Raw genomic sequence first — 72,089 nt, 5'->3', positions numbered from 1 at the left:
TATTAGTTGCAGAAAGGTTTCGGAGGGGGCGTGGGAGGTTCAATATATTGATTTAGAAGAAAAACAAGAAGACGGTGGCTTTCGCCTTCGAGTCGACTGAGGTGTTACATTAAGGAACCTGTGAGTTTTTCTTTTCTGTTTTGCGCGTGGCAGTTTCAATGCGCGCTGCTGTCGCGCACTCAAACGAACAAAACAACTAATGGGCGGCGAGGTTTGCTGAAAAGTCATAGCCAAAAGAATGGATTCCTTACAATGTGCCAGCTCGCTCAGCGTCCGCAACGTGGTTTCATAGACAGCTGCCCAAATGGGTACGTATTCAGAGAAATGAGATGGAGCGGGGGGGAAGCAGGGAAGGCAGCCAGAGTTTTGCCAGCCCAATGCAATTCATGGTATCCTGCATTATTGCGCCACCCCCTTTCTTTCTTATTCTTTGTCATCGAGTACCCCGCAGCGCCCAAATGTGTAATAGTACACTGTTAAAAAAATGCAGCGACCCTCTCTCCTTTAAAGGAGAAACGGCAATGTCCCCAATGTTCGTCTTCAAATGGAGAAACCGTTCCTCCCTTTTCAATGGAGAAACCGTGAAAATCAAGATGGCTGATGCCAAGCCAGTGAAACGAGCAATAGATTTAGGCCTAGCGAGTGCATCGATTCTCGACTGATAAAGACTATGCGGCACTGGCAATCACAAAAAACGGTCCCGCTGAGCTTAATATCGAACGATATGACAATAAAATCAAGGAGACAAACCTGTAGTGATGAAAACCTCGCGAAACGGAACGACGGAACTCGTACGTTTCGCTCGGCCAGCGAGACGGCGTTCACTTTAAAAGAGACGGATACTGCAAAGGGGCTCTCACCCGGAGTAGGTGGTAGCTGGCGCCATCTAGAGGGATTAAACAATACTAAAAAAAAAAGTTGTTTCTGTCAGAGGCGGCGTACGTTGATACTGCACACGGCATTTCGGGGAGGTACGCCCATTCATGGATTACTCAAGGACACCAGAAAGTTGATACAGCTTTTATTAATACGCACACGTTCACTATACACACACATAGTACACACAATGAATTCAATACATACACAATTCATTCCCATGTATAAAACCTATAACATGAACAATTTACTACAGACGCATACGTGCAGACGTTTACACATACCCCTCTCTGAAGCGCTGGCCCTTATATAGTCACTGAATTACAGTGGACCGTGGAGGAAGGAATAAAATAAGGAGACGCATTTACGTCACATTTCTTGAAGCCGGAAGTAGGGAAGGGTAGAGAAGGCTCCTCCTCGCAAGGTTGGGCACGCTAACTCGCTGACGCATGCGTCGTTAGCGCCTGCAGAGCGTCGGGGCGCCGTCAGCTGACAGACAGGCCGAATAACGAAGCATGTGATTGTATCGAAGGAAGAACAAAGGAGCGGCAATGCCTTCTTGCAGTGTGCCCGGGTGCCGCTCGCGCGCGATAAGAAAGGAACCGGGCGTCACCTTCCACGCATAAGCGTATTGCATTTGCTTGACGCATGATCGAAAGTAAACGCATGCGCTAGCTCTCAGAACATAATGCACGATACTGCATGCGTGAGCGTAGTGTTCCTCTGCTTTATTCATGGCTGTAGAACATGCTGTAGAGGAATGGAAAGCTGGGCCAGTTGGTGACTCTCCTTGACTATTAAAACACAGCGCAACGACGACGCAGACGACACGATCATTGCGCTGGTGTTTGTCTTTTCGTCTTCTTTGTCCACGTCGTGGTTGCGCGGTGTTTCAATTTATTCGTGGCTGTTTGTCCATTTAATATTAATGTATGCGAATGCGCGTATGTATTGTTGCATGCTTTCAAACAGCTTTCCCAAAGATCCCCGTCGTCGGAGGCTATGGATCGAAGCCATAAGACCCGGTCAACGCGACTGGGAACCGGCGAAGTCGGCTTGTGTGTGCTCAAAACACTTTGCACTTGAACACTTCAATCGGGCGTCGTCGCTGGTAGTTCGCATCCACGAGGATGCCGTCCCTGCCCCGGTGAGAGACCGCAATAACTGCGCCCTGGAGATTTTCCAATAAATTTCCAACTCTGTGCTTCATGTTTATTCAGCTGAATGCAAGAAAGCAATGGTGGAATTCGGCAGGATGGTCGCCGCGGACAGCTCGATCGCTTTTTTTTTCGAGGAGAAACGGTAAGTTCAGGGCACGCGACATTTTAGAGTCACTGTATATGCTACCTAAAGGTAGCATATACAGTAACTCTACGCGTCGTAATCTCACAGCAACATCTGAATTGGTCTTCTTACGTAGGGGCATGCGGCGCCTCCAGATTATACCCGGCCTGTGTGTGTCTTAACGTTTGCACGAACGTCGTGGCACCCAAGCCTACAGTGGCACGGGTCGGTCGTCTACGACCGCATAGAAGATAACTTTGGCGCACATAAACTTACCGCGCGCAAAAGGTAAAAAATCCGAGCGCTCCAAGCTGCTTTACAAATCACCTGACTGAGTGAAACAATATTGGGTCAGGCACGTCTTTTCTACCCTTGACGCTGGAACCTTCGCTGAGCGCTCCGGGCCAATGCTTTCCAGTCGTTGTCACCGTCGTGCGCGGGAACGGGTCACCGCCGTCTCCCACATTAAGAGGTGTCGTTTCTTTTTCCTCGGAAATGTAGCATTTCACCGCTAAGGGACACAACAGCACGGTGCCAAAGGCTAACAAGGAAGCTGCGGCGCGCAGCCTTTGCGGAGAAGCTGTAGCGGGCTTCGAAAACAACCACTTGCGTCTGCATGCTGAATGAACTGAACACGCAATCGTGAAGACCGACGCTCACTGTAGGCTTCCAAAACCGTGCGTCATCCGCGAAACGAAACGATCGCATAAAAATGCATATTCGCAACTCTGTGGCCTGCTCTGTGGTGGTGGAGCAGAGTACACGAGCCGGCGGCGTGCCCGTGGAATCCCGGAAGCCGTTGCGAAAAAAAGCCACGTGACTTCCGCCACACTTTTTGCGCTGCTGCTCGGATAGCGAGGGCCTCTCCTTAGTTCTCCTTCCTCCATGCAGTGGACCATGGTGGCACAAGCGATGCGTCATTTTCTTGAACTCTTTACGATTTCATGGCTGCGTCACAATATACGCCGACATTATTAAATAGTAGCTATGGCTTAATTAGCCAAGCGCACCAGTTAATCTAAAGCCGCATAATAATGAACAATATATTTACAGAGTTCATTAAGTTAGCGCGAAAACGACCATATTGAGAAGCGCTCATACCATTCTGACGACATTTTGAAGTAGCGCCATCTTCCGACAGCGGCCACAGATGAAAGTTCTCTCTCTGATTTCTTTATTTTCAATAGTTACTGTGGGAGGGCGCAACATCGGCAACATGTTCAGATTATGTCGCCTTCGTCACGTCGACTTCGTTGAGTGGTTTGGCGTTGACATTTGTTCACATTCTATTTATGCGTTGACCACAAGTATGACGATGAGCCATGGATTCCTTCAACTGCTAGCCCTTCAATAACAATGCTTCTGATGCGGTACGGCCGTCTCATTTGTGTATACGTACGTTACAACGCGGCTCGTGCGAAGAAACAAGACAAGATGGCTTCGCACCGGACGGTGGTCTTTCGAGAGCGATGTCAGCGGCTCTTGGCGCCGCGGCAGCTCGATTACTTGAGTAGAGAAACTGGCGCTACACCGCGCGAATTATGGAAAAGAACGCTACCCACACTACGTGTTCTGTAATATTTCAGTACGCTGTACCTACATGCTGCTCTGCTACTGTTACGTCACGGTATTCGCCTGGCGTGTGAAATTGCGGTTATTGCGCGACAACTGTGTAGTTGTCGTTGTGGCGGTGGTTAGTCTTGCGTTGGATTTGGAATACTCTTTTCACAAAGGTGAGTGAGAGTGTTAGTGATTACCTACTGTGCACAGCTGTCATTAGAAGCGCATTTTGTGTTGAGTTTCGCACGCAAAAGCAAAATCCTCAGAACGATAGATACATGCTGCACGCGTGCATAAGTCCGTCCTAATTCTCAGTGATTGCATGCGTATTCCAAAACGCATGTGATTGAGAATTTGGCTTAATTGACAGAAGTCATTTACTTATTTTTCAGATATGTGCAATTATGATGCAGATTGACGTTAAAATGCGGCCGCGGCGGCCACAATTCAATGGGGGCGAAAGGCAAAGAACACCCATGTGCTTATGTTCGGGTGCACGTTAAAGAACCCCAGTTGATCGAAATTAAGCCGTAGTCTCACACTACGGCGTGCCTCATAATCATACGGTGGTTTCGACACGTCAAACTCCAGCAATTATACGTTATCGTACTTTCACGCATGCACTGTCCAGTGGTATCACGTTTGCTAAAATGTTGTAAAAATTAACTTTCATGCTTCTTTATATTGCTTGTTGTATTGATAAGTGCTGTGTAAAACTAAAAACGCGTGCTCTTGCCAAGTATGTTAACGCCGAAAAAAAATTGAATTATTGGTGTACAGTCTAAGGTGTTCATTAAAACAAGACTGTTTTGTGAAGCGGGACTTACTGTATTTATGACAAAGCAGATCGTGCGCAATCGTATACAAACAACACGAGACACACGAAAGTATGCGGCGCATCGCGCACACGCCGAGCCTATAAAAAAAGGAAAAAAGAACGCCACACACGTTACTCAACACATAGAACAAAAGCAATGAACGTCACTCGTGTGTTGCTCGCATCAATCCTAGGTACAAGTAATTGCACGCGACTGGCCGAGATCGGAACACATAGCGCATGTGTTGTCTGCGTCTCTTTCTTGTGGCTCCGTGTTATTGCGCTGAACGTCCCTAGTTATGCATCTTTACCAACCCGCCCAACTCGCCGCACTTGTCAGCACTGGATAGTCTAGTCTGAGGCGGCCAAGTGGGCGCGAAAGGGCGGCCGCTCTCCGCAGCACGGAATCACGATGTAACTCGGCGTGCGCATGCGCACGCGCGCAAGTCACGTGGTTGAGGAGAAACGTTTCTCCCTTGGCGCTTGCCGCGAGAGGGCGCGACGAGTAAATCGTCCGCAAAGGAGAAAGTCGCTGCTCCGAAGGAGGAACGGAGTCCGTTGCTCCATTCTCGCTGGTGAGAAATGGACAACGACGCTCGCGTCGGCGACGAAGGTCTAAAACTACTGCAACCCAATCTGGACGGACAACGCGATCTCCTACTCCGACAGATCGCCAGACTTCCCTTAAGAGACAGCTACCACCACTGCCGCCACCACCACCGCCACCACCACCGCCCAATGCATCACAATTGGAGAGCCGGAAAGACGCAGAAGCTTTGAAAGCGGCGGCGGATGTCGCGTGGCCCTCGCTGCCACCACTGCGCACTCATAAAGAGCCGATGCAGAATGCCCCGCAGTGTGCTTCATCGTCCACAGATGACTGCCACGACAAGAACCTACAAGTTCTCGCTGTGTTGAGGTCTCTCATGACCACGATGCGCACTCTCCTCAAGAAAATGACAACTCCGTCAGCTCAATGCGCTCTGCAAGTTCTCGATTCCTTGGAGCCAGTCCTTGCAAGCCTTTTTTAACATCTCGCAGAGGAACCGATGTTAAATATTTCTCCGTTGTGACTGTCTGTGTGTATGCGGTGAACACTGATGTGTGGGCGCGTATTACTTGTTCCCTCTTTCCTCCTCGCTATCTCTATTCTTTTTTCTCCCCTTCCCCCTCCCCCCGCGTAGGGTAGCAAACCGGGTATAACCTGGTTAACCTCCCTGCCTTTCCTTCGCTTTTATCTCTCTCTCTCTTTTTTTTTTAGAGTGTAGGGGTACAACAGTGAGTAAAGTACAACGTCGTTCATGATGTGCATTTGCTCTTCAGTCAGCCTGTTCCACTGTTTAGTTGTTCGTACAAGAAATTAATGAGCAGTCATGTTCGTATTGCCAGGGCGCTCCAGAATTTCACAAGCATGATCAGTAAGCTTTGAAACGTAATTATGTTTTTTTAGGTAAATTTGTGTCCTAATTCCGGTTCCTTTAGTAGAAAAGCGAATACAAAAATACCAATGTCAGCTTATTTCGGGCGGCAGACAGGGATTCCAAGCCGAACTCAGACTTCATTCAGTGCACCTCTCTCCTTCCGTACCGGCCCAAGACGAACCGGGCTGTTCGGTTTTGTATTTGTTTGACTATATTCGGACTGAACACGTCAAACTAACTATTTGGCCCACGCGAGTAATTTGCCACGGCTCTTTTGAGCCCTGGCATTTGACAGAGGACGACTTTTATCGATCTTTGACGAAATACAAAATGCCGCCATGATTCGTGATGTTGAACAGCGCAGTGGACAAGGGATGGTTGAAAAGCTCGATGCAGAAACACTTTGCCGCTGTTATAGTTTCGTAAAAGAGACTAATTGGAAATATATGTTAATTAGATGATTCATTTTGTAAAAAAACAGACATGCCATGAGATGTGACGCCTTACAACTTCCCGTTATATACAACTACCCTCCGAATGAGGGAAACATCAGGGGAAGATGAAGGCTTTGAAGCGATAAGAAATTGTTTAACTGAAAATGTCGTCGGGGCCAACCTTTCGAGAAGTGGACTTGTCTTCGTCAAGGCCTTGTGTGCCCCACGGTAAGTATTATATCTCATATAAACCAATAATCGCAGACGAACAGCGCCTCAGAAAAGCGTTTCCCGAAATAGCAAGTGTCACCTGCGTCGTTGTAGAATCTGCAAAGATATGCTAGTGCATGCAACAATGAACCGTCATTTTACCGCCCACATGACAGATTCTTCTCGTCCTGAATGTAAGATTTCTAAACACTTTCATAATGAGGCTATAGTCAAAGGCACCGGAAGTGATTACGTATGAATGGATAGATACAACTTTATTAAACGTCCGGCAAGCTTTAACGCGACCAGGGCCAAGGTCTCCCACAGGGGAACGTCAAGGCCTTGCCTCAACGCCGCCTCACGGGCTTGCTGGACATTTGGATGCCGAGGTCTGAGCTGCGCCGAACGGCGGCCCGCCTCGACGACAGGGTCTCTGGCGTAACTGCCTTCATTCTGATAACATTATTACACTCCCACAACATGTGTTTGAGTGTTGCTGGCATTTCCTGGCACAATTTGCACGTGTCGTCCTGATATTTTTCTGGGTATATCCGTTTTAGGTGGAATGGGTTAGGAATGGCGTTCGTCTGGAGCTGTTTAGACATGCTTTTGTTATGTAATTATAGCTAGTGAGCCTATCCCGTTCTGCGCGAGGTGTGCTCGCTATTGACCAAGGGGCCTATCCCCGTTCGGCGCGGCGGGTCATTTCTCGCGCTGTCAGGTGTGCCGTCTTGTTTAGATTCGGGAGCGCATCACCTTCCGTGGTGACGTGAGCGGGGAACCGCACGATGGTCAAGCTTGCGCTTTGGGGTCTGTCCGCTTTCGCCAGAATGGCCAGCGCTTCCTTGGAAATTCTACCTTTAGCTTAGTTTTTTTCTGCTGATTGAGAGTCACATAGGACGACTTCGCAATCCTGATCTGTCAGCGCCAGTCCGATAGCTACTTCCTCCGCTATTTCCCAGTCTTTCATGCATACGCTGCATGCGATTCTGGTCTTGGAGTCTGTGTCTATTACTGCGGCAGTGTACTTATGGCCGTCGGGATATTCCGCTGCGTAGACAAAGCGCGCAATTCCTCTCCCTGCACATCACAAAAAATCTATTTCTACCTGCACTTGTTCAATCGTTATTTACATGCTACAATGTTCACTATGTCACGAGCAGTGCATTGACAAATAAGACAACCAATTAATGTTAGAATAAACGGGCATCGCGTTGTCACGGCGAAGAAATTACGGAAGGCAGTGGTAGAGAATTTAATGTCGCATGCCACAACTTCGATGCCCTGAAACTTTACACACTTTAGTCAAATTTCCGGTCACCGAGAACACAGAAAATACAGTCATATTTCAGTCACAAGTTTAATACACTTTCGCTAATGCGTATAAACGCCTCAAAGAGAGCTGTTGAATGTATCTGAAACAGTAGGAGTTGCACAATGACAACCAGTGGCATATAAGACTTCCATATAATTTTTTAATAGTTCTGACCATGAAAAACTTGTGTGCAGTTGCTGTTCACGCCTGATGTATCTCTTGTATGCGTTTGTATTTAAAGCGGTCCTGAACCACAATTTCGAGTAATAAACGAATGACGTCAGTATCGAAATTTATTGCCCCACGAATCGATTGCCGCAAAAATTGTCGTATCTGTGGAGAATAAGCGGAATTAGAGATTTGTCTCATGTTTTAAGCGCTTTCCCTCATCTCTCGTCCTGACGAGCGCGCTGGACGTCGGAGAGCAGTTTACCAAAAGACAACTCCCGACTTGCATAAGCGCTAATAATTAGGACATTACTAGATGAGTAACTGTAATTAGCAATTAGTGATAAAGATAAATCTGACAACATACAAATTCCCATCACATCGGATACGTTTGTTCTGCTAGTGACTGGTATCTGTATCTTAAGTAGTTGTAATATCGGCATCTTTCATCCTACCTCGATATCGTATAAAAGCATCTTCGCCCAGCCATGCTATGCACTACATGTTGTGCCTATTTCTACGCTTTTTTCTTAATTTATTGTTGCTACTGTAATGCTCACTACCTCTGCTTGCTTTTATATGTGCATACATACCGCTATGCCTGCAGAGATTACGACAGACAGGTTTTGCTGTCGTGGCGCACAGTGCAACCTAGTCTTCGGCGGAAATGTACTTGTCGATGTACCAATGCTTTCGCTTGAGCTTTTTGGTCATAGGCTTGTCAAACATTTAGTCCTGGAAAGAAAAACGCAAAGAAGAAACGCTGCAGGACCCCACTATTCGGCGCCCGTGTGATCCTGCGGTATTTACCTATCTTTTGTTTTCATTCGCACATAGATATAAGGATCTGTTTTTCGGTGCAGCAGCGGCCGGACGACTGCTTGACGTGATGCCTCCAGACCAAATGTGGGCAAGATTTCTCTACTTTTATACAGTAGAATAGAAAGGTCACTGTGTGCAGGTGACGGAACATGACCTTATCTGACGTCTGCAACAGTGATGTTTACTGTAGCACAGGTTCAAAACAATGGTGGAAACGGTGGCGAGGCTTGTGCTTTCCATCAAGTGAGGCTCCATGCAACCAGACAACTGCACTGAGTCTGTGTCTCTCTGTTTCTCCTTCGCAAACCTAGGAAAGGTAGCGAAAGCTTCAGGGTTACACATCTTACATTCACTCACATGTCGACAGCAATATACCGGTGTACTGGGCATTGCGCAAGATGATTTAGAGTCATCTGCACTATTCCATTGTTCACATGTCTTTGTCTGAGGACCTTGTGCCACAGTAGAAGATAAAGGACAAAAGAAAAGAAAGAACGCGATTTTTTTTCTTGGATTTTTTGGATGTCCCACCCCTTCTAATTCCTTGTCCTCCGTTCAGCGTTGCAATGTACTGCCGTAAGAATACTCAGCTCAATAAGGGCAACAACATGACCTCGCGGCAAGCAAAACGATGAGAACACAGGGATTGAAAGAGCACAAAGTACACGTGCTAACATAACCAATTTGACTGCAGAAGCGCCGAGATACGAGCTAATTGGTATACGTTAATTTTTACGGCGCAAGAGAGGATGGGACAAAAAGAGAACGTCTTAACACCTCTATTTCCCGTCCTTGTTTTCGCTGCAAAGATAACTGAATGGTTTCATCCGAAAATGGCCATATAATAATCCTTCCCGTTATATTGCACAAACGTGAACCTGATGTAAAAGTTGGAAGTCCTTAGCACAGACATCTCCGGGGAACATCAGACCAGACATTCAAGTCAGTGCATCCGCATATCCCAAAGTTCTCTTTGGTGCCAGACAGCAGGGAATGCTTCAGGAAAAGCTGAAGACAGACAGACAGACAGACAGACAGACAGACAGACAGACAGACAGACAGACAGACAGACAGACAGACAGACAGACAATCAGACAGACAGACAGACTAACTTTATTGGAGTCCTAAGAAGCGCCGCCCTTTGAGCAGGACCGCAGGCCACTCCCACGTGGACCCTGGGAGTGGTAGCCTCGCCGTCGCATCGTGGGCTCTCCAAGAGCCGGGAGTTGTGGGAGAAGCACGGAACTCTTGATGACAAAGCTCCACTCCTCCTCGGTCACTTTATTCGACCCCCGTAACGAACAGCACCACCAGAGCATGTGATCTAGGCTGATAACAAACCCGCAGTCCTTCCAGGTAGACTTGAAGGCGTCCGCAGCTCTCATGCAGAGGAAATCTAAATTGCGTTATGACCTAGTCTTCGACATTCGGAGTGTGATTGCCTGGAGTGTTATAGTTCACCGTGCGGGGGCGGAAAAGCCTGCCTGCCTATTTAATAGTGCTTGGTGAATTCATTAAAGGTGAACAAAAGTCTTTCTGTTCCCCCACCCAATCCTGCCGACCTGCGTACTCCCCGGCATGGGGGGTTAGAGTGCGGCCGAGAGTGAGCAGCATCATTGAAGTTGGTGAGCGAATCTGAGAAGCAAGATGTCCGGAAACCGAGTAATGGTGTGCGGGGAGATAATCTTATTGCCGAGAATTTTAAAGGCTTTGACAGGAATAGAGTCAGAATTAAAGGCCGTAGCCGACGATGTAGAGTCTGTGTAGATCCGCGATCTACTATCGTCCAGGAGAGCGAGAGCTATGACCGCCTGCTCGGCACTAGAGAGAGTGAAGTCTTTGAAAGATGCGGAACTGAGATTCGAAAGCTTGTTATCGATGACGACGCAAGCGAACCTAGGAGAGAGGTCAAACTCGGCGGCATCTACGAAGCAAGCCAAGCGAGGTTTGTCCTTTACGTGTCCGAGAAGCCCGACGGCCCTGGCCCTGCGCCTGCCGACGTTGTGCTTTAGATGAATGTTACGAGGAAAAGGAGCGACCAGCAAGCTTGCCCTTTGGGTGTGACAGAGCTGAAGAAGTTTTGAAAAAATTGGATCGACCGACCAACTTTGGGGCGTCCGGCAAGCCGAGAATGCCGCCCGGGTCCAAGGGCTTCAAGCCGTCACCTGACGCCATCATCAGCGACGGAGAGTGGGACGGGACAGGGGTTACTCCCCTCTTCCCCCTGCCTCGCCCGGACATTTAATAAAGTTTATTCACTCACTCACTCACTCACTCACTCACTCACTCACTCACTCACTCACTCACTCACTCACTCACTCACTCACTCACTCACTCACTTATAAGCACCGTGTCGTACTTTCGAACACACTGAAGACGAAAATTGACACTAAATTTGGCAATGCATTATTGGAGAGAAACACTTAACCGCTTTTGCGCGGCGCGCTGTGAGCCTTTCTCACATCTGTGTACGGTTGAGTGTTGTTTTATGTCAGTATCACTAACCGCCGCAACAGCGACGACGGAGGAGCAGGCACTCCGACCAAGTTTCTGACGCTTTGGCAGAATTCGAACAACGTGATCAGAGACGTAGCACGAATTTTTTTAAGAATGAGGGAACTCGCACGTGTCCAGAAGTTGGATAATATACCGGGTGATTCAAAAAATCTGTCCGAGAACAGTCAAATATCAGGAGAATGTTATATTTCCTCGCTGCCTTCGCAATTGTATTTTTCTGTAGTGGCAGGCATATGTGACGGCTAAATGCATTATTTGAGACGGTATTAAGAAAGCTAAATTAATCACCTGTTCAATTAGTGGAGTTAGGCGGTTAGGTGGGGGGGGGGCGTAGGAGAGGAGAAACATCTGGCGTCTTTCGTTAAGCAGCTGGCGTCTTTTCGTTTTGCTTTAGAAACATCCGGCGTCTTTTCGTTTTGCTTTTGGAAAACATCTGGCGTCTTTCGTTGGATTATTTCATCAATCAACGGCGTTTTGAAGAAAATTTTTATTGTTTAATCACGCACAGGAGAAATCTCACCAGGCACTACCTTGGAGGTAAACAATGGCTGCTAATGGGAATGAGAGACAGAAGAAGTCGGCTTTTAGCTAACACTTACACTTCTACTTCTACTAACGTTTCCTACTGGAACATGCCAATGGCTGCAAATGGGGAATGAGAGAGAGAAGAATTCGGCTTTTAGCTAACGCGTACGCTACGAATTTTTTTATTGTTCAACAACGCACAGGAGAAATCTCCCACCGGCAACACCTTGGAGGTCAAGATCTGGTACTAGCGTTAAGACTGGTTACGCACTACGACGGGGACGAACGAGTGCCGCTTTAAGGAGCTTCGCCCCTAAAATTGCAGTGGTTTAGCTCGGCTATTATGCCAGGATATACGTAGCGTTAGCAAAGGTTCAGCTGATTATTCTGAGCTTTCCAGATTGTCTAGGATTAGCGTGATTGTCATGCTTACTGCTGCTCCAATGACACACATGCGGCCACATCGTTCAGAACCGGTAGACCTGGCGGCATGACCGGGTAACGATGCCCATTGGTAACGCTAAAGAGCGGAATGTTCTGCTTAACGAGAAAGTTCTTGCACGTTGTACAAACCCGCGCCACGGTTTCACCCCACTTAGGCGCCGCCACTAAACTCAACGTTTCACGCATGGCACTACTTAGCGGCGTCAAGTCTTTCATGGGCCATAGTCTTTCACACACGTCGCACACGTATCCACACGGATTGTTTACGAAGTCCGTCTCGAAGGTCCGAGCCGCACTGGCGATTTCGCTAAGTTTCACAGTAATAGGCAGTCGATCGGCGAGCCTTGACGTCATCGACGGCGTCTTGTTGTTGCTGCTGCAGAGGTGGTCGGGTACGTCGCTCAGCATCCTGGCGACGCCGCTTTGCTAGACGTTCCTCCCTTTCCTCCGGTGTCTCCGCAGCACGTTTAGCCTTCCTCTGTTCATTCTTCGTACGCTGAACCGCTAATTGCCAGGCAACTACTTCGGAATCCGATGACATAAGCTTCTCGGCTCTTCTGCGCCGTTGAGCAGCATTTGCGCTCTCCTTCTCCATGGCGTTACCCGCCTGCAAACGCCAGTCAGAGGCGCTATCAAGCGGCACCAGCGCATTGTCAGACGGCGACTGCACAGCGAAGGCGAATAGCTGCGCGCGCCATGGCCATGACGTCACCCCTCTCGAATGAGCAGAGCAGCAGCGGCGAGTCGCGCGCGCCGGCGCCAATCTGTCTGCCCGGATACGACGCCACTCCTCCCGCTCTTCGCCACCAGCCGTGGTAGCCGTGGCGAGCCGCGCGCGGCGATGGCGGAGAGCGCGTGAGATGCCGGCTCCGCACTCATCCTCGCGCATGCGCAGCACGGTTCATGATGACCCACGCGAAACCTGCTCCGGCTAGGCAAGTGTAGCTAACGCTACAAAAGAGGCCTCTAATTATTATTCTGGCGAAATGAAATTCAACCACAATCAACGGCGAAACCGAAACCGAAGCACCTATGTGCGCAACAAGCAGACGACCAGATTGGCGTCACTGTTCGAGACAACGATCACGGAGGTGTAGTTCTTCCGCGTTCGTTAACGAGGGTGCGACATGCGTGCTATAATTTCAAGCGGAGCTCGCACACTAACACAACGACGTCGGCCTATGGTTGGTATAACGACGCTCACTGATTCTGGACGTCTCAGAAGAATATAGCAGTTGCGCTCTCACGTGTTTCGGTTTTGTTACTTTACAATTATTACTAGAGGCCGCTTTTTCGCAGTCTCAAAGCCGCAATGAGTTCTTCGCATGAGCGACTCCAATTCTCCCATACAACATAACCGCCTAACTCCGCTCAATAAAACTTAATAATTTATCTTTCTTCATTAGTGCCCCAAATAATCACTTTAGCAATCTTAAGATGCCTGCGGCTAATGAAAAAGTAATTGTGAAGGCATCGAAGAAATATCGCATTTCCCAGATTTTTGAGGATTTTCGAACACATTCCGTGCAACATCCAGAATAGAGTTGAACAGTCAGCTTGTGCCGTTCAAATAAAAGGAAGCAAAAAGAAATGCGAGAACGCCGTAGACTGGCGCTTCATAAGAACAGGTACAACTTGTTTGAGACACAAAATTCTGAATGAATAAATAAAAAGCTGTTACGTCTAACTGTTGTTACAGGCAGAAACCAGCACCAAACCACTCGCGGCATCGGGAGCCGTGATGCGAGGGCAATCTCACTGGTGTATACACCAGATCACGCCTGTCTCGCACCCAGGCTGCTGGCGAGCCGAGCGGATACTCTCGCACCCAGACGCCGGGTTGACCGGGGCTGCCAAGGCGCGCGCGGGCTGCACCAAGTAAACAGGGCAAGCTGCAGTTCTGAGGCTTTAAAGTGCGAAAAAGAACCCGTTCACGCCGCTTCAGCGTATAAGAGCTCGTCTGGGCACTACTGCGTCGTCTTTGGATGCCAAAACAAGCTGTCCAACAAGAGGATATTAGCGTTGTCTGCGACGATTACGACGCGCCACGGAAATAGTGCCGGTGCGGTGTTTTCAGCTTCGCCGCGAGTGGATAACTGTGATTCAAGCAAAAAACTAGGAGCCGAGTGAAAATGCGCGAGTAAGTACACTAACAGCGTGTATTCTGCAGTGTGATGCCCACCTATTTCATTTTGCGAACCTAATTTGCGTGACACGCAGCTGGGTTGAAGGCAGGCGCGAGCTTTGTGGGGGGGTGCACTTCATACCTTTAAGCGTTTCCTTTGACGAAAATATAGTGCAAGGTAGTGCTTTCAAGCACAAGCAATCAGCATGCTTTGCCACTTTCAACGTAGTATTAAGCTCTAGTGCTTTTGATGGCATCCACGCCTTCGAGATTTCTTCTACAAAAGGTAATAAATGTCACGGTGCTCCTCCACAGCTGGCCAGAATTTCGTGCTTTCATTTCAGTGTTTGATGTCCCCAAATTTATTTGGACACGAGGCATCCAGCTGCACATAATACATATATTGGCACGTAAGTAAACAGTACTCGCGCCAGTGTCCTTTACGTCGCAGGCGTAGCTAACCGGCTTAACTAAGAATAGCACAGTTTCGCTTGTAAAGCACCATCGTTACAAGAATAAAATAGCGCAGGTAGCTTCCAAAAGGGATCGCTGAACGATACTTCAGGTTATACTCTGCGATAGCACGCTTTTGTGAGCAAGACGCATTATTGTAAGAGCGCCCGTGAAACAAAAATTACGTTCCGCGAAACTACCCGTAAAGCGTACTCTAATTATTACGCGATGCATGCTGAAATGATGAGCTTTCACAAAACTTTGTGCACAACTTGTAATATGAGGCAACAAAACATCGTTTCACTCTTTCGCGAGCTGCACTGCAATTACGATTCACGCGTACTGCAGCGAGAACGTTTTTTTTACAAATGTGACGGCTTCCGCAGCCCACTGAGCAGGTACTGTATAAATTGTGGACTTGCATGAGGAAGATGTTCTTGATGTTCCAATAAAATCAGCGAAAATGGCCAGGCTAGAAAAGACGCGAAACACGCTCTCCGACGGGCTGAGTTTCGGAAGTTTCACGTTTGTTCTGTGTAGCGTCTGCTGGCGTGGCAGCCCGCGCGTGTTGTTTCGTCGAGTGTGCAATAGATGGCGCGACGCGCGATGCAAATATGGCGATGCGCATGGAATTCGCTGTGTTCTGGTCTATAGCGACACCGGCTGTTTCAACGAAGCGCTACGCGCTTCGCCTACACAATTGCTCTGCCCATTGAAAGCGTCGTGAAACCTAATTGGGTCTATTCAATCTCGATATAAATATGAAAATTTTAGCGGTGATGAAGCAAATAAGCCACCTTTGCCAAACTCGCGCAATACCGCAAACGGCATTGGCCGTATACGCCGCCACACGTGGGATCGGAAGCCGGGTCATGCAACTTATCCAGGGCGGAAAATTTTAGTCTAATGTACCGATGTGTTAATTGTGGTTTGGGAGATTCATTCCATATACAGTGTATTTCATTGCTGCTGATTTGAAAAGGAGAATTAAAACAAAGTACGCGAAAATACATCAGTACATTTAAATCGGCTTATATCAAACTCACGAGAAAAAAACAAACAAGAAAACAGGTTTAATTCGACATATCGTGTAATTCGACAGAAATCTTTTACAGAATTCAACCTACTTGTGATGAGAATGTCGGTGCGCATGTTGGCTTAACGACACCGCTTCACGATAATGCAAGAAAGGTGTCTCAGCGGCAACACGCGGATTAATTTTTTGTTTTTATTTTTATTTGTATGGCGTTAGCATTCGGTAGCGAGGGTTATACAGAGGGGCGTGTTATGCGCCACTAATTAGAGCATCGATATACACAAAACTTATCTTAAAGGTGCCCTGAAACACTTTTTCAAGTAACCATTAAAAGCCTTCTTTAAATGAGTTTATTGGCTCGCGAACCGACCGCCGCAAGAACTTTTAGAATCTGTCAACTATGAGCGGAGTTAGAGATTTGTCGCACGCCCTAATTGTTTTCAGTCTTGTCTCGCCCCGATGAGCGTGCTGGAAGATGAGCAGCGAGGGATAGCACGGTGAATAGAAGTTATGTCACGAGCACGTAACGACAGTGAGCAAATTTTCGTTCTTTTTTTTGTTCTGCGAACGCGCGGCTTGTAATTGTAATTTCCAGGCCGCGTGCTGTGCTATGTTGTTCGGCTCGCGTGTTCTCAGGAGCCTCTACGACCGATAGGCAGCGTTCTCTGACCATGCTGAGAAACTGTTGCAGGACTCCTTTAAAAGACTGCTCTTCACTTTCAGAACAGATCCACTGCAAGCATATATATTCTGAGGGAAAGCCACTTGGGGCGTTTCAAACTGTCTGATAGTCGGTGTATGAAGTGTTCCGGCTATTTTTGCAGCCGTAGATTCCCCTATGCCTTACGTGAGGGCATTCTGATGATTTAAAATTGTAAGATATAAAGTATAGCTTGATTTAACCGAGTTTGATGTAGTCGGGCTTTACTTTATCGCAATATCGAACTCGAGTAAGTAGAACTATTATTTAACTTAATTACAATATAATTTAAATCGGTGGAAATGTTACATCCATGGTCGTCCTGGTGAAAATATTGTTAATTCTTTCAACCATTAAAGAACCCCAGGTCGTCGAGCGTATCTGAGGCGGTCCATTACGGCGTTTCTCATTGCCTGAGTCGCTTTCGGACGTTAAATTTCCGGACCAACAGAACCGTCTTTATGACACTGCTGCATTTTTGCCTTTCAATTGTCAGGAGCTCACATCACCTCAGGCCACAAGTGCACATTTCTAGGCTGGTGCATTTGCACTTCTTTGACCTCTTTACCACCGTATGCGGTTTTCTCCACCTGGTATATGGTATCACGCCGCGTGTTTTGAAGGTTCACTTCACCTACTAAGTTGACTGTTTCACTTACACAATACAAAATCTGAACTCGTTCAGTGACATCTCCTACGTGTAATAACTTACAATTGACAATTACGCTTTACGTCATTCCATTCAGAAACACCGAGACTTCGCTTATACGACGTGGGGAAATAAGACTAGATGTTTGTTTCGATTCATTTAGAAGCACTTTCCTCGTGTTGTCTCGTAACATGCCCTATAGACATGGACCCCTTTTTTGCAGTTCGGGTCTTTATCACCTTCCTCGTGCACAAGAGTGCAATAGCCTACGAAGCAATCGCCGTTTGTTCCGGAACCCGCGTCGTGGGCGCGAGTGGTAGATACACTGTGGTGTACCATGACGTCCTCGCGGGCCGGCCCTGCGTCTCCTGGTTTCAGCTTTTCCTCACGTGATGATTTTCATGCGGTTAAATGTGGTTGATATTTTATAGCGTAATTTAGTATAATAGGCGATAACATGTGACAAGAACATTTATTTTGAATCAATAGAGCGCTGACCATCGATCGAATAGAGACTTAAATATAGAACACTATACTAAACCTTGAGAAGACGATTTGCGGCAAATTTTTTAATATGTTACACGTCACGCTAATATGCCATTGTTTACAGCGAAATCATGCATCGCAACAGAATATTATTTCATTTAGGCAAAGAATGCGAAGTGGTTAGACTGGAAACATGAAAGAGTGCAGGGTGAACGTACAATCACATCGTCTAAGCATGCAAGAGCTATTGTATTGCGGAGCAGGATGAGAACAATAGAAGAAAAGGCAGGGACGTCAATGAGTGCTAAGCACGGCAGGCCAGCCTGCACTAGGGTAGGGGAAAAGTTCAATAGGAGAGAAAGGACACTGTTTCTGGCGATGTAGCATTCCCGCGATTGGCATCACAGACGGTGGATCAGTCCACTATCCTTGAGAAATCGCAGCGCATTCTTTGCCTTCCGTAACTGTGCAGCGAATTCCCATGGCCCCAAAGTTTTGTCGACGGTGAAAGCGTTTTTGTCCAGGTGATGTTGAGTGCGGATGTGAAGCCCCTCGTTTGTGTAAGACGGGCACAGGAGGTGCTCAATAGTTTCCTCCACAGCGCAGTCGCTGCACTAGCCGCTGTCGGTCATTTAAAACTTAAATGAATATGCGTTGCTGAATGGTACACCCAGTGAAAGACGGCACAACGCTATATCTTCTTTGTCAGGAACGAAAAGATAGCAGCCGCCGTCGCAGCGATTGGTTTAGAGATTACAATCGATATAATGTCAACTCCGGTGTTTGTCGCTTTTGCAGTGTCACGCTACGCGCTACCTTACTTGAGTGTTGAGCTGCGTCAGTCCTCAATAAAGGCGTGGAAACAAGGTTTGTTTCTGTGTTTGCTTTTCTGGTAGCTTCATCGATGATGCCGTTGCCGGAGATGCCGTAATGACAAGGCAGCCACTGAAACACGACGTCGTGTCCATTTTGAAACACACGGTGGTGTGTTTCTCGTATTGCCGACACAATTTGTTCAAAAGATCCTCGACGAAGCACTGACAAAACACATTGTAAGGCCGCCTTTGAGTTGCAGATTACTACCCATTTGATTAGCTGGATGTTGGTTGATACAGTCGACGGCGTCTCGCAGGGCAACAACCCTCGATCCAGTCGCTATCACGTGGCAAATCTTGTAAGTGAGGTCAACAAGTTGTGATTTTAGGAAGGTTGCGCTAGTACAGCTGGTCTGGGTGGTACAGCCATGCGTGTAGACGTGAATTTTTTCGTCATAGACAGCGCGTAAACAATCGAGAGGTGCTTGCTTCAAGGCTAGGACAGAATGGTCTTTCCTCTTTCTTGTTCCTGGGACGTGAATTGCGCACTTCGGGCTTATGTAAGCACCACAAGACTTGTGTGGAAAGTGAAGAGAATGTGAAACCGATAGTAGGAAGACACGATCAGAACTGACTACATTAGAGAACGGCGCTTGTGGTCTTTGTTCTGGCAGGTACGGCGATTGCTTGACACCATTCGTGAGATGCGGCGAATGTGGGCCTTCAGGACGTCGTTTGTGACGTAGGTCACGACCAGGTGGTCCGGAGCCAATCTAACAGTTCTGGCTTTTGAGGCACTCGGCGGTCGGCCGAGGCAAACGGGTAGTGCCTATGGTTGCAGGTTCTCAAGTGTTCGGAGATTTGACGTGCAAGTTTTAGTAAGCACGGGACAGCTATAGCGCAGTAATCCAATAAAACGTTCTTGGTACAGCTGTAGCATGCACCCATTGACGGTCCCCATATTTTTACTGTGATGAATTTGAATACGTGAGCAATAGGTGCGAGTTTCGTTTCAAATGAAAGGCGTCAGGGCTCCAGGAGTGGTATCCGTTCACAATGACAGCTAAAAAACTACGACTTCGCTTGTATAAAACAGGCGGACCATTGATGCATATTGGGTAACTGGTCATCGCCTTCCGCCAAAAGGCCACCAGGGCGCATTTTTCTGTCTAGAGTGTTAGGCCCTGCGTACGAAGGTAGCCACATGTTAGTGTCACTACCTCCTGTAGCCTCGCACGAACCTGCAAGAGTGTCCCTGCTGACGCCCAGACACAAATGACAGCGTAGATCGAAACACTGAATGTGGAAACGGTCGCGCACTGCGCAAGCACGAAGGAAGGAAGAAGAAAAATACAGGAAAGAGCGTTGTTTGTTTTCGCCAGCGAAAATATTTTCGGTAGCGTTTCGGCTAGGCAAAGAAGGCTAGGGTTGAAAAGAGCAGAGCTTAAAACACTGCCTTGTGAGAAGCCACGGCACGTGTAGTGGTGGGAGGCCGAACCATATTCAGTGCCTACAAACAATGACGTTCTTGTCAGGTAATTTCAGATGGATCGAAATATTCGCTATCCATGTTCAATTATAAAGGAGTGCCTGATATAGCTTGATAAGAAACGCTTTAATAGGTACCTTGTACATCAAGGAAAAGCGGAAATTTTAGTCTTTTTGTACACATATGCTGCTCTACTGATGACACTTTATAAAATGAACGGCCTCGTCGAAATCCCGTCATGGGGTCGAGATAAATTTTGTACACTTCAAGGAATCACTCGGGGCGTGTGAGAATCATTCGCTCCATGAGCTTCGCAACACAGGTGGCGAGAGCTATACTCCAGTATGATGTCACTAGCAGTGGTGACATTCCTGTAGCAGACAGCTGCGTTTCCATGCTTCAGGAACCACGCCATCTTCCCATGACCAATAAAAAGGTTTAACACCTGTCGCCGTGCTGCTTGACCTAGGTGGCACAGGTGCACACGCAATTCCGTCGCGTCCTGGTGAAGTCGAGCGCCTACATTTTGCCATGGCAGCGTCTACCTCTTCCAAAGAAGAGGAGGTGTCTATATTTATATCTCGTGTATCGGGACATCGCACAGAATCATGTCAGTTAATGAAACCGTCGCGCCGGTGATGTTGAGTTTTGAAGAAAATTACACCATCTCCCGCTAAAGGGGACCATGAGGCGATGCGAAGCCGGAGCACTTGCACGATCGCGTTCCGTTGGCGTTCGTTGGGCATGCTACCGACCTCGCGTCGTGGAACACGAAGAGGGACGCTACGCGCGTCGTATCTTCCATCTAGCCTGGCCGTTAATTCTCACAGGGCGAGCGGGGAACGCGGTCGACAGGCGGGCGAGAGGGGGGCAGCGTAGGAGAGGAGAGAGAAGGGGAGGGGACGCGCATGCGCTCGAGCTCATCGCGGCGTTGCGCAGGAGAGAATTTCGGAATGTCTAGCCCGCGTTTCAGAGGAAGAGTGGAAAGGGGGAGGGGAGAGGGGTATGGAAGAGGGGGAGGGGTGAGGGAAGGTGGAGAGGGGAAGTGCAGAGGGAAAGGGGAGATGGGAGGGGGAGAGGGAAAGTGGAGAGGGGAATGGGAGATGGAAAGTGGAGAGGGTGAGTGGAGATGAGGTGTGTGGAGAGGGTATGAGCATGCGCAGTAAGGGTGGTCACGCCGCACACCACCGGGTTGCGCTCGGCCTTAAGATACTTCGCATCTAATAGCGAGGTACTCCTCAGTAACACACTAAAGTAACTTTTTTTTTCTGTGACTACAATGGAGTTGCTGTTTGTAAGGCAAGCTCGCTCAATATTACTGGCACATTTTTTCTGTACATTTATGACAATCTATGACACGCTAACTTTGGCCAAACAGAACACCGCACGCTCGTTTACTTCCAATATTGTGTCACTACATCGAAGTAAAACACATGTACATTTCGTTATTCCAATGTGTCTTGTGTTTGAGTGTACTAGATGAAATTTCCCGTGTAATTTTCATACCCGTACGAAACATACACGATAGAAAAATAAAGGGTGCAAGTGCGCAATGATTGTGGGAATAGTACCGAAGTTGTACAGGGCCATGGACAGTTCCAATGGTTGTCAAAATCGCATGAGAACATGGTGCTGCTCTGTTGCGAAAACTGTGTTTATGTGAACGCAGAAAAATAGTATTATTTAATCACGAGCATATCTCGTCATCCTACTGATATAGCGACCACGAACTAAGAGTGTATTCTTGAAGGGAACCAGTTTCGTGCTGCGGCCATTCAAGCTGTCGTCGGCAGAAAGGTTGGATGAAACGAACGTGCTGAACAGACTGATTAAAAGAAACGAAATGTTTAGAACGGTTTCACGGGAAGACGTTATAGGCATATCCAGAAATGATTGCAGCACTTAGGTGCCCTTTTAGAATTCATAAGTATGTGTGGGCGGGTTAGGAGATCTGTAGCTTCTCTCACCAAACACACATTGAAATGTGACTGACGGTCAGTTCAATACAGCAAAAAAAAAACCGCTCGCAATTTATGCAGCGGATATATCAGGTGCGAAATTGGGGCTAACTCTACTTGGCGCGTCCCCACTTTGTGACATTTATTTATAATCTGCATCGTGCGAGTCATGATTAAACGTCTTTGTATTACATGATCCTCACAGGCAATTCTTGTAATCACTTTAGCTTATTTGGCTGGTAGTCGCCGCTGTCGCCTCCAAAACTGCCGTAACTATTTCCACCAGAACTTGTGTATGCTGAACCAAAGCGTCTGCCGTTCGACGGGCCAAAATTTTCTGACGTGAAACCAGGTTCTCCACTACTTCCCATGCCTCCGTCGCCAGCATTCGTCCGCCCGGAACCTGTAGGTCCGCCACTATTAGGGCCTCCTTCCCCACCATTCGGGGACAAATAAGAGGGCGCGCCGCTAGTGCGTCTGTAGACTCCTCCAAACCTCCCTGGAAACATTCCAGCAGCACCTACGTTGGCTCCTCCAAATCCACCCTGAATAGATCCACCAGGGCCACTGCCGACTCCTATGCTTCGTGGGCTAGATCCCCGTCCTCCAGCGAAGGCTCCACTGACGCCTCCGTTGGCTCCGCCATCGCTTGCCGTCTCGTCTTCACTGCTTGAACCTCCATAGGAAGCAGCTTCCCTAGCCATTTCCATATCCCTTCGTCTTTTTTTGGCTTCCTTGATCTTCTTAATTATTTTCAAGGCTGCTACTCCAAGAAGTAGGCATGCCCTTTTCGAGCGTTTTAGCCCGTGGGTTGCCTTTCGCTGCAGGCATACCCCGTCCATGCAGTGCGAAACCTGTGCAAAGACAAAGCAATATAAAATAAAAAGAGGCACAGAAGTAATAGCAACTTTTTGCGACGCAATGCCGCTTGTTGCCAATATATCGGGTGTTCAAAATTTATTTTTATGACATTCTTAAAATTTAGCACTAGTAATTAGGTTTTATTGACAGCGCTAAGCAGGCGTGTTTGCATAGAAAAGTTGGAAGCAGTCGTGTCTATAGGCAGCTTTACTTGGAAGAATCCTTCTAGCATGTCTGTGCTACGACATATCCAGCTGCAAAGTTTAACTCCAGTTTTCATTAATACGCATGTAAGGCATTGCACGATTGGCGCAGTGTTCCTCCCTGATGGGACGAGCAGTCATTGCTTGGTATCGCCAGCCGGTAGCAAAATGGTAACAGTTATCATCTTTGCCTATGCCTCGGACCTGTTGTCACATTAAACGCTGCGCACAACTGCCGCGGCACAACAGGGAGGAGCTTTGCGCTGCCGTCCTCACTGTCTTTTATGCGTAAGCATCCGAATTGCAACGAAACTTCGCGGCGGGATATCTCAGAGCACAGACATGCTAGAAAAAGTATTTCAAGTGGAATGTTGTAGGTACGCGACTGCCTCCAACATTTCTTTACAAACATGGCCGCTTACTGCATTCACTAAAAAGTTCATTGTTCAATAGTCATTCATTGGGCTGCCGAGAGCGATAATGACCGCGATTTATAATAATGACTGAAAAATATAAAAAGAAAGGCTACCTGTGAGGGAAGCCCATTTCTATCAGCTTCGAAAGATAGAATACCGCACATGCACATCCAATTGGACAAATATAACATCGTTAAGCAACAGGTGGACAAGCACAGCTATTCTATGACCATCTGCTATGACCATCTCACCATATTCCATGACCATCGCTCGTCAATATGCGCATAGTATACTGAGCCGGCGTAAAGTGGCGGTGGGGGTATTCCTGCTCTTCCTAATTAATAATAATATCTGGGGTTTTACGTGCCAAAACAACGGTATGATTATGAGCACGCCGTAAATTGTCACCTCCGGAAATTTTGACCGTCTGGTGTTCTTTAACCTGCATTCACATTGCACAGTACGCGGACCCCTAGCATTTCGCCTCTATCGAAATGCAACCGCCGCGGCCGGGATCGAAACCGCGGCCTTCGTGTGAGCAACCGAGCACCGTAACCTCTACACCACCGCGGCGGACAAACATAAATAAACATTAAGTATTCACAGAATACGCGTAGGTTATGTTGAGCTAGTACATAGTTCTTAAACGGACATATATGGTATTCTAAAACTGCCTAATATTCACCGCTTGTTTTATTTAGCGAGTTCCAATTATGAGCTGGCACTCCTGTCGTATGGGCCACAGATGTTTTGATAATCCACAACACCCTTGGCTGTAAGGGTGTTTTAGGTAAAACATTAACGCTAACCCCAATGGGAAGGCTATTTGCGGAAGTAAGACAACATTACAACCTAATTTTTCCAACTTCTCGTTAGTCAAGCTGGTATTTCACTTGCTAGATATCGCTTTAAGGGTACAAAGTGGTTTACAGCGTGCTATTGTCGCGAATGAAGCTGACGAAGTTTGAAGACAAACCGCGCAGATCCAACGCTTGTCTTCGCAATATACATTCAAGTCATTCGAGGAAAAAGTTTCCACACTCGCAGATTTTCAGTCTTCGCATAACCAGTGTACAGATCGGCACCACAAGATTAGTAAGAATGTAGAATATACTAGCCTCATGTTGTCCCGCGTGGTGGCTGCCCGGAATCTGAAACATAAAACGGGGCAAGTTGAGGGCAACTTGTTGATTTAGGCGTCTGAAATTGTACTCAAATTATGAAAGCATAACGATTACGCAGAATGTGCATCAAAACAGGGTCCGTCAAAAGGTTCCTCAAAAATATAAATCGGGGAGGATATTTAGAAGAGATAGTGATCATAATTTACTGTCCCTACATAGAAACATATTGAGGTTCAATACTGCGGTGTGCTAGATGCTTCAGAATGCAAGCTATCACTGTTACCAGTGCGTCTCTGCGCTTGATCTCGACAATCATATGTCACCATTTCGCGGGATAGAACGTTGTAAATTGTTTGGCGGTATAGTGCCGTACGAATTCAGTACAACCACAAGAAGAAGTGGCTTTCTCATGAGGTCGAGCTTACAGAATACAGGGATGATGGAGGAAATACCACAATTTTCCTTCTGTTCTACAGTATATTTCAATGATGGTGATAATTCCATTATCGTAAGTTTTCTTCACTGTCTTGATGCGCGATTCTGGGAACAATAATGATCTACGAAGAAGAAGAATGTAGGTAAAGAACACACCCTAATGCGCGAACTCAAGACTGATTGTTTGTTAAGAAAACATAAAAGTAAACACTTAAACGTGTGTTCTTTTCTAGCGTCTTTCTTCCTCATCGCGCCATTTCTACACGAATGAATCAGTCCAACACGTCTAGAGGTCCGTCATTTTGTCTTTTGCTTTAACTGGAGCCGCTCGTCTTTAACACTTTAAGTGCGATTCTGTGTCAAGCTGAAGATCCGTAACTACCCAAAAATGACATGAGCATTTTTTTCGGCACAGATTTCAGTTACTGTGACAACAGAATTCTGAAAGACTGAAGATAAAATGACTGATATGAGTGGCTCGTTATGCTGGGAGCTTTCTTGCAAGCCTCAAAGCAGGTCGGCGTCTCCGATAACTCGCGCTCTTCCCTGTGGCAACATTCGAGAAACAACTACTTCCATAATGTTACCTCACTTTTCTATCGTTGCAAGTCTCAGACGCTGTGCAAAGGTTCCGTTTTTTTTTTCCTACGTCAACAAGTGGTGATGCTCGAATTCACGTGTGCAGTACATGTGCATTCTGTCAAGAGTTGCTGCTGTGGTTAAAGTGGCCTGCCTTGAAGCCTGTGTTTTCATATTAAAGTCTGGATTCGATATTACAGACGTTGCAGGCCACATTATTTTCCACAGCAGACAAAGTGCCTGTTATGTCTATTGCCATCTGCCAGACCATCGGGTGGCGAGTTTCGACAACTTTTAAACAATTAGGCTCTGGCTAAGCAAGTCGGTCGGCACTGATATACCAAGCTTTGCGTGTGTGTCCTTATCATAGCTGAGTGTAACAGCGCCTAGTATTAAGCAGTACACAAATCGCATATTGTGCTCCCTGATATTCATGTTGCAAAAGCGCGCATGGAGCTCGTGTGTAGCGTTCTTCCGGTTATGTTGATGTTAGAAAGGTACGCAGTACTTTACAAGTAGCCTTGTTATTTCTGTGCCAATATTACCGCATTTACTGTGATACGTAAGAATAAGAATCAGAGTGTATTTATATTCCAAGCGAATGTTGTGTTTATTTTCGTATGTACTTATTTTTCGGCATGATGAGAATGAATTTATTTTACACATAGCAAAAAGCTGTGACATGCGACTTGAATGCGCCTGAAGGCCCTCAGATAGCAGCATGCCTGCTGTCGAAAATAAAACATATAACAACATGTAAAATAGTCATTTTGAAACTCATATAATTTCAGTGTAGCAGAACAAGTGTACACACATAAAGAACGCTTATCTTTTAAGAAGAATCATATAGCATTTATCAGAAAATTTTATGACACTTAGTAAGAAGCAATTGGCCATTTGCGTTGTACATCCCACAAACACACAATGACCATCTCTGGCGCTTCCTCAAAACAATCATGTTATTGTATTGCTAGTTTTCACAGTTGATGCTATATTTGATGCTATTTGATGCTATTTGTCGTGTAACGACAAATAATTGCTTGCTTAGATTTCTAATAAAGACGTCGGGCTGCTTAGGTCGATGTGCGGGTTCCATTTCTTCCCAGCCAGGGCGGTCGCGTTTCTATGGGGATGTTATGCAAGAAACAACAGTGTGCTTAGATTTCGGTGCACGCTAAAGAACCCCACATGGTCGAACTTAAACCGCAATACCCCACCACGGCGTGTCTCATAATTATATCGTGTTTTTCGCCCGTGCAACCCGTGTACTTACTACTATTATTCAAACATTTCAGTTTTCTGAAATGTTTGAATTTAAGGACCTTATCGTCATCACTGTCATGTGTGCCCCCTTCGTGCTGCCGACGCTATTTTCCCGTGTCATGTTCAGGAGGATGAATAAGCAAGTACACGGAAAAGCATTGATATATTGTAAAATGCAATGCTCTGAGGCTACAGTATTTCTTATGCTGGCCTGCGAAATGCACGCAAACAAGCAGCCCTCTCCTGTCGGGGGCTGCTCTAAATGAAACTGTTAGCACCAAAATGCAGTAAGAGCGATGACACGATTGCTGAGTGGGCGCTTCAGCCTGTTCGTCTTCGAAACGAACATTATTCAACAGCCAATGTTGCCCCATGCGTAGGCGGTCGTTATGGAGAGCCCTTCTTGTTACCCAAGGTTTGGAAATTGTGAAGTGGGAGAGGATCAAGTGTCATGATGATATAAAATCTTGCACTTTGTGTCATCGATATCGACAGTGGTCATCGGCGGTCTAGCATAATGGGCGCACGGGCGGATGCACGGTTAACTTTATTTCCAACGCCTCAACGTTGTCGTAATAGAAATACACTGAAAAAAAAAGGAAGGTCAAAATTGGCGCTATGCCTTTTCTGCCATTATATCCCGGCGTTTGGATATTCGGCCAAACATATTAAAAACTTTCATTTAGCAGGCCAATGCATTGCCTTAAAGATCGATGTCAAAAGGTGGCACTACTTCAATATTTTGTAAACATATCTCCATGAGACAATTGCTGTGAACAAACCGCGGGAATTGCGCACGGAACAGTGACATTTTCTTCAAGTAGCTCGTTGTGGTGTAAGCCTACATTTTTTCAATAATTTCACCATAAATTTCCAAGTGATTTTGGACTATTTGGCGTTACTCGATAAAATGAAGGGTTTATGTTGTTTTTATAGAACTTTTGTTGCACTGTGAGCACGCAAAGTTTTAGGGGCGAAGCACCTTAGGGTCTCGGCTTGTCAGCGTGTCATGTCGTCGTCATGGTCCATCATGAACGGGTATGCGCCACAAAAATTGGGTAAATCCCACTGCTCATACTTTGCGTATTAGAAGTCAAAGGTTCGTCGTTACTGCGCAAAAAATGTTTGGCTAATTAATACTTGCAGGCAAGACGATCAGGAGAGTAGCGCAGCTTCAAATTCTGGGTATGCACGTCCAGGAAACGGGGAGCACCACGCACACCCTTGCGAATCTCAAGCGCACGGTCAGGGATATAATCAGCCTCTTGGGTCGCATCGCTCGCAGTAGAAAAGGAATGCGTGAAGCTGACACCTTACGGCTAGTGCACGCCTTCGTAGTCAGCCGTATTACCTATGCACTGCCTTATCAAGCAACTCGTAGGACAGACATCGAGCAAGCGGACCGACTCCTTCGAATCGCCTGCAAGGCAGCCCTAGGGCTGCCTCAAAACGCCAGCACCGCAGCTCTTTCTCAGCTCGGGATGCTCAACACATTGAAGAATATGCAACTGCTACGCTCCTTGCACAGCGGGAACGGCTAAACACCAAGCCACAAGGACGGGCTATACTGACCAAGCTTGGCTTTCCTCTTGCCCCGCAGTACAGTGGAGATAGCACAGAATTAATCCCCCCGACTATACGTTCACAGATACACGTGGCACCAATACCGCGTCACATGCACCCGTACTTCCACAGCACGCGACGCCAAGCTCGTGCACGAAAGCTTCGCAACTACGGCACTGGTCCTGATGTGTACTATACGGACGCCTGCCCCTCCGGCCCCACTCCAAGTGGGTCCCGCACGTACACGGCAGTGGCAAGTAATAGAGGACAACTGGTGGCAGCAGCGACGATACGCACATCTTCCGTGGCAACACCGGAGGCCGCTGCAATCGCCCCGGCCATCACAGATGCAGACAAGCGAGGTACAAACTCAAGCGTCCTCACGGATTCACAAAGAGCATGTCGACTTTACATGCATGGCACACTACCACGAACTGTTCTCAGAATCCTAGGCTCGCACATCGCATCTGACCACGGCATCATTTGGTGTCCGGCACATATGGGTGTTCCCGGGAATGAACGGGCCGACCGACTCGCTCGCGCAAGTACATACCAAGCGGCGGACGCCCCTGTCGACGAAACCATAGTCGCTGACGACGAGGAGCGACCAAGCGGTCGAGCCGACATCCTCGAAGCTCAACGGCTCGAGCGACGCACTATGGCACCACCTCACCCGAAACTGAACAGAGAGCAATTGAGAGACTGGCGCCGACTGCAGACGAACACGTAACCCAACCTACACACACTTTCTAAGATACACCCCTCCGAATATCGAGATGAGTGCCCCTGGTGCGGAGGGATACCAACACTGACACACATTACATACAGCTGTACCTCGCGTCCTGTTGCGGCAAGCTCCGCGCTCATAAAAACACACACATTACCACACTGGTCGTGGGAGGCGCGACTCTCGGATCAGGCCTTGGGAAGCCAACTGGCAAGCCTGGACCAGGCCCGGCGAGCTGCAATAGCCAGTAGAGCACTAGACGAAGGGCCCCACCCACTTTAGTTGCTAATAGGAACACTTAATAAACGTTTATTCTCTCTCTTAGCAACGCTGTCATAATTCCCGATGAAATTTACCGGCGCTCAAGTTTCTTATGTAAAACCAGTTACACAAACGCGCATCTCTACGGTAAAGTCATCTATTTGAAACACCAGTTGTTGAGAGATATCTGCAGAGTGATGGTGCGTTAGTGGAACGGTGGCGAGTAAAGCAGTAAATAGTAAAGATTTTGCTGTGGGAAACACCGGCGCACACTGCATGCTTCGTTCCTTCCCAGGTTTCACGTTGGTGGGGCTGAAGCACCCTTGCCTACATGCCCCTTCGCCAACATTTTTACGTTGCTTGTTGCTGTAGCGTCCCTTTTGTGGATGCCAGACATACCAAGTTCTTGTGAGGAGTTGAAAGAACACTGCCGTGTGGCTCTGTAGAATGCGCTATCTGTAATAGTACTAAATACGCCTTTTAGAAGTATGTGTTTAGAATTTATTTGCTTTATTCGAGAATTGAGGATAAACGCTTTGATGATGGTGATAATTAAAAATAATGAATAACGTGCTGAAGCAGAGCCGTTAGCAAGGAGAAGCCCAATGAATATTAATGATGCTGAAGATGAACGCGTTGAACTGGCGATGAAGACATTGACTGTGATAATCGGTGATGATTACAGTGGTTAACGCGTTGAAACAAGTCGTCGGCCAGCAAAGTTCCCAAGTGGAGTGAAGAAGAATGATGCACCTGGTGTTCCCATGGTCCACACATGCGCAAACTGGTACCTGGTGTACCAGTTTGCGCATGTATGGACCTGGCGCATGTGTGGACCTTGTGAAATGATACCTGGTGTTCCCATGGTCCACACATGCGCAAACTGGTTTTCTACTATAACTAAAGCTAAATTTTACTAGTTTTCAGGTTATTCCCTCTCTCATCTTTAATCTTATTGCATATATGCAAAGGAAAAATTGCTTCCATAGCTTTATTGGCCATGGGACACAAATTCCAACGTAGTTCGTGAGCCCAATAACAGTGCACAAAATCACAGGGCACACAGGAAGGGAAAGCACGCAGCGCTGTGTGTCCTTCCTGTGTATCCTGTGGTTTTTTGCCCTGTTATTCGGATCATGTGCAACCAACAAACCCAGCTTTCCGCACTTTTGTAGTTGGTGAGACATTTCTGTAGTGACCTACTTAATCCATCCGTGGGGACATATGCTACGCAAATTCTACGGCAGCTGTCTGTTGCAGTTCACTAAGATATTGGTGCTGAATTGTTTATGCCCCTCAATGACGTGTTTATCATTTTAATATACTGGAGTTATGTACATTCAACACGCCACGGGAAATTCTATGCAATACCAAACGGAAATTTGTATTAGTTTGAAGGCCAACCACAATTAGATCACATGCTATTAAAGCACACTGATAGAGTAAATCGTTGAAAAATGGTGCAAGTAAGTTTACATACTCCTGGAAATTTCAACGTAAAGCCAAGAGCAGCAATGCTGCGCTGGCTGTAAAACACTTTGATAGCATTGGCATCGTTCATGCCAAGATCAATGTAGTTTTCTCACCACGGAAGGTAGCTGATTCACCAGCACAATAACGTGGCAGCATAGAGCTTGATGTTTAAGTTTTGAAAAATAAGTGGATAGCGCAAGCTACAGATGCAAGCACATGGTGTGGACAACTAGAATAAGTAACGGTCGAGTAAAGTGGACTGATGGTTACTCTTTAAGCAGTGCGTATTAATGGTCTTATGCATGCGCAACAATGTTCGCCAATGTGTAAACTCCCAGAGAGCTGTGATAAAGGGTAGCATATTTAAAAGCGGCCAAAAGAAAGCCATGAACCTAGAAAGTGCATCTCAAGGGTGTATGTGGAATCTTTACTGTAATTGCATCTCACGTTAGCAAGGAAGCGGTTGAGGGAAACATTTGCAATAGATTTGCGTGTTTTGTTACACAATGACAACGTTTACATACAATGACGATACCTAATATTTATGATGTTGCAGCCCTGTCGCGCTTTGCCTATTCTGTGCGTGCGCATTTTCTACTTATTTTGTTGCATCAAAATGACCCATGTTTGTTTATCACGAAGAAAGGTAAAACGTGCAGAAGCGAACACAGGAGAACAGCACCAGACGACGCACGCCAGGACTATGAAATCAAAACAGAGCAATGCGGAGAAAGAGAGAGTAGACGTCAAGCTCACTCGAACGCCTTACCTTCATTTATATTCAATCACTGTTCAACTTAAATTGAGGACGACGCAGCGAGCGATGGAAAGGAAAATGATAGGTGTAACCTTAAGAGACAGGAAGAGAGCAGAGTGGGTCAGGGAACAAACGGGGGTTAAGGATATCATAGTTGAAATTAAGAAGAAGAAATGGATATGGGCCGGCCACGTAGTACGTCGGCAGGATAACCGGTGGTCATTAAGGGTAACTGACTGGATTCCAAGAGATGGCAAACGCGTGAGGGGGAGACAAAAAATTAGGTGGGTAGATGAGATTAAGAAGTTTGCAGGTATAACGTGGCAGCAGAAAGCACAGGACCGAGTTGATTGGCGGAACATGGGAGAGGCCTTTGCCCTGCAGTGGGCGTAGACAGGCTGATGATGATGATGACTGTCGTATAGGTCAATTTTATGTAAGGCTAATCTGTGGTGCATTCACGCGTAGAAAACTCCATAAGGTGGTGACGATGCGTTGTTCACGGTTAAAGATGTACAAGCGTTCGCACTCACAATGCATGGCGCCCCGTCCATTTCGTATTGAACGTGTAGTGCAGGCTGCACGTTGCTTGAGAGCAGCAAGCATGGATACCTGCACGGTGTCTGTACGGCCGTCTGAAAAGAAAAAAAAATATATGAAAAGAACGTTGATGAGTTTCGTGAATGAATTGTTGTATGAACTGACTTCAGGGGAAATACTTGCGCCTGAATTCACATGAAGGTTTTACGCTATAATTGTTCTTACGAGAAAAGTTGAGTCAATATCGCTGCTGTACCATTCATTCGTGGTTGATAGAAGCAGATGTCCAAGAGCACATAGGAAGTAAAATCATTTTGGATTCTACGCCTAAGTTTGTTGTATCGCAGCGATTCAGTAATTAACTCGTTGGATTTTACGTCTCTAAACATAAATATGACCGTGGCGTACACTTTAATGAAGGAGATTAGATTATTTTTTTACCACGTGTAGTTCTTTAATGCACTGGCAATGCCCGGTGCACAGTCTTTTTAAGTTTGGCGCGAATCCATATGCGGTAGCCGTGACTGGGATTTCATCCCACTACCTTCCAGTGAGCCATGCAACGCCATAGCCGTGGAGCTACCACGCTCCCGTAGTTTGAAGTTTGAAGTTTATTTGTTTTGACAATACATGAGACATAAATTGCCACGGTGCCCGAGAAAAATGCATGTCTATGCACGCCTGACTAGGTTCCTGACACCACCAGTACAGCACACAATAACGGACAATTGCAGAAAAATAAACGCATAGGAAAATATATAGAAGTTTTACCCAAATATCTTTGACCGTGCTCTGGTTTGCAAAGTAGTGCGATGTGGAAGACAGTGCCGCATCGCAGGGTCTGATAGTGTTAGCGTTTTATCAATGAGCTGGTTTTAAGTGCAAAGCAGCATGGATTTCTCTGTATTTTCTTCACCAGAATATGACCATTTTTGTGGAGCCCAATGTACGAATTTTCTTGTCATCATATTTTATACTTTTGCATAAAATGTTTTTCGAATGTATCATATATAGAGCTGTTTTTGAATGGTCCTCGTTCAAAAATAGCGGCGTCTGAATATTTCAAACTTCGAATATTCGAGTCGAATAATTTCGTCTAAGCTGCGAACCGAAAGACGCTTTTACTATTCAAAATGTGAAAACACCCCAATATTTCAAAACATATTCAAGCCCTGTTTTGATGCCGGCGCAGTGACACTAAAATGACTTATCAACCTAAGTTGCGACTAATTTAGCGGAAATAATGGGAAAAACTTCGTTTTCTTTTCTTCAAAATCATCCGTACTGCTTAGAGCATTCTTGATGCCTGTTTGCAGTGTGGTACCTAATTGTAAATGGGTCGGTTCAGTCTTTCAAGAGCGCATCTGCAGAGTGATACGCATTCACGTATACCGTGTCCAAAGGGAACTTTTTTTCAGTACTGAAGGCATGATGGAAATGGAGTGTTTCTCTCAAGCTCAATTGAAAGTGTTTGGCTTCGTTCCGGTCAAAGTTATTCGATGGAGGCTTTCAAATAGCCTGTTCCTATACCAGGTGGATAACCACGGCGTGCTCGTTGCTGATGACAGCTAAGGCTACATGACAAAGCCCGTTTGTAAGAGAGGTGCGTCTTTAAGTGCGGGTGCATCTGTGGCAGCTGCACAAAGCTTGTTTCGGAGCAGGCCGACCTTCCGTTCCTTATTATTTGACACTGAATACGGTGAACTTGAGCTAGTGCCCACAGACGGGCAGATAGCGGGCGCTTCTCCGTGGGCTCCTGCAAGAGTCGCTAACATATTCGGTGATTGTTGTCGCACTTTTATTCCGATTATTGCTCAAAAAGACGTTCAAGTATTTTGCCCTTGTGCTCCATTAACACCCTTTTATTAGTTCGTTTTCGCTAGAGTGGACGGTCTGCATATGGGCTCGTTGGTAATCTTGCATGTTGACTGGTTGTACCAATTTTAGACAGACGAACGATAGGTAAATATATGATGACACTGCCGCCTAGCAACTGATTATTTGAACACTCGGTATAATAAACAGCAGAAACGTTCCACAGTAAAACACTATGTGGTTAAATAATTAGGAGACTAAAAACAATTTTGAAAAAGAATTTAAGATTTCCACAATTTTCTGCTGAAAAATAATTCACCGACGATCACGATACTGCCTAATGCGTATTAGGAGCGCAGTTGTTTAGGTGTTTTGATATTTCGATAAGTTGAGGCGCAACTGCCTCGCTTACAGAGAGACCGCAGAAGGCCAGCGCGTGTGGGCGCGTTGTACAACAGCTGCCGGAGACAGGCATCCGTTCATGCGGCGCTTTATTTCCACATACGGTATCAGTGGACGCCCTCGCCGTATATCTTCTGTCTTCTTATATCATCATGCTGTCGCCGTCATCGGCGACAGCATGATGACGCGCACATCTGTAGCGCCGCGGGAGGTTGCCGCGGAACTTGTCGTTTCACCATTGTCCTTCCCTCCTCCTCGCGCTCTCATCGCTATCGCCATCTTTCATCTTCCACTGCGCTCCGCCTTCGCTCTCTTTCGCCCTCGTTCGCTCTGCCGCATTCGACGACGACGACACCGCTCAATGCCGGAACAAGTGCCTAAGACCTGCGCTCTAAAGCTTGTTACTTAAGGGCGAACTTGTGCCCGGAAAATTGATGCAAAATCTAAGAGTCCGCTAGAGCGTTCCACACCCAAAGGGTCCCTTCAACGAACGCACGTCTTCTCCGCAGCCTCGCAGGTCAACCCACTTTCTCGGGCCCGTGTGCGAGAGGCATGCGTTGCTCTGTCACAAGAAATAAAGCTTGCTAGGGGTAAGGCTTGGGTAAGTTGTGTTGTCTTCCTTCGTGTTCGTCCAAAATTCAGCGCTGTTTTCCCTTCTTCGCTGTCACAAGAGGCGCGCGCGGGCACGAGGCATTGCAGACACTAACGCAGCGGCTCACTGCGCTCCGCGTGCGCTCTCTTTCGCCCTCGTTCGTTCTAAGGGCTACGCCGATGACGGCGACGCCGCTTAATGCCTAGTTCAGACTGGAGAATCCGCCGCCTACGGCTAGCGGAATGCTCCTGTCGCCGAAACACAGCGTCGTTCGCACTGCACGCGCACCGTGCTGCCGGATAGCCATGTTGCGCCACCTGTCGAGTAAACCATCAACCACGGGTGAGCGCGGGATGGATTCGCAGTTGCCCGGATCTTGTGGCGGCTCGCAACTGCGTCACGTTTCAATTTTGCGGGCCTTCAACGCTGCTCTAAACGACCATGCCCGTTTCAACGCTCTTTGCGACTAGGGCGTGCAAGGCGGCTACATCGCAATGCTCAAACAGGTGCTCGCTATATCAGAAATAAAGCAATACAGACAGCAGAACTCGTACTTACCAGTCAGTGCTGGGCAGTATCGAACATACATGTATCTTAGATACTATCTTAGATACTCTTTGGGTATCTTGTATTTGTATCGCGATACGTCCCGCAAAACGAGTATCTGTATCTGTATTTCCGATACATTCAATAATGTATCGTGTATCTTAAGATACAAGATACTTCTATAGAAACACCCCCGAGCGAAACGATAAACGTGGCTGAACTCCGCTTCTCAAGCTGATACTGCTACTACTAAGCTACCAGAATGAAACTAGGCGACAGTGACATTCTTTTATTTTTTCCGCCAGAGTGCTTCAGCGAGCACACGCTATTAGGTCTACGCGTCCCCATTGGTGGAGCAGTGTCACGTGATGGCACTCGGGCCATCTCGACAAAAACTAGCGCGCGAAAGTCTACGCGCATCCGGCCTTTTGTTTTCTCGATGTTTACTTTCTTTGTAGTTGTGTCAGTGTTATGACATTTGTTCGTAGCCACGGCACTGTGTTGCGTACTCCATTGCGTGCGGCGCCTTCCGCTCAAATTATGATGTGTCATTATTGTTATCGATAGTGTCGTTATCGAAGTTTTTCTCACGTTGTGCTTCGTTTGCAGTCTCAGGAATGCAAGAATGGGGTTGCTTTGCGTCTCGCTGGTTTCACACATCAGCGATTAGTGATATATCGTGGATGTAAGCTTCACTTACGTACGACAAGATTCATTTATATAAAAATCAGGTAATAACAACCGTCGCACCTTTGTTGTCGATGCTGGATGCAGTAGAACGAGACGAGCATTTACGAAACAGAAGATATTTTGGCGCACTCTTTCTTTGTACTTCCTGCTGAATTATCCAAGAAATTCTTTTGATGATAATTTGACCGTTAGCACAGTGCTCTCTTTGCTGTCCTCCGTTTGCATTACCTGGGCTTCTGTATAGTTTTTGCTCGCTTGTTTACTGTAATATATCTTTTGTAACCTGTTCCTAAATTCGTTCTCAGCTTTATTTTTATTTTTTAACTACCTGCGTCATTGCTACTATTCCCATATATAAATTCCATGTGAGTTTACTGTTATGTAAAGGCGATGATGAAGACAAAACTAGAATAATTTGAGCGTGCTTAGATGACACCGTAACAAAAATTCTGCTTACGATATAGTAAAATAGCGAAATTGAGTTTGTATTATAATAAATGAAATTATAAAACAAATCAAGAACGTTAGGAAAGAGATTTAAGAAACAAAGTAATAAGTACTCCGTTTTTCTCATGAGCGTCCCCACGAGCCGTTTCATGCTATTTTCTATAGGCAATGAGTCTCCTCTTGTCTCACCTTAAGATTTAAGTTGACGATTCATCATGCTCTATTGTCATAATTTTTAGGGGTGCCGCCTTTATCGTATTTATACAGGGTTCTTCACGTAACTGGAACCAAATATTTACAAAGAAGTGGTTAACCTCAACTGAATAAAACCAACGACATGGTTTATCGTGATGTCGTAAACCATGTCGTATTTTTATATATCGCTTAATTTGTTAATTCACTAAGATGAATTATGCAACATGTATAATATTCACTTTAGGGCCAAGTACGTTTCGTTACTTTGTAGAGGGCATTCCAAAACGACCTATCAAAGTTTTTGTGGAAACGTACAGGGGGGATGTAAAGAAACGAGAACAGTGCGGCATCTACATTCTCCACTGTTTCGCATATCTTTTCAAGCTGTTGTACCCTGAATGATAATAAAAGCCAATAGAGTCTTCCATTATACAATCAAGCACCATTCTAGCATCTTTTTATTGTCACCGCAGCGTCGCAGCGTGAGGCCGCAGCGTGAGGAAGGTCGCAGCGTTAAGGTCGCAGCGTGAGGAAAACAGCGCGCAGCACTCTTCAAATTTCTTTCCATCCCCACTGTACATGCTACGTAGTGACTTTTTCCGACGTTTATAGAAAGCCGGAGAAATACTACCACGTACTGCCTTCGTGCGCTATCGTACTGCAGCGCCCTCAAACGTGCATCGAGCGCAACGACCGGCGAGTGGACCGCGGGAAAATGAGCGGCCGCTGCTCTAAGTATCGGCTCCATAGTGCGTCCGGATTTCTGACTGCCGCACACGGCAAGTAGACGCCATCGTCCCTGAGAAGCGATAGGCTGACGGTTCGCGCGCCGGTTGTTTCGGTGGAAGCACGTTTCAGAGCGCTGCCGTACGGCGCAGTGACGTGGTTTGATTTCATTCACCACGCAGAATGTACGTCGCCAAAAAAGTTCTATCGGTCGTTTTCAAATGCGCTCTATTACGTGACGAAGCACACTTGGCCTAAAGGGATAATTGAAAATGTTGCATAATTGCCCTTAGTTAATTAACCAATTCAACGCTATACAAAAACACTACAACGAGCGCCACATGACGGTAGACCATATGCCGTCGGCTTCATTCAGTCGCGGTTAACCACTTCTTTTTTAAATATTTGGTTCTGCTTACGTGAAACGTGTATACTTATTCAATTTGATTGTTTAATACCGAACCGCCCTGCTTTTTCGCTTATATTCATTTTGCTTGTTTAGGTCACCGTATTTTTTGCTTTTCACTTTTAGAAATCAGCAGGTAGCAGAGCTAGAAGTGACAATAGTGTGAATAGCAGCGATATCCTGCGACGCTTTCTGCCGGTATACTATATGTCTGAGACGTCTCTGGTTGGTACAACTCCTCTCGGAGAAGAATTGGTGCAAGATTGCACGTTAGTGAATATGTTGCTAACGAACGCTTTACGCCAGCTGATAAGTAGAATATGAAAACCCATTGCAGTTTTATGTCCTGAATGAATTTTGAGCACTGACTCTGTAGTTATCGTCTTCAAACGATGCAAGAAATATCGCTACCAGCGTTGCTGCTCTACAACTGTCGGGTGATGCGGTATTGCGAAAACGGTAATACGCTTACGGACAAGGTAAGACTGCACAGCAGCCATCGCGACATCGTGCGGAGGCTTCGTAATGGTGCTCTTGCAAATAGATGGCGACCCGCTAGCTGATCGCGAAGTAGAGCAGCGACACCCATCAATTACACAAGTGTGAAGCAAAGACCACTGACAGCGCAGTGTATACACTAGAGCACGCCTGTCTCGCACCCAGGCTGCTGGCGAGCCGAGCGGATACTCACGCACCCAGGCGCCGGGCTGACCGGGCTGCCAAGGCGCGCGCGGGCTGCACCAAGTAAACAGGGCAAGCGGCAGTTCTGAGACTTTAAAGTGCGAGAAAGTACCCGTTCACGCCGCTTCAGCGTATCAGAGCTCGTCTGGGCACTACTGCGTCGTCTTTCGATGACAAAACAAGCAGCGCAACAAGAGAATATTAGCGTTGTCTGCGACGATTACGACGCGCCACGGAAATAGTGCCGGTGCGGTGTTTTCAGCTTCGCCGCGAGTGGATAACTGTGATTCAAGCAAAAAAACTAGGAGCCGAGTGAAAATGCGCGAGTAAGTACACTAACTGCGTGTATTCCGCATTGTGATGCCCACCTATTTCATTTTGCTAACCTAATTTGCGTGACACGCAGCTGGGTTAATTGAAGGCAGGCGCGAGCTTTGTGTGGGGGTGCACTTCATACCTTTGAGCGTTTCCTTTGACGACAATCTAGTGCAAGGTAGTGCTTTCAAGCACAAGCAATCAGCATGCTTTGCCACTTTCAACGTAGTAGTAAGCTTTAGTGCTTTTGATGGCATCCACGCCTTCGAGATTTCGTCTTCAAAAGGTAATAAATGTCACGGTGCTCCTCCACAGCTGGCCAGAATTTCGTGCTTTCATTTCAGTGTTTGATGTCCCCAAATTTATTTGGACACGAGGCATCCAGCTGCACATAATACATATATTGGCACGTAAGTAAACAGTACTCGCGCCAGTGTTCTTTACGTCGCAGGCGTAGCTAACCAGCTTGACTAAGAGTAGCACAGTTTCGCTTGTAAAGCACCGTCGTTACAAGAATAAAATCGCGCAGGTAGCTTCCAAAAGGGATCGCTGAACGCTACTGCAGGTTATACTCTCTGATAGCACGCTTTCGTGAGCAAGACGCATTATTGTAAGAGCGCTCGTGAAACAAAAATTACGTTCCGCGAAACTACCCGTAAAGCGTACACTAATTATTACGCGATGCATGCTGAAATGATGAGCTTTCACAAAACTTTGTGCACAACTTGTAATATGGGGCAACAAAACATCGTTTCACTCTTTCGTGAGCTGCAATGCAATTAGGATTCACGCGTACTACAGCGAGAACGTTTTTTTTTACAAATGTAACAGCGTACGTATCTGACGAGGTTGCTTCCGCAGCCCACTCAGCACGTACTGTATACATTGTGGACTTGCATGAGCAAGATGTTCTTGATGTTCCAATAAAATTAGCGAAAATGTCCAGGCTAGAAAAGACGCGAAACACGCTCTCCGACGGGCTGAGTTTCGGGAGTTTCACGTTTGCTCTGCTTAGCGTCTGCTGGCGTGGCAGCCCGCGCATGTTGTTTCGTCGCGTGTGCGATGGGTGGCGCGACGCGCGATGCAAATATGGCGATGCGCATGGAGCTGTCATGTTAAACAGCCAAAGAAATCTGAATAATTTGTTTCAGAATGAAACGAGTATACTTTCAGCAAGAAGGATGGAACTTTCGAGTTACAAACAGGCATTTTAATAAAATTATACTGAGTTGGTCGCATTAAGAAGTTTTCCAGTAAACACTTTTGTAAATAGGTCTTTGCTGCTTCACTATATCGATCTATAATAGTAGATTTGCAAATGTATCGAAGTATCTTAAGATACAATTGGGAAGTATCGTATCGGATACAATTATTGCGCTAGTATCTTGTATCTGTATCTCAAATACGTCTTGTCCGAGTATCTTGTATCGTATTGCGATACAATTTCAAAGTATCTTTGCCCAGCCCTGTTACCAGTCAATCCAAGCTCGTTGCCAATTTCATTCCAGAAATTATCCCAACTGTTCTAGTGCTTCGGGTGGCGTTTGTCATAAAGGACGGGGTAGTTCGACACCATTTCGATTAGCATTTCCGCTATGTGGATGTTTTTGGACTGCGACGTGACGAGCGTGTCGGACTTGGCCGCCATTTCATCAAATTCATAGACTAGCGTTTCTATTGGTCCGCGGCAAGCGGGTCCAGCGGCGGTTGCCGCAAAAGTCGATGCGGGAGCGATCGGCGCGGAGAGGGCCGATTTGGCGAATCTCGCCACCGCCGAACCGAATTCTGCGGTTCTGCGGTCGCCGGAATGCTCAGTGTGAACGATCCATAACGCAGGAACGGGCGCCTAAGAGCGGCGCTCTAAAACCGGGTTGTCAGTGGCATTAATCCTGCCGAGTTCCATCGTAGCTTTCTTGCATTCAACTGATTAAGCACGAAGCATTGCATCACGTTTATTCTTGATCGGCGCAGAAGTTTCGCTTTTCAGGCTCTTTCGCTTTGTGAGGTGGTGGCGGCCCGGCGCAACCGAGGTGGCTTGCACGGCGCTCGCCTTGCTATCCGCGGCGCCAGGAAGCTGAAGCATGACCAACCTGCCGAGACGTTTACCAGGTGGCTCATAGCTTTGTAGGTGCTGTGCTTTCATCGCAAAGCTTGAGTTGAAGCCACAGACAGCGCGATGGTCGCATCGCTTGCTGCAGCGGCCACGATTTCTTCTGCAGCGTTTTATTGGGTTACGCTCGGCCGCGTGATAAAGATTGAGCTGCTAGTCTACTTCTTAAAGCATTCCAATTTGCTGTTGTCGCATTCGTTGCACCACCCTTGCGGCGAAACTGTGACTTTCTTTTTTTCTTCGACGAGACCCGCTGCATTACTGAAGCAAGCGCATGGGACCATACAGCAACAAATGCTCATGAGACTGTAACTGTGTTTTATGGCTTGGTACTATTTTGGATTTCCTATTCCAGTCTTTATTCACATGCTACGTGCATGGCAGATGATTTCAGATACCAGGTAGTCGAGCCTCTACGTAATATACTCGGCAGTTGAGAACATAGAGGAACGTCGTCTCCTTTCATGCATTCTGAAAGGAAGCAAACGGGCGGGGAAGTTGCCGCTTATGTTGCAATGCTAGATCCGCCTACATCTAACATCCTCCTGCTTCTCCGAAACGTTTTGAACAGCCAAAGTTGGCCTATGTTTAAACAAGATCGGTTTCATCATGAAGAGCGGCGTGATTGAAAACGGTAAGGTGGCAGTTTTACAAAAACAAGCCCGCGCTCTTCGTTATGTAGTATAAGTATGCGTTTATTCCTCTGCAACAAGCAGGTCCATTCCTCTAAGACGGTGCAATGTAATTGCACTGGTGCTCGTGCATTCTGCGCTCATGTAGATGTAATCGCACCCGACTTGTAGAGCTTATCACCACAAAAATACTTGTGGAGTAACAGCGCAAACACACAACCACTCCTGAGAGGGCACACAAAATGTTGTGTGTCTGTGTGTGTGTGTGTGTGTGTGTCGTGTCTTCAGTGCTGTTACTTGGGTTTTAATAATGGACCAACTCGCCCAGAAAGAAGTATTTTCAGTGAAAAAGAGGTCGTCCCTGACATAGATGTGTCATGTGCTACATTAACAAGAAACATGCTTATAAAGAGCGTGAAGACAATACGAACGCTTTCCCGCAACTAAAATAATGGTTATACTGGAATACCTGCATACAGGCGAGTAATTGTGCTATGTCAACGCGCACAATTCACATATTGAACAATCGTAAAAATTCATGCGTTTCTATTGGAAATAATGTGCGGTGGCAGAGTCGACCTGGGATACGTATCCTTGTAAGTTTTCACAAATGTCAGTGTTCTTCCCTGCATAACAGTGACAGCAATAATTCAATGGGTTGAGCGCACGGTTGGGTAAGTTGTGCACTTACTATTTCATGGGGAACAAGTCGGTAGCAGAATGGGTTACTTGATGTGTAGGCGTGAACGTCCGGCAAAGCTGAAAAATATAATGCGTAGAGATAGGTGAACTTCTTCAGGAGTCTCGGCAAACTTTCTGGCACGTTAGAAGAACAGTTATGTGGTCGTTACAGCGCAGAAAGCTAAAACATAGACGAGTGGTAAGTAGACACCCACTTTTTTAATTCGAACGTTTGGCCGAGAGCATACGCAATACAATAGAATGCCGGTTTCCGCGACATACATCAACAGTGCTCTGTGGTTTTCTTCATAGAGCCACAAATCAGTCCGGTGGCCTCGTTGGATGAAGGCCCACTGTTTTCAAACACCCGTTTCACATATGGCATAAGTTTTAATGGAGTTCAAAGGGTAGCATTGTGTATATACTCTCTTCAGTATGTTCCTGTACACGCCTCCATAGTTGACCACCTCTTGACTCGACTTGATTTCGGCCTGGCAACACAGAGATATGCGCACAGCTACACAATTTACACAGTCGTTGATTCACATCATAAGGCTTGCCCAAAGCGAAAAATCTGGCGAAAAGTACTGGCGCCCGCCAGTATCTCCACCCGCCCGACCAGCAGTACAGTACGCACGAGCTGAAGATCCTTGGCGCACAGAAGACAACCGTCCTATCTGTTTTCATTGTGGTCTTCCTGGACATGTGGCACGTTACTGTCGCTTTCGTGTACCGAACGTCTCCAACAATATGCGTCCACCATGGGTCACGTATGCGCCACGTCAGCCCCGCCGTAGTTATTCGGACGACCGCGAATTTGCTCCTGTCGCTGAGGCACGACTCTCCTCCCGCCGTTCGCCTTCTCCTCACCGCCGTTCCCTTTCACCCATGCAACGACGGCGGAGCCCTTTGCGCCAGGAAAACTAAGTAGCGCAGTTCAGGAGGCAAGAACTGCGGTGCCAGCGAAATGTCTAAGGCCTCAAATTTCCCCGAAGAACGTTATTGATGTCGCCATAGAAGGAATACGGACGCTAGCGCTCGTCGACACTGGCGCTGCTCTTTCAGCAATTGATGCCCGCATTTGCCGCCGAATCGGAAAAGTGACGACACCACTTTCTGGACTATCTCTTCGTACCGCCAACGCACAGCACGTCGAGCCGTCAGGCGCCTGCACAGCCCGTGTCGTAATTCAGAATGTCGTCTATGTCATCGAATTCATCGTGTTGCCATCATGTTCTCACGACGTGATATTAGGCTGGGATTTTCTCTCTATGCACCATGCGATCATCAATTGCGCCCGCGCCGAAATCGAGTTGTTTCCATTTTCACCAGATATTATCAATTACCACACAGACTCTTGTAAAATCGCAGTTTCTGAAGACACCGTTATACCGGCCTGGTCTACTGCTCTTGTCAGCATCTCTTGTATTTCTATCACCGACGGCACCTTGCTTTTCGCACCCTCTGACCTTGTACTTCGCCGCCGATCACTACCACTGCCGTTTGCCGTCCTTCAGTTCAACTCTGGCACCTCTGTGATGTACGTGTCAAACCCAACGGCCGCACCAGTCACCCTGCGCCACCGTGAAAGCCTAGGAAGAGCCGAACCACTGCCATCTTCTTCAATTTTCGACATCATGGAAGACTCCGCTGACCTGGCCGCCCTTGAGACCTCGCCTCCTCAGTCACTGCCGCGGTCTTTCACACCAACTATTGCAAGCGACCTTACGACGACGCAGCGCGACCAGCTTCTTCGCTTGCTCGAAGGTTTCTCATGATCGTTTGACTCCCACGCAACGTCGCTTGGCCGCACGACGGCTGTGTCGCACACCATCGATACTGGAAGCCATGCGCCCATTCGATAGCGTCCTTACCGAGTATCGGTGAGCGAAAGGCACGTTATCGATGAGCAGGTGAAAGACATGCTCCAACGTGGTGTCATTCAACCTTCCAACAGTCCCTGGGCCTCGCCAGTCGTCCTGGTTCGGAAAAAAGACGGTACCATACGATTTTGCGTCGATTATCGACGGCTTAACAAGATTACCCGAAAGGATGTGTATCCGTTACCCCGCACCTCCACCACTTGTTACGGGGGGTTTATTGAGGATTCTACGAGAGCGACGATCGTAGCAGCAGCGCGCAGGGCGTAGCCAGAGAGCGAATCGTTGGTGTGTGCCAGCCGATGGGCCTTCATGCTTGCCGATCTTCTTCCTCACACATGAAATTGATTCCCACAATGCGTGGGATGGCGAAAGTCGATCCATACAATCGACTGCTAAGAAAAGTAAGATGTTTTCTCCTTCGAGTCGTCTGAGGCAAATGCATAAGGGACTCTGGGACTGTTTGCTTGCAGACTGTTGTCATGCGAGGAGGACTCGTTGATTTCAATTTGCATCTGCTGACAAAGTGCTCTTGTTATTACTTGTTGGGTAAACTTGGTTTGTAAGCTTATCCCGAAAATATGGTCGTACACACATAGTACACTCATCGTATAGGCATACACACCAACTGAATTTATCATAAAAATATAGGCATACAGACATCCGCGGGCGACATGAGAAGCACGTGATTGTTCAGTGCGTTATTGCCGCTGCTTGTTCTCAGCAGTTGTCCACGTGCAAGAGCACCTTGCTGTGCAGGAGGCTACCTACCTTCAGCACCGCGAATGGTAACGAGTGCCCCCTGATGTCCGAAGGTCTACCCAAAGTAAACGCTGTGGGGGAGCCTATCTATCTATCTATCTATCTATCTATCTATCTATCTATCTATCTATCTATCTATCTATCTATCTATCTATCTATCTATCTATCTATCTATCTATCTATCTATCTATCCATCTATCCATCTATCCATCTATCTATCTATCTATCTATCTATCTATCTATCTATCTATCAGCCGCCTACGACTTTGTGCTGTTGTGGTCGTTTCGTTAATAGAATAAATACCAAAATTTGTATGGCATGACCTGACTGTATCACGAATATAAATGACAGGTGATAACATGAAAATGATGACATCCATGTCATGAACGGCATAATTTACATGCCACGCTAATGGTGCGCTCGAGGCCTTTCGCTAGCTTGATATATATCAAAAGTGGTATTGCGTGGCGTGACGAACGTAAATGACAGGTTGTAACATAATAAAAATCATGACACGCATGTCATGTACGGCATGACTTACATGGCACGCTCATGGTGCGCTCGAGGGCGTTTCGTAGCCTGATTTATACCAAAGTTGGTATTGCGTGATATGACTGTATGACGAACGTAAACGACAAGTTGTAACATGAAAATCATGACATGCATGTCATGTACGGCATCATTTATACGTCACGCTCGTGGTGTGCTCGAAGCCGTTTCGCTAGCTTAATATATATTCAAATTGGTATCGCGTGACATCACTGTATGACGAACACAAATGACACGTCGTAACATAAGAATCCTAATATGCATTTCATGCACGTTATGATTTACATGTCACACGTACATCATGAGTGACATGTCTTGAAGCGGTCGCGGCCTATTTAATTCCCTGGATATATACCAAAATCTTTATGATATGACATAAGTACGTGACGAATATAAATGACAGGTCATGCAATGTATATACCAGAATATGCGTTTCATTGCCATGGTATATATCAGATCATACACACATGCGATAGTGAACAACGTGTCATGACATGAATGCCTTCTTTTGCCTCAAAGACGAACAATGCGATGTATGCAGCTCCTTGCTGACTGCTTTGTCTAGAAATAAACTCTGAAGTTATTTGAAATTTACCGTGAATTAAAGTGAAACATTACACAGATATGTAAAATCATATGTAGGCCGAATTATAGGAAAGTATTTTATACATACGCGTGCGGTTACGTATAAATGCGAATTTATTTATTAAAATCCTTGGGGTACATTATTTGCCACGAAAAAAAAGCACTTCCGGTGTGTTTCGATTTCACTAAGCTGACGTGAACACAGAATAGAGAATTATTATGCCAACCCACTATGCGATGGTGTACCGACATCGCTTTCTTTAATCAAGAAAACTACTTAAAAAGTCCGACGTTTTACATGCGACAGCCACTGTGCAATTATGATGCAGGGAGTTGCGGGGCATATATTAAGTTTTCTTGCCGCTTGTTTTTTACCGTTTCGGCCTACTTAAATGTGACTACGCGGGTGTTCCTTGCGTTTCGCACGCATCCAAACGTGGTCACCGTGGCCGAGAGTCGAACCCTCGTGGACGTGCTCAGCTGCCTGATACTTTAAGCTACTAGGCTTCCATGGGTGTATACTAAAAAAAACTGACGTAAAAAAAAAAGAAACAGGATAGCTTTTTCTTATGTGAGCTAAATGGTTACGGGAGGCCGCTGGTCTCTGAACGTACATGGACAGAGTGACAAAAGCAATTTCCAGAAGTTTAAAAATATTTACCCTCCACATTCGTAGCATACCAGTCGGTAACAAGAACCGAGTTTGAAAGCACTGCACGCTCTTCTGCTGTATTCAATGCTCAGATGATAAAAAGTTCATGTTTTAACTAATGAATACACACATTTTCCTGCGTTCTTGATCGAAAAGAAAGGAAATAAATGCGGAAAATCTCCATTTTCACCTATGCATCTACAGAAAGCAAGCTACGTCCTTCTGAACACTAGGCAGACACTCGTTTTTCTGATGCATGTTGGGGTTTTCTTTTTACGTTCTTATGTAGAAGTACCTGGCCCGCAAGTTCTGTATGCTTACCATGTACAGCGAAGAGCAGCGACAGAAGGATCCAAATGGTCGTCATCTTCGCAACTAGTGCTTCGTACAATGTGAGGCACTAAGTATTGGCGTGTTGGTTTTAAGACACGTATGGCGTGCCTTCGTAGGATTAGGCAAGAGTCCTCTTTCTCTTGCTGGTCTCCCATATAGGAAAGAAAAAGAAAATGCTGACTGCTAAGCTGCTTGTTGCGTTCGCTCTTTTCTCATTTTGCACGCACGCGTGCTGGTATAGAACAAAGGGATGAGATATTTTGGGCACTTTGCCTGGGTACTTGTCAACTTTTGCGGTAGTATTTCTTGCACGTGTATATTTGTATTTCTATTTGTCCCACTCATAACGCAATGTTTTTTGGCCTTGAGCATGGGCATTGTAGTTTACTACAGAAAAGTGAAGCAATCGAGATGACAAGTCTGATGTATTTATTATGATAAGCACAGGAGAGTTCGCAACACAACGAAATGTGTACAGTATTGCTGTTTTACATGCATGTGCACTTGATCTATGAGATATTTTATTATCACGATAACACAGAAAAATATACCTTTTTGGTGTCGAAATAGATGGTACATCATTGCAAGAAATGCAGTTATGCAAATGCCCTTTTCAACGCGGTTTGTCCTCCTGTGCTCCACTACGTAGGCTGCTGTCGTCGACGACACGGATGCCTTCACTGGAAGGGACAAGCAAGAGGTTCCGAGGGAGCTTCGGTCTTCGAAACTGCTCAAAGCCGTGCTGTCTCGGTGCACCTTTTTGGTCTGTCAACTTTCACTTTTTTCACACCTTATGATGATTATGTCGCGCTATATGTCTACGAATTCATGTCATTGCAGTAACAATGATGTCTTATCCGTTACAGGTGCTGCACCGGTCATCAACGTGCGCGCTCGAATATGGAAAACGAATCCTCAGTAATAATAATAAAACTTCTAATAGTTCTTTATAACTTTTCCTGGGCACTATTGCGTGTGTGCTAAAAAAATATCCGATGGAGTGGGCTATACAGAGTTTGTTATGGCGAAGGGGCATTATTTTGCATATTCGGTGCTCTCATCATTTTGCTTTCCACACTAATTCGAGTGTCGTGTGTGACGGTGGCGGTCGTCTACACATGTACTAGTTAAAAAAGAAAATCACAGTTAGATGTTACAAAGAAAGCCAGTTTCAATGGCATGAAATTTGAAATACAGTAAAACCCTGGTGATGCGAATCTCGTGGGGTTACCCAACATATTCGTATCATCCGAAATTCGTATCACCAGAAAACATGGAAAATTAGTATGCGACGAACGAAAGTTGGCATAAGTTTTGCTTTAGTGTTTCCCAGGGCCGCACCGACGTCATGAACAGCTTTAAATGATTGCCAGTAAAGTTTTTAGACGTCAACCATCATACTTGTACTCGTAAATATGCGGCACGTGCGCGCGTGTATAATCAATGAACCAGATGTGTTGTGACCCGTGACCGCTAGTAGCCCCTTCTTAATCTTACTACGATTTTCTGCATGACACCAGACTATTGCGGCGAAAGTTACTTTAGGAAGCGCTTTGCACGCGATATATAAAGGCCAGAAAATTTTAGAATCGCCGTCCTTTATTGCTGTTACCTTGTTAGCGTGGTAGTGTTAGGGGTGCTTTTCGGGAGATTTACAGCTGTGCCCGCACAAATGGGTGGTTTGCTCAAAATGTGGGAGTCTCCCGTGCAAATCGGAGAGTTGGCATGTGTGCGCGTACATTGCGAGGCCTAGCTCCTCCGCAAGACCGCCCGCTTCGTATCTTGGGGTCTTCGTCCACCTTTCACGGGACTTCATGATGGACCCGCAGCCCAAGTTTCAGTTTTGTTTCGTAGAACGTCTGATTGCGAGAACATGGCTTGCAACGACGTGGCAGGCATGTGTTAACACAGTATAAAGACGCTGCTGCCTGGAGCACGGCAGCACGCGTCAACGCGTCGGAAAAAAAAGAAAGAAACGCGACGTCAACGCCATCTGTAATCTAAACGCGAAGGCACATAAAGGCCTCCAAGATTCGCGCGCACAATCTCGGAGGCAACGACGCGCCGTTGATGGTCGCGCAGTGCCCATGCCCGCGACCGCGTGTGATTGCCGCATCTTCCGCGACAGCGCGGGCAGCACCTGATGGTACCTGTGCGCTAGCGTACGTTTGTATCAAACGTAGCGGGGTGAACATGGGTTCGCAATAACCGTACTCGAATACATTGCAGGCGAATGGGCCCTGGCCGGGACCAAACAAAAATTCGTATCACCCCGAAATTCGTACGATCCGTGATCGTATCACCGATGTTTTACTGTAATCGTAATGCTTGGTGCTCCGGAAACATTGCGCGCCTCCGCCATTTCTTGCTGGGCGCAGGCGCGGAATGGTATGCTAGCGTCTCCGTAAGGAGAGGCCACGGAGAGGCGGAGCAGCGTTGGCGGAGCTTTCGGACCAAGAAAATGCAGCCGTTTCTTTCAGCGTCCAGTGCCGACTGGACAGTGGACCTCACTCTACTGCCACGAAATGACGAGAACACAATATCGGAGTTCTGCGCGCTTAAAAACTCATGCAGACAGCAGCTTCAAGAGGCGCACCACGTCGCAAAGCAGATCTGCCTCTAGTATAGGCGTTCATCTAAAGCGCTCGTTGCCGAGGAGGTGTGACTTTCAAACTTCTAAGGTACCAGTACACTGCAATACATCTCCATTGTATTTCGCACTGCGATTGTGAAGACTCTTCATAAACACGCGTCAGATATCAAAACCACGCTGTTTCTGAGCAACCAGTTCAACGCCGTGCTGTTTTCCTGGGCACATTTTTTTTGGCCACAGGTATCTCTACACTCTTAGCAAAAGCGTGTTTGATAGTTTTCATTGCGATAGGAATTATATGGACAGTCTCGACGGGTTTTTGCTGTCGCCATCGCCGTCATGTCCTGTACGAAGTCCAAATTGGTAAGATCCCTCTGCGCATCGTATGTTCTACCGCGGGTAAAAGCGCGCGAGTGGGGCGACGAACACGGCCGAAGCAGAGATCAAACGAGCCGGCCCATTTCCGGCGCTCGGAGGGTGCATGCGATAACATCACCCCGCTCGGGAGGCCAGCTGTTGAAGCAGACAGGAAACGTCCCGCCCATCTTTACCGAGCATAAAAAGACGCGAGGGGGGGGGGGGTCGCGCGAGCGCCAACTTTAAAGTTTGAATCGAAGGGCATGGTCGCGATCGCTGGCGCACGCGCTATCTCGACAGCCATCACAGCGGGCGGCTCGTATACTCTTCTACGGGCTGCTCTCTCAACACGAAGTGACTATGCGGAGAGCATCTCTCCCTCTCTCTCTGGATCGGCCGTATTCTCTTACGCCAGCGCTTTGTAGTTACGCGAGATCGCATACAAAACAGTTAGCTGCGAGCCTCACTTCGTGTAACACAACAATTTGATGCTATCGCATTCATTGCTTCGCCCTTGCGGTGAAACTGACTCTTTTCGAACTTAACAAGGCGTGGACATGTGCGTTAGCGGTGCGCCGCGAACGAAACAAAAATACTGATCGCATCGTTCAACTGTATACAAGGAGAGCGGCCCCAGTAACGCTCTTTTACTGCATACTGCTTGTTTATAATACGTTGGGGACGTAATTTATCGCGCGGATTTTGTGTTGTCATTTTGGTTTTCATGCACGATATGCTTGCGCGTTCCTTCACGTATCTTTTTGAAATATTGCGTTCTTTTCTCCCACATCCAAGGGCGGCTTTGCATTACCGTGCGCTGTTGCGAACAGCATATTACGGTCCACAATCACGGGAAACTTTAGTGCGATTATCTGCCGAAAAAAAGGTGGTTGATCCCTCCGTCATAGGAATCGGAATAACGCGCAAGTAAAGCGTGCCCTTACAGAAGTAACTAAATGTTTACTGTATGTTGATATAAGAGAGTTTGCACAATCTATATTGATGTCTGGCAGCTAAGCACCGTTAACGTGCATACACCCACTTTGATGACTGGTGGTACATCTCCATCCCGACCACTAACGTTCATGTTAAATGATTACACAAAACCTTGTGGTAGCTGTAGTAGCTAACGGTGAAAGTGTAATCAGAGAACGAGGTGTGATAGCCAGAAGAGCGCCGCATATTGGATGCGGAACTTGGTCGCCATCCCGCGTCATGTTAAGACGTGATTGAACACAGCGGACGGACTAGAGGGAAACGCAAAGTGCGTCGTGCCGCCTCCCGGCCGCGTGAGTGGGAAACGCGGTATAACAGCCAGGTGAGGCAGGCGCGCGTCGCAGAGCTATTTTAGGGGCGAAGCTCCTTAAGGCGGCACCCGTTCGTCCCTCGTAGTCGTCGTCGTCGTAGTAGTAGCAGTAGTAGTAGTCGTAGTCCGTAACAAGTCTTACGCTTTGACCTCCAAGGTGGTGCCGGTGGGAGATTTTTCCTGTGCGTTGTTGAACAATAAAAAATTCGCAGCGTGCGCGTTAACTAAAAGCCGAATTCTTCTGTCTCTCATTTCCCATTAGCAGCCATTGTCATGTTCCACTAGGAAACGTTAGTAGAAGTAGAAGCGTAAGTGTTAGCTAAAAGCCGACTTCTTCTGTCTCTCATTCCCATTAGCAGCCATTGTTTACCTCCAAGGTAGTGCCTGGTGAGATTTCTCCTGTGCGTGATTAAACAATAAAAATTGTGTTCAAAATGCCGTTGATTGATGAAATAAACCAACGAAAGACGCCAGATGTTTTGTAAAAGCAAAACGAAAGAACGCCAGATGTTTCTAAAGCAAAACGAAAAGACGCCAGCTGCTTAACGAAAGACGCCAGATTTTTCGAAAGCAATGGTTTTCTAAACAATGAAAATTCACAGCGTACATGTAAAATTAAAGTGAGCTGCAAGTCGTCATAACTCATCTAATCTTTAGTATAAACGCGCCCGATCTCACGTCGGTGATGATGTACTGGGCAGAATTCACGGAAGATTCACGGTTTACCGATGAACCTCCGCAGCTTCGCCCACCCATCATCATTCACTCCGTGGATATGCTGTGATTTTTGGTTTGGATTAGCGTGATGGTATGAGCGAGGCCGACTCTCTTACGACGCTTGGGCTAAGATTGCCACCTCGCGGTATGTTAAGGCATCGACAAAATAAACTTCCATTGAAAACTTGCCGAATGGGATTGACGTGTAACGCGCTGCAGGTGTTAATCGCGGAGGCCACAGTAATGACGAATTACTTTACTTTACCGCTCCCAGAGGGCAACACCACCTCGATGACCGGGAGAGTGTTAGATGTAAAAGGCGCGCTTGCTCCGCCTCTAGAGTCTGTAACCAAAAAAAAGAAAGAAGAATGCAAGTGGCGCCTTCCACGAAGTCCTTCTTTTTTAAAAGCTTCACGCAGGCACATTGCATGTCAAGGTATTTCTTGAGGAGCGTGGTTTTTTCTTACCTTGTGGCTCAGACTGTCTTATCTGAAATAAGCCAGAAACTACTGACCATGTTTTCTTACATTGCTGGGAGGGCTTGTACTTTTAGGATTTACTAGAGGACAATCAAGAAGGAATTCCGCTTAGATCCATATGGTATCAGGTTTCTCCCGATAGAGAATGGGGATGGATTGCCGTTAGACTTAATAATGTTAACCGGCCTTCACTGTCTATGGCAGGCCCGTATGGCGGGATTTCACCGCGATCCAGATGCAAGGCCCGCAAGAATGTACTTTCGAGAGTGCATGTCGAAATTTGTGGAATTGCAGAAAACGCGGGATTTCGTACCTGAGTGGTTAACGAGGGTGGAACCCTTGACAGTGCTCAAGGAATTTTAAAATTGATGTCTGTCTCGTAGGACGCACACCATTTGTTGTTATTTGTTCTATGTTTTGTGATGTAATTCGTGTCGGGAAACAGGCGATAAAGCAAAAAAAAAAAAAACCGTGGCGAAGTGGGTAGCGTGCCCAGCATCTGTTGTTGCGGGTCCTGCGTTCGATGCGCGTTGACGGAACTTTTTTCTTTGCTATCTGATCGTGGAACTTTTTTCGATGTCATTTCCGTGGCGGAAATACGTCACTGAAGTGTTGATGGACCCCGTCATAAAACACTTCCGTGTTATAAACAGTTCCATCCACTGCTTGGGCTCTGTAACACATAACTCCATCGTATTCGCAGTGCACGCTTACTGAAGGAAGCGAAAGAAAAATAAAAGGGGAGTTATAAGGGGTGTAAAGCTAAAGGCAGACGCGGCATACGGACTGTGCACTTCGGTGCACACTGCCTTGCGAAGAGATGCTTGTAAGGGCCTTTGCGCCGATCTACTGTCGTGTGGCGGCACTGATTTTCCGCGGACGCGCCCAGGAGCGTCTAAGGCGCTGATTTTTAGCACATGTGCTACTCAACTTAAACCATTGACGTAGCCTTTCACATGTTTATATACGTAAATCATCGCTTTCGCCGACCTGCAACACCGACAAGCAAGTGCTGATCAATCAGCGCGAGTGCGACGTCGGCCGTCTGTTTAAAAATTCGTACACCGTACAAAACACCCTAAATTTGTTCCGCAAGTCTAGCTTATATTGCAGGCGAGCGATGAAATTGCAGGTGTAGATAAAGACTGAATAAGAACAATTGCTGGCGAGAATTGTACCTCTACTCATAGGTAGGCAAACCCACTCATGAGGCGACTGAATCAGACTCATTCAGGCTCAGATTGAGCCGTGAGTCTTAGTCTGAGTCCGGGTGAGTAATACTTTAACGAGATTGAGTGAGTCAGAGTGAGTCCCGTTGTGAAAAATTTTAGTGAGTGCGAGTTCGGTTTGAGGAAAATTTTGCGAGTCTGAGTCCGAGTGAGACCAAAGCGGAAAATGGAATTCTTGCCTGATTCCGAGTGAGCTCCACTTTTGTGCCGAACTATGGTCACATCTGCTCAAGTTCAACATTACAATCATACTGATGTTCGTTCACATGTATACTCACGTCTACTCACACATACATCAATGCACTAGTGTTCATACGCAACGTCAATTTTCATCAGAGGCTTGAGTTACAGAAGGTGGTGGTTGGGGCGTACCTTGACTCCCCCTCCCGCCCCCGAGAATCATTTCACGGGGAATTCTTGATAAAACTATCTCGTGTGAGTCGTGTCTTTCAGTAATAATGTCCTTACGGGATGGCAAACACTGATAACTAGTATTTGAAAGAACGATATCAAAAGACACCACGTATAGCACCGATTATGTGAGATATTGGCGTTAAAGGGCACTGACAATATGGTCGAGAAAGCTAATTATACACTAACTTAGTCATGAGTCGACTAAGTCGGACTCATTAAGACTAAAATCAAGCCGTGAGTTGAGTACGAATATGAGTGAGTCTGGGTCAGCAATATTTTGGTAAGTCTGAGTCCTAGCGAGGCCTAAGCGCAAAATAAATTTTTTGAGTGAGGCCGAGTGAGCTCCAGTTTGTTTACTTAATTCTTTTTCCGATATATGCTTTTCCCAAAGAAGATCAGAAATATCATGGTACCGAAAACCACCGCAAAGACAAGCTAAGTTTCACCTCGATCGATCAGAAAGACAAAACCACTTGCGGATCGTCTTTTGAAGGTCCGGTAATTTGGCTGTAAGTGCAGGAGAAGGCTTCCACAGCCGGTGTAACCAGTGGGGGAGAGTTGAGGCGTTCGAGCTGCGTTAAAATGTTAATTTTTTTGAGGTACTAGATACACGCGCGAAGATGCACAAAGAAAAGTCGGTGCCCCCCCCCCCCCCCCACTGTGCCCTTGTGTGCCAGTCGCCTCGTTTCCTTGCTTGTTTGCTCCCTAACGCGTTCCACCGTGAATTCCCGAACCAGCATTATCTTTCAAGCGTGACTCGGCTAGTTGAGATGAGAATTTGGAAAGTTTCCCGTCCTGAGTTTTTAAAGCAGCGCTGTTATTTTCGAGGTTTTAGGTATGTCGTAGATAGAGGATTATCATGATAAACCGGCACGCGTTCTTTTCGTGCTCTTCACGAATGGCGCCGACTGTACTGCAAACTTTTTATGCTCGACGCGTGTACTTGAGTTCCTTCCAGATAGCACGAGGCCATCAGTAATAACACCAGAATGTAGTATAGTGGCGCATGCATAAAAGCTGACGCACCTCGCTGCTGATCAGTTTATTACAGTGGACTAACTATTGTGCTCGAGGCTAGCGTTACACTGAATGTGCCCCTTATCTTCTTTCTGGGAACACGTTCGCCCAATGAAGTGTTTCAACCTTACCTGCTGGACTTCTGCTTGCCTCACCGTCACAACAACGAGCGTGGCATCTGGTGGAGGTGCTGTTTGTTCATGCTCCTGATGCCCCCGCCAAGCCGTGCACCGAGCCTGAGTCACAAAGGGTAAAGTGAAACCATCAGAGACAGTCCAACGTGAGGCTGACTACAATAGCTACGACCAGAGTACGGACCCCTTCCGAATAAGATGAGAACCCCGACGACCAAGCCAGTAGCCATGACGACGTTCGTTAAGTCACGCCCAACACTCGTCCAGCGAGCCGACGACTTTATGACGAAGCACTTCTGTGGATCGGGAAAGCTGGCTCGAAACGTATGCGGATTCCTACCTACAACAACTGGGTCCTCAACGAGACGAAATGCGTACGCGGCAATACAATCATCCCTTGATTCCAGACAGCGCAGGGTTTCAAGCCGTTGGCGCCAACCACCTGCGCGAAGCCATTTGAACAGTCGTACGTGAAGAGCTGCAGAAGCTGTTTTCTCAATAGCAGCCTGAAGAACAGTCAATTGCAGAAATTGGACCGTGAGAAAGTTAGGCAAACTCCCGGCGTTACAGAACCACCGCAATCACAGCCGGAAGCCATGAGCTACGCTGCTGCAGTGCGTCGTAACGCTCCAACGCCTCGCCCACGTCAAGGCGCTGCAGTTTCACCGCCAGACACCGCCGGCACCACCACCATCGTCATACCTTCTGGCAGCCAGCCAGGGCTACGCCCCTACGACGATCGAGTTGCTCCTATTGCGGAGAAGCCGGCCACAGCTACCACGGCTACCAGTACAGATAGATGGAACTTCCTGGTTTCGCCATCAACGCGCCGCGCTCACGATGCGGCGAATGACCACGCGACATCCCAGGCTACCTCGGCGGAGCGCAGTGGACAACCCGACAACCTTCCCGTTTGCTGTCGCCAGGGCGCCACCTCTCACCGCAACGCCCACAGTACAGTGACCCTAGCTGGGCCGTAACGCGAGCCCATATACGGAAAACTAAAAGCCGCAATCCTGCTTGTCTCAATGCCGGTGAGCCTCCGCTGCCGACAATAACGCGGCGACGAAACATAAGAACCCGCCGCAAGCCAAACGGAGGCCAGATGACGAAATTTCCTGACGACGCCACGTAGAAGCAGCGGAATAAGCCGAGGTGGTCGTTATCCGACGCCGCGACTTAACCACCACGCCAGAGGACGAACTAGCAACCTCGGCGTTCTTATCGACGGTAAAAACGCGTCAGCTATCGTGCACACCGGAGCCGACTATTCCGTCGTAAGTGGACCATTCGCCGAGAAGTTGATGAAAGTTAAGACTGTTTGGGAAGGCCCCGAAATCCGGACCACTGGAGACCACTCTATAATGGCGACTTGAGTCTGCACGGCGAGAATCACGAATGACGGCAAAAATTATTGAGCGAGCTTTTTGGCCGAACAGCAGTGTTTGAGACCCGTCATTGTTGGCAGGAATTTCTTAAGTCAACACGGCGCAGCCATTAACGTAAGATCTGAATAGATCATTGCAGTCGCTTTCCACAGACAACGCCACACGTCCGTATGGAAAAAACGGTCACCATGCCTTGAATGACATAGAAAAGCAGGTCACCGTTCTGCTGCTTTCCAGCGTCGTCATTTCTGTCTTCAACGAAGAACCCACAGACTTAGAAGGAGTCATCGAGGGCGACCAGCACTTACTCCTGTACCGCCAGATTGCGTCGACAGAGACATAGCCGAGCTGCGCCGTGGAAAAGTTAAGATATTGTTCATAAACTTGAGCCACTAATACAGGCACATCAGCATTGGTGCCATGGTGGCTTACCTGGGTGAATTCATGGACGCCGGCAATACATTCGCCCTCTTCGATGCTGCCGAACCTGCCTCGATGAACCCTGGTCGACAACCAGCATTTGATGTCACTCCGAGCCCTCCGATGTATGCAGTCTTTACTGCATCTCGTTCACGAGTAGAAACTCGGTACGGGTTCTGGCAGATTGGTGCGGCAATCTCTTTTGTTATAATGAGATCTTTTGCGACTGGGGTCTTCAGAATTTTCGACAACGACAAGGAGCAGTCCTTGTATTGCAGGACACGGAAACAAGTCGACGAAATGCTACGCGATGAAAGGATCCTGCCGTCCGAGAGCCGTCTCCCGTGGCAGCCTCCCTCGGCGATAGTGAAGAAGAAAGATGGAACCCTGCGTTTCTGCGTCGGTTCTTGTCGCCTCAACAAAATCAAGAGGATGGACGTGTATACTTACCACTTAAAGATGACGCCCTGGATATACTCCACAACGCAAAGTACTTTTCGTCGATGGACCTCAAGACCGGCTACCAGCAAATAAAGTCGACGAAGGTGACCAAGAGAAGACGGTCTTTGTAACAGCAGGCGGCCTGTTGAAGTTCAGGGTCATGCCGCGTGGTCTTTTCTCTGCCCCTGCGACTTTTCAAGGCGTTATGGTTACAGTACTGTCAGACTTGAAGTGGCAGACTTGCCTAGTGCACACGGATTACATGCTTGCTTGAAACTTCGAGGAACATCTCCAACGCCTTGAATCTGCACTTCATGAAATCACGACATCAGGACTCACCTTGAATCAAGAAAAAGGCCGCTTCGCGTATTGTGAGCTCCTGTTTATGGGCCGTGTCATTAGCAAGTATGGTGTTGGCCCAGACAACGCTCAGTAAGCTGGTATACCCAGCTTACTGAGCGTAATGGAGACGCATTAATGGAGACGCCAGTAATAGAGACGCATTGGTGAAGAAGTTGCTGTTAGCAATGATGCGAATGGTTTGGTTTTGTAAGTGCCGAATATATGATAAATGGCAGTGATACGTATCAGCCCAGGAGACAATGCCGTAGATGATGTGACTGTGAATGAAGGCAAAATATAATGATAATAACTCATCTTTAGAGAAATATGATTTTGATCTAAGTAGTGCTCTTATACCAAATGTACATTTATGTTTAATGAAAGCAATGCGATCAGAAAACTTAAGGTTAAAATCTAGTTTAATGCCCAGGAAAGACACAGAGTTAGAGTTCGGTATTATATGATCATCTAAATTTAAATCAGGTCTGTTTGGCAGTATTTTGTGCACATTTCTGAAGATCATACTAGTTGTTTTGTTAGGACTGATGATTAATTGGTTTGAAACATACCACTCAACAATTCGTTCAAGTTCACTGTTTAGTTTGGAGACTAAGGCGGGTAGATATTTATTGTATAATGAGATGGTAGTGTCATCAGCATACAGCACACACTGTGCCGAGGTAAAACGTGATGGTAAATGATTAATATAAATGGAAAAAAAAGTAAGGGACCCGGTATAGATCCCTGCGGTACACCTTGATTAATAATTTTGTTATTAGAATAAAAACCACCAGCAATACTGTTTGCTCTCTGTTAAACAAGTAACATTTCATAAGGTTTAATACGGGACCAGCAATGCCAAGTGACTCCAACTTTACAAATATGATGTTTTGATTAATCGTATCAATATTAAGTCCAAAAAACTGATGCAACAAAATTGCATTGTCAAGTGAGTGACGAATGTAGTCTGTAAAAGGATAATAAAGCTAAGTTAGTCGAACTGCCCGTAGGAAAACCAAATTGACAGGGATTTAATAAATTGAACTTTTTTATATAAGCATTTAACCGTTTACAAAATACTTTTTCGACAATTTTGCTAATTGATGATGGAATAGAAATAGGACGGTAATTAGACACTTCAGATTTATCACCTTTCTGAAATATCGGAATAATTTCGGCCTTTTTTAGTGTACTAGGAAAAACGCCGCTTTTGAAATTACGATTAATTTTAACGTTGTCTCAGAAAGGAAAGGTGCAACAATATTCAGATGGAAAAAAGAAATGTTACCTAAACCAGCACTGGTGCTCTTAAGAGCTAATACAACAGAAAATACTTCATCGGCAGTTACAGGAAACATGAAGAAAGAGCGATTACGTCGTGTCCATTGGCTAAGCAGAAGCTTTTTGACGGCTGTTGTATACGTCACAGAAATAGTAACAGAAAGAGCTTGCTATGGCAGAAGCATCACTTATAGCTTTGCCCTTGTAATTTATACTATTACAGGTAACATCGTTATGTTACAGGTAACATATTACAGGTGACATTTATACTATTACAGGTAACATGTTCACCTGTGATGAAATGTTACGGGTAACATTTCATTACAGATGAAAAGAAAACATTCGCATATATAGCTGCGCCAGCAATCAGGAACACTATGCACAGCACATGATTAACCAATAAAAAAAATTAAGGTAGCTTCGCACTAATGTTGCGCACTAGTGCGCCTGAAGGAAGTGCGGAGCTGGGCTGCGTTCTAGGTTTCTCTTTATTATTATCCTCCTTTTTCTCTTCTTTCGTTCCTTTCTCTTTTTTTCTTGAATCCTCTTTCATTACATCTATTTCTCTCTATATATTTCTTGCTCTCTTTCTTTCTCTCTATTTCTCTTTCTTCCTATCTTTTTCTCTCTGTCTTTCTTTCTATCTCACTGTACTCGTTTTCTCTGCCAACAGAATTCTTGCATCGGACGCCGGAAAAATTTACGCACCTGTTATGGGAGCGAAGCGGAAGAGGAAGTTGAGGACGAAGAGAGCCCGTGCCAGTAAATGATGATGGCAATTTTTGTTCACGACTAACGGAGTTTTTCCGAGCTTAATTTCTCTCATTCGTTCCCGTTTTTTCTCTCCACTTCTCTCCCTCTGTGGTCGTCCTCTCGCCCACTAGAGTTATTCCATGCCACGCCAGGCAAGTCGGCGCTCGTGTTCTGGCAGCGAAGCACGAGATGAAGAAGAGCACGGAGAGAGCGCGTGATGGTTCATGATCATAGTGATTTTTTTTTTCGCGATGAACGGGTATGATCCGAACTTAAACAGTACCGCTGCTAAAAAAAAACGAAAATCACACAATTTCTGGGAGTACACGGAAGAAATTTCGCGGCGTAACGTCACGCGTAGCCGTAGCAGACGACATGAAAAAAAAAAAAATGTTCTCCATGCTGTTAACTTTTGCGCCGTAACCGGCATTTGGTTCATCAACCTTTCGCCGCTAGCTTTCTAGTCCACTACACAAAGCGAAAATGAGCGCCCATACCTTAATTCTCAAACGCAACAAGCCGGCCTGTGCATACATGCCACGGCGGATACGCCTGTTTTGGCCCAGGTGGTCTTGAGCCGAAGCAGCCGTGGCTTCAGCCCAGGAGGGTCCTTGAAAATAGTATACATATAAGTCATGCTTAGGTAGTCAACGAAGAAAGGTAATTGTAATTTGAGGTGGTAGCATAAAATTCAATAAAGGACACACCCTGAACTCACGCTTAAATATGGCAATTGAATTATGCGTTACATAATAAGGTGTGCGAAAATGAACTACAGACGCAAAGGTAGTCGCAACCGCTAATAACTTGTTTTCTTACCTTCATTGATCAGGGACACCAATTCCACTGCAATTATGGGAGCAGCCGTCAACAACAGCCGTGTTCTGGCATAGTCGGCGTAAGCACATTCGGTGAAGTGGTCCGAGCAGAGGCGGTAGCCGATGTACATAAATTTGCTTTGATGGAAGCCCCGCGAGGTCTCCCCTTTTGGGGTAATTCCGCCATACGCCACGCATAGAAAATGGAAGAAATACCACCATGGATTCAATAAAGAACACATAAAGCGAAACAAATATTGTGACTGCGAAAAAAAGACAAAAAGAAAAATGTGTCTTAGCGCAGGTTGAAAAGTGAAGCGCAGCTCGGCCGTCGCGCAGGTAACTCGAACTTCTCCTAAGGAAGGCAAGTGGTCACTGCTACGTAGATGATTTTGGTGGCTTCTGTCGTGTTAGTAAACATTCAAAGGTGGTAACGTCACTACAAGAAAGTGGTCGCTGGAATGTGCTGAAGTCAAACCCGTTCCTCGAGGAAGCGTTTAAGCACATCTCGGCAGATCTAATTTGCAAGCTTTATTCTAGTGAAAAAAAGAGAGAAAAACCACTAACCGACCCGATACCGTAGCGAACTTTTTGTCTGCGCCTCAGCTGGCATAAATTGGCTCATGAGAAGCTGTCGACAAGTAGCTTCACATGCTTAACAATACTAAAAGATCAGCTGTACAAAAAAAAGCAATGTAAAGCAACAGGGGCAAATTTTTTGGTTCGTCCTGTAGCTCTATTGATAAGGATAGCGCTTGCTTCAGCGCAACGCCGAATAAAAAGTCTGCTTACCTGTCGTCCGCTGGGAAACGGGAAAACTTAGCTGTGTTGTTTCTCCTAGAGTTGTCGCACCACAAAGCAACGCAACACGCCTTGTGTCCTTATGTTAGTTCATCTGATATTCTGAGCACATTCGCGCTCACAGACAACAAAATTTTCAACTTCAGGCCATATTAGAAGCATTGTACACGTGCACACAGTGAAAGCGGCAGGAGCAGACGAACACAATGGCAGCAGAACAGATAAGAACGAAAGCACCGCTTGTCGGCGCAACGAATGAAGCGACGAAATAAATTGATAGGGTGTCAACAAAAGGAAATATTGAAGAAAGCCAAAACGATTCTAATACCTAAACCGGGAAAACCAATCAACAGTACAAACCTCAGACCCATCTCGCTCACGTCGTGCGTGGGGAAGCTAATGGAGCACGCCTTTCTCAGTAGAGTAAACAACTACCTAGAGGACGGTGGTCACTACCCAGATACAATGCTAGGCTTCCGGCAGCATTTGTCTACGCAGGACGCCATGCTGCAGCTTAAACACCAAATCCTCGACAATAAATCCAGATCCACCCGCGCCATCCTCGGGCTGGATCTCAAAAAGGCGTTCGATAACGCAGCACATGGCGCGATTCTAGGTCGAATCTCGAGTCTCAACATGGGAGAGAAAGCATACAACTATGTCAGAAACTTCCTGTCAAACAGGAAAATGAGGATCTCCATAGGGGATGTTAAATCAGATCTCTACGAGTTGGGCAGCAACGGAACGCCACAGGGCTCCGTGATCTCGCCTATGCTTTTCAATTTGATAATGGTAGGTCTTCCGGAGGAACTCGACAAAATTCCTGGAGTTCATCACTCCATCTATGCAGATGATATCACCATCTGGATAGGCGACGGTAGCGATGGCTACATAGAGCAGAGGCTGCAAGAAGCCGTCGCCACAGTGGAGAGATACCTAGATGGTACGGGTCTTCGATGTTCGCCAGAAAAATCGGAACTTCTTCTGTATAGACCGACGCTAAAAGGCAGGCCACCCAAATCATACGTAGGCAGCCGCCAGTACGAAGACATCAGAGTCTATACAGCCGATGGCAACATTATACCCACAGTCCAGCATATACGGGTCCTAGGACTAATCATCGAATCCAAGGGAACCAACGGGAAAACCGTCCACAAGCTAGAAACTAAAGTCGCTAACGCAATGAGGCTAGTGCGCAGAGTTACAAATAGACACCGAGGCATGGGGGAAGCCAGCGTCATGCGCCTAATACAGGCGTTTGTAATTAGCCACATTGCATACGTAGCGGCCTTCCACAATTGGTACAAAGCGGAAAGCAACAAAATCAACGCCCTGATCAGGAAAGTGTACAAACAGGCCTTAGGTGTTCCAGGATATGCGAACACGGAACTCTTTCTGAAACTAGGCGTTCACAACACGCTAGAGGAGATTGCCGAAGCCCAGCGCGTCTCGCAGTTAGAAAGGCTGTCCGCGACGAAAACGGGCAGAAACATATTGACAAAATTGGGTATAACATACCACGTTCAACACGGCAAGAAACGAGACATTCCCAACCCAATCCGCAACAAAATCGTGATAAATCCACTCCCTAGAAACATGAACCCCACCACCAACGCAGAACGCAGACGCCACAGAGCAAAAGCGTTGCTCAAGATACACGGCACAAGTGAAAAATCCCTGTTTGTAGACGCGAGCCCATATGCTAAGCAGAGAGCACATGCTGCAGCGGTTGTTGACGCTACCGGAAAATGCATTAACGCATGTACTGTATTAACTACAAGAATAGAGGAAGCTGAAGAGGTGGCCATTGCCCTCACCTCCACTAAGCACAGCTTCATTCTGAGCGATTCACAAGTCGCGATCAGGAATTTTGCGCACGGACGTATTTCGCAACATGCCCTGAGAATTCTAACCCAGAGCGAGGAATTTATGTGTTCGGAAGAACGTAGATATCTAATTTGGTTCCCGGCACACATAAACACAGCCACCTACAACCCGAACGAAACGGTCCACGCGCTGTCGCGAGAACTAACCCGCCGCGCAGCCCAAAGGGTACCCTCGTCGGGGGATGCTGTTGCCGAAAACGAACTATTAATGAAAGACAGAATAACCAGCTATGGAGAATACACAAAGTACTATCGAGAGTTGAGGAGGATTTTCCCTCCGCCTCACCCAAAATTAGATAGAAAACAGGCGACAGAGTGGCGCACATTGCAAACCAATTCTTATCCCAACCCTGTTCAGTTACACAGGATGTTCCCAGAAATCTACCCAGATTCAATATGTAAAGCATGTAGAATAGAAGAGGCCTCCCTAAGCCATATGCTATGGGGGTGCTCCAATCAGCAAACAGACTCCCCAGAACCTCTCCGGGAGCGATGGCGGAAAACGCTGCTCAGCTCCGATCTACAGGACCAAACCTGGGCTATCCAGCAGGCCAGGGAGGCTAGTGGAAGACAAGGTCTTCCGTCCTCCATCTGAGCGGTCTGGCCCGGACCAGCAACTAGCCGGATCTTGCAATAAAGTTGTTTCATTCATTCAAGAGCACATTTTATTTCTACACATAATTGCACCATATTATTGCTGCGTACGTTGGAAATATAAAACTATCCGGCCCCTGGCCCAGACGCGCGGAAAAAAGCTGCAATCGCTGCCTTGGCAAGAATGCAGAGCAGTGGCAAGAATGCTGTACGCATATTTCTCGGCTTGTTGTCTATTACAGGTGGTTCGTCAAGGAATTTTCACGGATCGTCGACCAACTAACGCACTTCACTAGGACCGACGTGGAATTCGAGTGGGAAATGGCGCAAGTTGAATTAGTTCAAGAACTGAAACAACGCCTGCAAACGCCTCCGATACTTGCAAATTTTGACGAATACGACGATAAGAAAGTCCACACCGATGCACTTGGACTCGGCACCGTCCTTGCGCAGGGAACTGACGGACAAGGAAGGGTTATCAGTTATGCTATCCGGTCGCTATCCAAGGCCGAAGCCAACTACTCCAGTCCAGAACAGAAAAGGAGTGCCGTGCCATCATCTGGGTTACAACAATGTTTCGCCCTTACTTCTGCGGCAGGCCCTCCCTTGAACCTTTAGGTCGCCTCGCACGGTGGAGTCTGAGACTTGAAGAATTCGACATTACCGTTGTTTACAAGTCCGGACGAAATCACTGTGACGCCGACTGCCTGGCTCGCGCACCCGTCAGCAGGCCGCCGCAGGTTGACGAGGACGATGACTGCTTGTGGGTGCCGCCAAATTCGCTTAACGACAGCGAGCTGACTCGGAACTCAGGGAACATGTGGAATACGTCGAGGGCAAGACAGCTGTTGTTCCGGAGGTATTCAGGCGATGACTTGCGTCGTTTTTCTTGCTAAAGGACGTTCACGTAAGGAAGAACTGGCTAATGCAAACCATCTACCTCGTCGGCATAGCTTCAGCATTATGGCGAGAGGTTCTGTGAGATTTGCATTACGACTAACACGCTATCGAGGATACAAGAAAACTACTAGTGGCTTCGCCTCACTGCTGACACCCGAGACTACGCTTGAGGCTATCGCTGCACTAAGTGCGCTGCGATTGTGCTCCAGGCTATCGCTGCACTGAGTGTGTCACTTCTTTAAAGTGTCCCACGTTGCCCACCATTGTTACCAGCATGTACGCACAACCTTTTAACAGTGCGGGATATGTCAGCGTCTATGATTCTCGAAAAGTAACGAGATCTGCTGATGATGCGCGATCGCAAAAAGCACACTGAACTGCGAGCACTGTCTGCTACATCGATGCCCAACAAGGGCGACGTCTCTGGGCCTGTCTCGGCCTCCTCGACGCTCACGCTTTCCAGGTGGATGTGTATGACATTCATAAAAAAAGTCACAGTTTCGCCGCAACGGCGAAGCAATGAATGTGATAGCAACAAATTGGAATGTAACGCGAAGCACGAAAAGCAGCTCGAAATTTCTAGCGCGTCGCTCAAGCGCAAAGGACGCACGAAAAGAAGCCACACAGGATGAGCGCCAACTAACTTATGTCACAGTTGGACAATTAAAGCGCGCTACTCAAACACGTAGACAGACGCACGAAACGAACGCACAGGTATACACAAGACGAGCGCGAACTAACAACTGTCACAGTTGTTATTTCTTTCGGTTTAAACAGCGCGCTCCTTTCCCACACGTGGCCGCTGCAGCGAGCGAAGTGACCTTCGTACGCTCTGTAACTTCAGCACACACATCGCGGTGAAGCATTACATATACCAACCACCCCCCTGACTAGGTAAGCGCGCGCGCAGGCGACCATGGCCTGTGGGGTAATGTGCACCTTGCGAGCCATGAGGCGCGCGCTCATCGCAGCGCGTAGGGCGCCGACCTTTAAAGCGCGCCCCTCGCGTCCTTCGCGCCATCTCGCTGGTGCCCAAGAAAGCAGGCTGAAGTAACGGGCGTATATAAATAGGTCGCCGTTAGCATGCAGAAAGACGTACGTCTCGTGTCGTATCCGTCTGACGCTGCGCACTGCGCAGCGATAGGTCGCCCGTTCAATTCCGCGCTTAGGAGAAACTTTTGCTGAAATATTTTTCTTTGGTGGACCAGACTTTGTCAAAGTAACAAGTACATCGTGGTGGGTTTTCTTATAAACACGCTTAAGTTAGATAGTTTCAAGGAACTTATCGATTGCAAGAATGACATCATAGGATAGCGGTCACAGGCAGTCGACATAGATTCAAGCGCGCACATTTGGGACTCGTGGCATGACAGTCAGGTTACACAGAGTAATTCAGTAATTGAATACTGAAAAGTCGGGAGAAAATAAAAAAGAAGAACATGTCAACAAAAAAGCACATAAGTACAGAATATGCAAAGGTCTCCGGTCGGTCCGCTCCCACAGATACTTGTTCAATACTCCATTTTAACATACAGCACGAATTACAACGGTCAGGCTTCTGCAGTGCTCGTGAACGGGAACAAAGAGTCCTATTTCATCCACAAAGTTGAAACAGTGACACACGGCATAAATGAAAACATGGGGAACCTCTCGTTTCTTCGTTCATGCAAGAGTTAGTAGACGGGAAATGAATCATGACCGTTGTAATTCGTGCTGTATGTTAAAATGGAGTATCGCACAAGTATCTGGGTGAGCGGACCGACCGGAGACCTTTGCATATTCTGTACTTATGTGCTTTTTTGTTGACATGTTCTTGTTTTTTTATTTTCTCCCGACTTTTCAGTATTCAATGTATGCCTTTCCCACACCTTTTCCTTTGCCTTTTTATTATTATATTTTGCAACGTTTTATTCGTTTTATTCTAATTTTCTTCCTTTCTTTCTTAACTTATTAATTCATTTTTTAAATCGGATAGGCTGACACGCACTACATCTTTTCAACCACAGGCGCCTCGGGGAGCCGCGCTAACAGGGCAGGATTCTTGTACTCACGCCGCCACTTCGACACAGACACGAGGGTTAACGTGGAGTTCGCAAACGGCCTCGTGCGCATGCACAATCTGTGCCCCCGCACACACGCAACGGGTAAGCGACAAAAGAACACCGACCCCCCCCCCCCCCCTTTTTTCCCCTCTGGAAGTGACCGCAAAAGGTCACTTCCAGAGGCATCCGTGGCAGAGCAAGCCCCGTCATCGGGGCTTGCTCTGCCACGGATGCACCCGTCGCGGCAAGTAATTGCTGCCACTCGAGCAAAGCAACAATGCCCCCCGCGACCTTCAAAGGCGCGCCGCGGAAGCCGCGCTCTGCGTTTTGCTGCCCTTCTGCCATTTGTATTATTTATTTTTTTCCCCGCCCGCATCTACGGCACCTGCTCTACTCTGCCGAAACGGCGCTTATTTCCCCATTCTCTTCTTTGCTTGCTTCAGCGAATGAGCCGAGAGGAACTATTTGACACACTATACGTCACCGCTGTCAACTTGACTGATTTATTATTTCCTCCCTTTCCTTCCTTCAACTAAGAGTGACCAGGACGATTTTGAATGTTCGCAGAGCGCTGTATTTGCTCATAAGCCCTGACGAAGACCTGTCCTCCGGTCGAAACCGTTGGTAAATAAAATTAAGATAACCGCTTAGTTGTGTATTTTCTCTTCTATATATATATATATATATATATATATATATATATATATATATATATATATATATATATATATATATATATATATATATATATATATATATATATATATATATATATGTATATATATATATATATATGTGCGACGGCAAGAACCAGCCGAGGGCACTTACACTAGCTGCGCGTTGCGCGCCTGCGCATACCATTTCTCCGTTGTGCTGCGTTCTACGGCGTCATTTGCCTAAGATGACTTAAAGATGTGTTGGAGTAAACGGCGTAGCAGACGGCGCTAGCAGTTCAGTGAGCTTCTTGTGCCTGTGCATCGTCGGGAGATCTTGTTACCTTTCCAGAAGATTAGACGCTGCCATATTTCGCGCTCAGCGCTCCCGCAGTACTGTTAAAAAAAGTCACAGTTTCGCCGCAAGGGCGAAGCAATGAATGCGATAGCAAGGAACTAATGCTATACGAAGTGAGGCTCGCCAATGGATACTCTCAGTTTGAACAGCGCTTCTGTTGCAAAGGCGGCCGAAGCAGCGAAGGAAACTAGCGCGCTTCAAGTGTCGAGCTGTGACACTTGATAGTTCGCGCTCATCTTCTGTTTGTTCGTTTAGCGGCGTCCCTGAGCTCGAGTGACATTCGTACGCGCCGTAACATGAGCGCGGACATCACGGTGACAGCGTGAAACATTCCTCTACCCCGCGCCACGAGAAAACCGCGCGAGCAGACAGCGGAAGGGCAAGGTTCTCCCATGCGCAAATATAAGAAGAAGCGAGCGAGCTCGCCGACGACTTTTAAATGCGCCCGTCGGGCTCCTAGCGCCACCTCGCTGGTAATGAAGAAACGCTTATTATCGCCTTCTGGTCTCTGAGTCCGTCCAGCGCTAAATGGTGTGTATATAACGCTCGCCGTTAGCTATGTGGAGGATCTGCGTTTCGTGGCGTAGTGGATAGCGCCGCTCGCTGCGGAGCAAGAAGTCCCTGGTTCGATTCCGCGCTTCGGAAGCATTTTTCTGAGTTATTTTTCTTTGGGGCCTTTATATATATATACATACTTATACATATACGGTGCATGACGGCGGCGACGTGACGGCGACGGCAAAATCCAGCCGAGACTGTCCATATAATTGCTATCGCAATAAAATTGCGAGGATGTACAGAGGCGACCTCCACCTTAAACACCGCACTCTGCGGCTAGCGCTCCGCGGAGCGCCTCTCGCGGGCGCTTGGGGAACTAGCGCGCAAGCGCAGTGACAGCTGTAGATGGGGCCTTCGCCGAGTCCTTTGCTAACGCGTGGTGGCTCCGCCGAATCGCGCTTGCTTTACGGTGAAGCTAACTTTGTTCTTGCCTTGGTTAGAGTGACCTAGAATAGGGGGAGTGTCCAAAGCGCCGCGCGAATACATGGGAGGAGCGAGGGCCTTTTGCGGTGAACTTCCGCGCCGCGGCGCTGCCGTGCCGGACCCGTGGGCTTTTTCCGCGGCGGACGCCGCGTCAAAGCGGTGAGCGTCTGCTACGCGCGTGATATTTTGGCCGCTATTAGCTAAAATTGCGGAAATTTGGGCAATATTTAATACTGCGTCACTGCAACATAATACTGCAGCGACTCATCACATAGAGAACACGTTTGTGTGTTGTGAAACGGGGTTTTTGTATATATCCTTGCAGCTGGTTTGTCACCGCATTGGTCCACACTTCCGCGGCTGTTTGAGGAACGCATCCTGCGCGCACTTCATCGTGAGAAAAGGCGCTTAGCTTACTTTCGTGTGGAATGACGAACGTAAACTTGCTGCAGGAGAGAATAAACTGGAGATAACCAGGAGAACGTAGCACATATGCACGTAGTAACTAGCTCATGCATGCTATAACGCGTACGTTTGCACCCTTCATATCCTATCTTTTATTTCGTGCATTCGATTTGTTTTACAAGGCTGCCTCCGGCGCTCTGTTGTTTCAAGCCATTTCATGCGAAGCCGAATGTGTCAGTCGGCGTGGCCGCGGTACCAAAAGTAAAAAATTACTCGCGTAACTCGCGTCTCGTTCACTTGGTATACACAAAAATTGGCGCGGAGGGGCACGAATGTACGTATGCCCAACACGACCGATAGGTCATGGTATCACTAACTTGACATGCTTGCCATTTGCGTAACAACTAACAATAATAGTATGGGCAAACCCGCTTTCTGTAGCCAGAAATAATTCTGACGATGTGTGGTCTGACGATTTGTTTCCGTCAGGTTCTAAAAAACGTTGTGGTCACCAATATCGATGTCAACATGTTAGACTTACCCATACATTTCGAAGAACTGACCGCATAGGTAAAATGTATGCGAAAAAATTACACAAAAAAAAACATGGTCCCTTTTGCATTCGCCGGAGATGACTCGAAAACGAAAGCCATCTTTTTCGTCAGTCGATGCATTGATCCTCCCTCGCCCCTCTCCGAAAGCTTTCTGCACATAACGTGGTTTCGGACTGCCGACAGGATCGAAGGCATTGCAAGCTTTCTGCACCTCACCTGCTTTTACATTGCCTCCGTGATTGGCCCCCGATCACGGAGGCAATAGAAAGCGATCATGTCATATGATGGCGTCATCATTAGACGTCACGTTGAATGACGTCATAGTGACGTCACAAGTCCTGTCGACGTCATCGCGTGATTTTGTGCATCACTCGTGTTGGCTACGCGGGACGCCGACGGTCAATTTTCGTATTTGATGAGGCATCTAAGGCTTTAGCGTTAAAAAAAAGACAAACCAAAAAGAATGAAACGATAACAGTGCAACACTGTGTATGCCTCACTTCATGCTACAAGCGATCGCCCGAAAACAAACTTGATTCTCAGTTCAGAGCAGCTGATTGCACGCGTGTGCGGGACAAAAGAGGCTTGCTTTACCCGTCTGGTCATCTCTTTATATTTATTCAAGAGATGAGCAGACTCGCTATTTAAGTACTCCGGAGCTTCAGCACGAAATTATGGTGGACGCTATATTGAGGTCATCAGGAAAAAGCGGGAAATTGCGGTCGGGTGCCCTGTTGGCGCGCACACTGCCGCAGAAACAATTGTATTTTATGTAACTAGTCGTCCACATCTTTTTGTAAAGTCTCTGAACCGGGCGAACGCTAACCTCCGAGAACCGTGAAAACATAAGTTAATTGAGAATGAGCTTTTTGACACTGTTTTCATTTCGTGTGGTGAAGGCTTGAAGCAATGCACGCATCTCGCGCGAACGTTTCATACTGACGTTCAGCGATCCAATGCAACATATATATATATATATATATATATATATATATATATATATATATATATATATATATATATATATATATATATATATATATATATATATATAATCGCATGTTGCATTTTTTCAGGCTAGCTAGGTACATAAGCGATCTCTGCATTTTAAGAATTTTCTGAAGTGATTGATATATTACACTTATTCTATTTGTCAATTTCTTACCATATTTTCGTTCAGGCAGCCTGTACAGCAAGAATGGGGGCATTTGTAACTTTGTTTCATGATATCTGGATATTTGTATAGCATTTTCTATATTACGCCTTTTATGCAAAAACTTGTCGAATAAGGTTAGTTTACCTGGCATTGCTTTTCTTTCAAATGTTTGCGCACGGTGAGCCTTGTACGCTACCTCAGAGGCAAAAATAAGCGAACAGCATTGCGGTCGTATAGCCGTCTCTACTTTTTTTTTCTTTTTTTTTGTTTCCCTTGCGTCTTCCCGGTGTGCTCCGTACATAATAAAGAGCTTGTGGAAGCTAATGAATTGTCAAATAAAGCGGTGTGCATATGGCTAGCAAACCAGTGGCGACTATGAGTAAAAAGCTCGTGAAGCGGTCACTGCGCGCAAGTATTTCAGCTGACTGCGAGTGCAACTTACTTTTTTTATTACTCTTAATTCGTGCATGCGTGATGCTATTGCCCGATTACTCGTGCGAACAGGGTTTTTGTTTTTCGTTATTTGCTTGTGCGTGTCCGTTTTACCCGTTTTTACACGCGCACCAACGTTCTCGAACTCTGTGACCGGAACTAGGCCACGCTGATGCCGCTTGACACGTGATTTTTTTGCATTCTGTTGTTGCCCCAGCACTAACACAACGCTTAAAGATGGGTAAGCTCCATTCCGTACCGAATTATAAAAGTTAAGTAGACTTCAAGTGCCCTGTATGGAAACGCGGCGCAAGAAACTACAGCGCGTAGCA

General features: G+C 46.8%; 1 protein-coding gene across 1 annotated transcript; it reads right to left on the bottom strand.

The window, feature by feature from the left end:
• Positions 1 to 22,241: 22,241 nt before the first annotated feature.
• Positions 22,242 to 47,479, bottom strand: LOC119389003 (uncharacterized). The gene is made up of 5 exons (XM_037656306.2): positions 47,295 to 47,479; positions 42,555 to 42,622; positions 32,300 to 32,401; positions 24,703 to 24,735; positions 22,242 to 22,958 (listed from the first exon to the last, which is right to left on the bottom strand). Exons 1-5 carry the CDS (start codon positions 47,338 to 47,340, stop codon positions 22,323 to 22,325), a joined length of 885 nt encoding a protein of 294 aa, XP_037512234.2. The 5' UTR covers positions 47,341 to 47,479; the 3' UTR covers positions 22,242 to 22,322.
• Positions 47,480 to 72,089: the final 24,610 nt, after the last annotated feature.

The sequence above is a fragment of the Rhipicephalus sanguineus genome, chromosome 4, assembly GCF_013339695.2.
Source record: "Rhipicephalus sanguineus isolate Rsan-2018 chromosome 4, BIME_Rsan_1.4, whole genome shotgun sequence".
In the NCBI taxonomy this organism is placed as follows: Eukaryota; Metazoa; Arthropoda; class Arachnida; order Ixodida; family Ixodidae; genus Rhipicephalus; species Rhipicephalus sanguineus.
Note: the sequence above shows the minus strand (reverse complement) of the source record. Positions and strands in the feature narration are given on the sequence as shown.

Excerpts from the sequence above, each read along its gene's own strand:
- LOC119389003 (XM_037656306.2), bottom strand. The coding sequence starts at position 47,340 with ATGACGACCATTTGGATCCTTCTGTCGCTGCTCTTCGCTGTACATG. Across the intron at positions 42,623-47,294 it reads GCTGCTCTTCGCTGTACATG|CTTTGCCGGACGTTCACGCC; the intron begins GTAAGCATACAG and ends TATATTTTTCAG. Across the intron at positions 22,959-24,702 it reads ACCACGCGGGACAACATGAG|GTTTCGCACTGCATGGACGG; the intron begins GCTAGTATATTC and ends GTCTTTGCACAG.